We start from the raw sequence: 72,089 nt of genomic DNA on the forward strand, positions 1-72,089 counted from the left end.
GTCCAAATGATTTGAATTGAAGAAATCTGTTCCCAAGTATTCCCACACATAATAGAGAGATACGACGTGATCATATGCAAATGTAAGCAAGGTTTGAAATGATTATGTTTTAGTCAAACATTATATCCGAATGGGCTTCTTGCGGTCAATTTCCAGTCTACAAATAACAGCGCCGGAAGAAGATGGCTGCCGTTTTACAGCCCTCTAACCAATTGTACTATTATGTGTGTTTTTCCGCGTTATTTGTAATTTATTTTGTACATAATGTTTCTGCCATCGTCTCTTATAACCAAAGAGAGCTTCTGGATATCAGGACAGCGATTACTCACCTGGTATTGGACGAATACTTTTTCTTCAACGAGGCGTTCGCGAAGGATATTCTACAGACTCCCGACAAGGCCCAGATCCCCGTCATTCGCGTGAGGAAGAGACGGAGATATCGTGGACGCAGATCCGGATGCCTTGTAAGGATCCGACGGCGAACGAGTAAACTGCCTCTCCCATCAATCCTATTAGCCAACGTTCAAGCTTTTGAGAATAAAATGGACGATTTAAGATTACGGTTATCCTACCAACGGGACATTAAAAACTGTAATATCTTATGTTTCACGGAGTCGTGGCTGAACGACAACAATGACAACATTCAGCTAGCAGGCTATACGCTACATCGGCAGGACAGAACGGCAGACTCCGGTAAGACGAGGGGCGGCGGTCTGTGTATATTTGTAAACAACAGCTGGTGCACAAAATCAAATACTAAGGAAGTCTCAAGGTTTTGCTCGCCTGAGGTAGAGTATCTTATGATAAGCTGTAGACCACACTATTTACCAAGAGAGTTTTCATCTATATTTTTCATAGCTGTCTATTTACCACCACAAACCAATGCTGGCATTAAGATTGCACTGAATGAGTTGTACAAGGCCATTAATCAACAGGAAAACGCTCATCCAGATGCAGCGCTCCTAGTAGCCGGGGACTTTAATGCAGGGAAACTTAAATCCGTTCTACCTCATTTCTACCAGCATGTTAAATGTGCAACCAGAGGGGAAAAAACTCTAGACCACCTTTACTCCACACACAGAGACGCATACAAAGCTCTCCCTCGCCCTCCATTTGGCAAATCTGACCATAACTCTATCCTCCTGATTCCTGCTTATAAGCAAAAACTGAAGCAGGAAGCACCAGTGATTCGGCTAATAAAAAAGTGGTCAGATGACGCAGATGCTAAGCTACAGGACTGTTTTGCTAGCACAGACTGGAACATGTTCCGGGATTCTTCAGACAGCATTGAGGAGTACACCACATCAGTCACTGGCTTCATCAATAAGTGCATCGATGATGTCGTCCCCACAGTGACCGTACGTACATACCCCAACCAGAAGCCATGGATTACAGGAAACATCCGCACTGAGCTAAAGGGTAGAGCTGCCGCTTTCAAGGAACGGGACTCTAACCCGGACGCTTATAAGAAATCCCGCTATGACCTCCGACGAACCATCAAACAGGCAAAGAGTCAATACAGGTCTAAGATTGAATCATACTACACTGGCTCTGACGCTCGTCGGATGTGGCAGGGCTTGAAAACTATTACAGACTACAAAGGGAAGCACAGCCGCGAGCTGCCCAGTGACACAAGCCTACCAGACGAGCTAAACCACTTCTATGCTCGCTTCGAGGCAAGCAACACTGAAGCATGCATGAGAGCACCAGCTGTTCCGGACGACTATGTGATCACGCTCTCCGTAGCCGATGTGAGTAAGACTTTTAAGCAGGTCAACATTCACAAGGCCGCAGGGCCAGACGGATTACCAGGACGTGTACTCCGAGCATGTGCTGACCAACTGGCAAGTGTCTTCACTGACATTTTCAACATGTCCCTGACTGAGTCTGTAATACCAACATGTTTCAAGCAGACCACCATAGTCCCCGTGCCCAAGAACTCTAAGATAACCTGCCTAAATGACTACCGACCCGTAGCACTGACGTCTGTAGCCATGAAGTGCTTTGAAAGACTGGTCATGGCTCACATCAACAGCATAATCCCAGAAACCCTAGACCCACTCCAATTTGCATACCGCCCCAACAGATCCACAGATGATGCAATCTCTATCGCACTCCACACTGCCCTTTCCCACCTGGACAAGAGGAACACCTACGTGAGAATGCTATTCATTGACTACAGCTCAGCATTCAACACCATAGTGCCCTCTAAGCTCATCACTAAGCTAAGGATCCTGGGACTAAACACCTCCCTCTGCAACTGGATCCTGGACTTCCTGACGGGCCGCCCCCAGGTGGTAAGGGTAGGTAACAACACATCTGCCACACTGATCCTCAACACGGGGGCCCCTCAGGGGTGCGTGCTCAGTCCCCTCCTGTACTCTCTGTTCACCCATGACTGCATGGCCAGGCACGACTCCAACACCATCATTAAGTTTGCCGACGACACAACAGTGGTAGGCCTGATCACCGACAACGATGAGACAGCCTATAGGGAGGAGTTCAGAGATCTGGCCGTGTGGTGCCAGGACAACAACCTCTCCCTCAACGTGACCAAGACAAAGGAGATGATTGTGGACTACAGGAAAAAAAAGAGGACTGAGCACGCCCCCATTCTCATCGACGGGGCTGTAGTGGAACAGGTTGAGAGCTTCAAGTTCCTTGGTGTCCACATCACCAACGAACTATCATGGTCCAAACACACCAAGACAGTCGTGAAGAGGGCACGACAAAGCCTATTCCCCCTCAGGAGACTAAAAAGATTTGGCATGGGTCCTCAGATCCTCAAAAAATTCTACAGCTGCACCATCGAGAGCATCCTGACTGGTTGCATCACCGCCTGGTATGGCAACTGCTTGGCCTCTGACCGCAAGGCACTACAGAGGGTAGTGCGTACGGCCCAGTACATCACTGGGGCAAAGCTCCCTGCCATCCAGGACCTCTATACCAGGCGGTGTCAGAGGAAGGCCCTCAAAATTGTCAAAGACTCCAGTCACCCTAGTCATAGACTGTTCTCTCTGCTACCGCACGGCAAGCGGTACCGGAGTGCCAAGTCTAGGTCCAAAAGACTTCTCAACAGCTTCTACCCCCAAGCCATAAGACTCCTGAACAGCTAATCATGGCTACCCGGACTATTTGCACTGCCCCCCCACCCCATCCTTTTTACGCTGCTGCTACTCTGTTAAGTATTTATGCATAGTCACTTTAACTCTACCCACATGTACATATTACCTCAACTACCTCAACTAGCCGGTGACCCCGCACATTGACTATGCAACGGTACCCCCCTGTATATATAGCCTCCCTACTGTCACTTTATTTTATTGTATATATAGCCTCCCTACTGTCACTTTATTTTACTTCTGCTCTTTTTTTCTCAACACTTTTTTGTTGTTGTTTTATTCTTACTTTTTTGTTTAAAATAAATGCACTGTTGGTTAAGGGCTGTAAGTAAGCATTTCACTGTAATGTCTGCACCTGTTGTATTCGGCGCATGTGACCAATAAAATTTGATTTGATTTGATTTGAAATTATTTGTAATTATGTTCCGGCCCCCCGACCATCCGCTCAAGAAAATAATCGGCCCGCGGCTGAATGTAGTTGATGATCCCTGTTGTATAGTATCCCCTTATTCACCTAGCTAGCTATACCTTGCACTGACTATGAGTTTCTTCTTCATTAGTCCTTTTCCAGAAATACATCTTATTTATTTATTTAATGTTCACTGTAATTATCAGGTTGCAAACTTTTAGCCTTTGTTCTTTTTCCTGTCTTTTTTCTCTTTCTTACAGGCAGAGAGAAGAGAAGAGGAGGAGAGAGGAGGAGAGATGAGATGAGAGGAGAGGAGAGGAGAGGAGAGGAGAGGAGAGGAGAGGAGAGGAGAGGAGAGGAGAGGAGAGGAGAGGAGAGGAGAGGAGAGGAGAGGAGAGGAGTGGAGAGGAGAGGAGAGGAGAGGAGAGGAGAGGAGAGGAGAGGAGATGAGAGGAGAGGAGAGGAGAGGAGAGGAGAGGAGAGGAGAGGAGAGGAGAGGAGAGGAGAGGAGAGGAGAGGAGAGGAGAGGAGAGGAGAGGAGAGGAGAGGAGAGGAGAGGAGAGGAGAGGAGAGGAGAGGAGAGGAGAGGAGAGGAGAGGAGAGGAGAGGAAGGGAGAGGTGAGAGAGGAGAGGAGAGGAGAGGATAGGAGAGGAGAGGAGAGGAGAGGAGAGGAGAGGAGAGGAGAGGAGAGGAGAGGAGAGGAAGGGAGAGGTGAGAGAGGAGAGGAGAGGAGAGGATAGGAGAGGAGAGGAGAGGAGAGGAGAGGAGAGGAGAGGAGAGGAGAGGAGAGGAGAGGAGAGGAGAGGAGAGGAGAGGAGAGGAGAGGAGAGGAGAGGAGAGGAGAGGAGAGGAGAGGAGAGGAGAGGAGAGGAGAGGAGGAGTTCTAGCCTGCAGACATCCATAAAGTAAGTAAAATACTCTTTGACCTGAAACATGTTCTGAGCTCCCTCTCTCCCTGCCTCTCCTCTCTGCACTCAGGCTCAGTTGCAGAGTCTCTTACAAGGATCCCACTGAACTGACTGACATAACAGAGCTGTGTCTGTAGGCTACATCACAGTACAGCAGTAGCATGAACCCTGCGACAACAGAAGCCAGTTGAATTATTTTCTTCCACTTCCCCTGAGCCCTAACCCCTCAAAGTTGGCAGATCTGAAGGGTCTGGATAGGTATCAGCAGTGTAGTGTTGGAGCTTCTTACAGATTGTTAAACATCAAAGCGTCAGGGCCAGAGGGAAGGGTTGGGGGGCGATTTGGGATGTGCTGAACCTGTCTCCTCTTCCCCAACAGAATCAGTCACCTGAGTTTAAGATTAGACCAGTATCAAGATGATTGGTTGAGACCATAGAAATATAATGATTTCTTGCTTGTACTTCCTCGCATGGGCACAATCAATATGGTCGCAGGTCCACCCATCACAGAACATTGACATGAATGGCTTGACTGTCCATTCAAGTCATTCTATTGAAATGGTTGAGACTAGGTTTTCCATCACTAAGGTGAGGTTATTCTCTCTATGGTTCAGCTTCCATACTTCAGGACAGGTCTGTAAATGGATCAGTTATGTCCTGTAGATGAGTTCCTATTGTTTTTCACCATGAGACATGTAATGCATAGTTATATCATACAGAAATGGTAGCTACAGTACCAACTCAACCTCAACATTCAAATCTACTTATAAATGCCTTATTGAAAAGCTCAGAAGCGCTGATGAAGCCTAATAATTATCACACAGAGTTGCCTCTTCCTGTAGAAGTCAACTTGATCTGAGGCATCAAGTCTCAGAGTAGGAGTGCTGATCTAGGATCTATCTCGCTTTCTCTCTCTGTATCTTATCTGAGACGCTTGATACATATAGCCTCAGATTTACTCAGGTATGGCTAACGTATTCTTCTGAAGAATACCACTGGTATATCAGTGAAAATGTTCTCCAGTTGCTTTGAGTCAGAGAGCTAAATGTAGGGTTATAGCCTCGTGGCATACTATTTCCTTCCATGGCTTCCTCAAGTGTTTTGACCTTCCAAAGTTCAGTTACAAGAAGCTTACTTTCCTTCCCACAGTATCATTCCAACTGTCATCATCATCATCACCATCATCACCATCAATCATCACAGGATGTTGATTCCATCCCCCAAAATGTCCAAACAGTTTCATGCATATCATCATGCTCTTCCAATGAAGGACCAGACATAATCAAGCATAACAAGGGTGATAGCAAGTACAGTTCATCACATGAAACCACATGGAGGATCTTAAAAGTTATCTTGTTTCTCTCCATCACTATGTCTTCTCCTGCAGGGTTCTCTCCAGTGTGTCTCAACCTTTTTATTATGTCAGGCACCGGCAGTCTATGGTCTTTACTCCCATCTAATGCTTTAATTCAGTCAGCTAATCATCTCTCGGACTGTAAGTCCCATCCCACAGACCAGCGCCTGTCCACGGACTAGAAGTCGAGAAACACTGGTCAGGTCTACCTGGAGTTGCTGGTCTCTGCCAGCATGTTGTTCATGATCCCCAGAGCGCCCACTCCTCCAGAGAACCCGTTATGTCTCGAGCCGCCACACACCGTCCTGGGATAACCGTTAGCGGACTCTGATAACTGCTTCTGCATGAGTGCCAGTGAGACCTTATTAGAGGCCGTCAGGTCCTTCATTGAAATCATCTCTCCTGAGAGTCTGCGTCCTCCTCCCTCCGTGTCACTGTCGCAGGGTCCCGAATCCCCCGAGTCCGGCGTGCGTCTGATTCCGAAGCGACCTTTACGGATTCTCGAACCAGGCCGGATGGCGTTGCGGCGACCCAACGGGAAAGAGTTGGACTTCATGTTGCACCGCTGGCAGCATAAGTTCTGAAGCATCCAGTTGAGCACCTGAATGATGGAAGAAATTTGATTAGACATATAAAATACAGATAGAGTTGCCTCAGCCATTTGAGTACAACAATGCATACATAAAAATTATATTGTCAACAGACATAAAAAACAATATTGTCAACAGACTTATTTCCATTGTGGTCGTTGTTCTAAATCTACCTGTTTGATGACGATGGAGATAACATTGAACAGAGAGTAGATGCAGCATACGCCCATGAGGATGAACAGGCAGTTGGCCAGACGGTACAGCGGCTGGTACTCATAGTCTGCTCTCTGGCTCGATACCAGGTCCCCAAAGCCGATGGTACTGAAGGAGGAGCAAGAGGAGGAGGTGGAGGAGGAGGAGCAGGAGGAGGAGGAGGAAGAAAAAGTTGAAGTAGAAAAATAAGACTAGAGTTCAGAATTTCAGTAACTTTCCCCAAATTCCCCAGTTTTCTAGAAATCCGGTTGGAGGATTTCCTACTTATTACCTCCTAATTTTAGGAATCGGTAGCACTTTATAATAACTCCACTTAATAAAGCATCGATAATGGATTAGTAAAGAGTTTATTAATAATTTATTAATCATTACTCCCTTCAAAATATGTTTAATATAGGTCCGTATAAACGATTTCCTAATCATTAGTTAAGTATTTTTGTGTGGCCTCATTTAAAAAGTGTGGGCTATTTATACTTTATAAATACTTTATAAATGTTTTGCGTGACCAATGTCATTTTTCACTAAAGGATGGACATGCTCCTTAAGGTCTCAAAATGGACCCTAAAACATATCAATGGTGAAAGAGTAATCACACAACACAGGATGTTAAAGGAAATATATTGAACATTTTATTCATAAAAACAGTTGTGAAGCAACTGTTGAAAGGACTTGAGGAGGAGATAATCAACCTCGCAAACGCAAACTAATCCTACAACAGGGAGATGTAGCCTAAACACAACAGCTGGCTGGACCAGACAGTTTTTCTCTGGTGGGTTTTTATTCCTTCATTACTACTGATATGTGATTGAGGAAGAAATGTGACAGGTGTTGGATCTAAATTTGATGACCATGTTGTTGCAGGAAATGTCCTGCTTGTAGTGTATTCATTGGCTGAGAGTTTCCTTTTGCAAACTGGAACTCCCAATTTCTAACAGTTCTGGGTTAACCGAGATTATACAGATTTTCTATGATTTTTATTAGGATCCCGTCCCTGGGAAAAATATATCACAGAAAAAAACACTTCTCTAAGGAGACTGCAATCCACACACTGGTTTTGGTAGAAAAGTCACTGCCAAGAAACGCTCATTTTCTATATATTTTCTTAACTTCAATATCCTTGTGTGCTCATAGTTTAACCATTGATATGTTCTAGGGGCCGTTCTGAGACCTTAAGGAGCAGCAGGTACTGCTGGAATGTCTACCAATGGCATGTCCATATTTTGGTGAGAAATTACACTGGTCACTCAAAACATTTATGAAGTATTTATAAAGTATAAATAGCCCACCCTTTAGATGAGGGTACTCAAAAATACTTAAATAATTATTAGGAAATGGTTTATAAGGACCTTTCTTATGATCTTATAAATCATTATTAAATACTTTAAAAGTGGTTTATAAATGTGTGAATAACTAGGTTACTAACATTTACAAATGTGGGAGTAATGATTAATAACGGTTTACTAATCCATTATGAATCCTTTATTACGTGGAGTTATTATAAAGTTCTACCCAGGAATCTTCCAACCGGGATTTCTGGAAAACCAGGGAAGTTTGGGAAAGAGACATACACATAGACACACCCACGAAAAGGTTGAAGAACAGGGCCAGCCACAGTGCAGTGCCTTGATCAAGGGCAAAACGATAGGATATGGTATTTACTATCCATCAGATTTCCCCTTCAGTCAGACTCAAGATTCGTACAGAGAACCCTCCAGCCGGTTGCTGTCTGGCCCACCTCTCCAACCTCCGACCTTACCTGAATGTGACGAAGCAGAAGTAGAGTGAGTCCAGGTAGGCCCATCCCTCCACGGGGGTGTACATGGCTGAGGCGCAGCAGGAGATGATGATGGCGGATATCCCCAGGATCAACATGACGTGGTAGACCGATGGCTTCCACCCCGGGAAAGAACACGCCGAGAAGTCATGGCGGATACCCGGCGGGAGGAGGCCGGAGTTCCGGATGCGACGTTCCCTCACGGCCTTCATGACCACGGCCAGGAGGGTGATAATGCGTTCCAGGAAGAGGTTAAAGAACAAGATGGTGGCGGCACAGCCGAGGAGACCGTAGACAATCAGGAACACCTTCCCTGCTACCGTCACCGGAGTGGACATCCCGAAACCTACAGGTGGCGACAGAGAGATGGGGTTAGATTAATGGATTGCTTGATTGCTTAATTGATTGAGTGGTTGATTGATTTAGTGGATGATTGATTGGTTGATTGGTTGATGAAAGAAGACTAGACTACTAAAGGCTCAGAGGAAGGCGTTTAACACACCACAACATAAATCTGTTTGTCCGTTCCTAATAATCCCCAGAGATCATTGCATGTATCTGAATGCTCCATTTCCTTCTTCTGTGGTAGACACCAAGGCTGCGTTTACACACGCAGCCCAATTCAGATTTTCTTTTCCAGTAATTGGTCTTTTCAGCAATCAGATCGGAAAAAGATCTGATGTGTAAAGATATGAATTGGGCTGCGTGTGTAACGCAACCCAAGTGAGTCCTGGCCTGGGGTAAGATGTTTTACACTCTACTCTGTATATACCAGCATGTCTATTAACCAGCGCTGTACCAGCATTAGATGAGTTCAATAAAGTGGGTGATATTTTGCAACTGAAATATCTGGCAACATCATTCTATTGTATTGTTGTATTTTTGGCTTTATGTTTTGTTTTACCCCATATGTAACTCTGTGTTGTTGTTTTTATCGCACTGCTTTGCTTTATCTTGGCCAGGTCGCAGTTGTAAATGAGAACTTGTTCTCAACTGGTTAAATAAAGGTAAAAAATAAATAAAAAATGAAAAAAGAATATTCTATTAGCATCAGAAGTGGCACTTCCTTCGACTCTACTAAAAACAAAGGCCATAAGTATTTGGTAGGGTGTTTGAGTAACAAAGTAATGAAGCAAAGTTCTGTAACTGATTGACATTTCTGCTGTGGATGCTGATCTGGCCCTTTGTTCTGTCTACTCATTTTCTGGTCAATGAGGTGTGAAAGCTAAGTGGAGAAGTTGTGAGAGGTGACGAAAGATGAGGATTAGATGTCTGTGGAGTGTGTGTGTGTGGCATGCTTGAGTTACACAGGAACAAAAACAGGGACAATTATTATCTTGGGAAGTCAGAGGTTAGAGACAGCTGACACGCATCTTTGCTCACCAGCCAAAGTGTATAGTAGTTGTGGCCACTCACTTCTACTGTACCTGATTGGAAAAGTGATTGCAGGGAGATCAACGAGTGAGATTCTGTTTTAAGGTGAAATTAGTTTTCCATCGTTGTCTTTTTATAGTTGCGTCCCAAATGGCACCCTTTTTCCTATATCGTCTCTGGTCAAAAGTAGTGCACTATATAGGAAATAGGGTACTATTTATTTCCACTCACCCACCCAGGGCTTAAAAGCCTAATAGCTGTTCTCTGTTCTGATAACTACAGTAATAAATGATATCAATGTGATGAGCTTGCTCCCTTTATGACTCACAATGTTTTTTTTAACCTTATCGTTAAAATTGGAAATCGCTCAAATACGATCGTTATTAATAAAGCAAATACACACTCATGGAAGCAGGCAGAAACAAACACACACACACACATACATTTTTGTCATTTAGCAGACACTCTTATCCAGAGCGACTTACAGGAGCAATTAGGGTTAAGTGCCTTGCTCAAGGGCACATCGACAGATTTTTCACATAGTCGGCTCAGGGATTTGAACCAGCGACCTTTCGATTACTGGCCCAACGCTCTTAACCACTAAGCTACCACCTACACACACACACCCACCCACCCACCCATCCACCCACCCACCCACAAAGAGAAAAACACACACACACACACACAGACAGACACACAGACAGACAGACACACAGACAGACAGACACACAGACACACAACCACTGACACATGTTTCTCTATCATCAGCCCAGTGCGCTGTCATAGCAGCAGAGTTAGAAAATAGAATAAATCACACACGAATTGTATTTCCAGATGCATGTAGAAAAACTGTATACCGGTTTGAAAAGAAACTCTAACACACTGATGATCTTAATGCTCTACAAATAGTAGTGGAGTTCCACAGGCCAGTGTTGTGGCTGTAATAGTGGAGTTACACAGGGCAGTGTTGTGGCTGTAATAGTGGAGTTCCACAGGGCAGTGTTGTGGCTGTAGTAGTGGAGTTCCACAGGGCAGTGTTGTGGCTGTAATAGTGGAGTTCCACAGGACAGTGTTGTGGCTGTAATAGTGGAGTTCCACAGGACAGTGTTGTGGCTGTAATAGTGGAGTTCCACAGGACAGTGTTGTGGCTGTAATAGTGGAGTTCCACAGGGAAGTGTTGTGGCTGTAATAGTGGAGTTCCACAGGGCAGTGTTGTGGCTGTAGTAGTGGAGTTCCACAGGGCAGTGTTGTGGCTGTAATAGTGGAGTTCCACAGGGCAGTGTTGTGGCTGTAATAGTGGAGTTCCACAGGACAGTGTTGTGGCTGTAATAGTGGAGTTCCACAGGACAGTGGTGTGGCTGTAATAGTGGAGTTCCACAGGGCAGTGTTGTGGCTGTAGTAGTGGAGTTCCACAGGGCATTGTTGTGGCTGTAATAGTGGAGTTCCACAGGACAGTGTTGTGGCTGTAATAGTGGAGTTCCACAGGGCAGTGTTGTGGCTGTAGTAGTGGAGTTCCACAGGGCAGTGTTGTGGCTGTAATAGTGGAGTTCCACAGGGCAGTGTTGTGGCTGTAATAGTGGAGTTCCACAGGGCAGTGTTGTGGCTGTAATAGTGGATTTCCACAGGGCAGTGTTGTGGCTGTAATAGTGGAGTTCAACAGGGCAGTGTTGTGGCTGTAATAGTGGATTTCCACAGGACAGTGGTGTGGCTGTAATAGTGGAGTTCAACAGGACAGTGTTGTGGCTGTAATAGTGGAGTTCCACAGGGCAGTGTTGTGGCTGTAATAGTGGAGTTCCACAGGGCAGTGTTGTGGCTGTAGTAGTGGAGTTCCACAGGGCAGTGTTGTGGCTGTAATAGTGGAGTTCCACAGGGCAGTGTTGTGGCTGTAATAGTGGAGTTCCACAGGGCAGTGTTGTGGCTGTAGTAGTGGAGTTCCACAGGGCAGTGTTGTGGCTGTAGTAGTGGAGTTCCACAGGGCAGTGTTGTGGCTGTAATAGTGGAGTTCCACAGGGCAGTGTTGTGGCTGTAATAGTGGAGTTCCACAGGGCAGTGTTGTGGCTGTAATAGTTGAGTTCAACAGGGCAGTGTTGTGGCTGTAATAGTGGAGTTCCACAGGGCAGTGTTGTGGCTGTAACAGTGGAGTTCAACAGGGCAGTGTTGTGGCTGTAATAGTGGAGTTCCACAGGCCAGTGTTGTGGCTGTAGTAGTGGAGTTCCACAGGGCAGTGTTGTGGCTGTAGTAGTGGAGTTCCACAGGGCAGTGTTGTGGCTGTAATAGTGGAGTTCCACAGGGCAGTGTTGTGGCTGTAGTAGTGGAGTTCCACAGGGCAGTGTTGTGGCTGTAATAGTGGAGTTCCACAGGGCAGTGTTGTGGCTGTAATAGTGGAGTTCCACAGGGCAGTGTTGTGGCTGTAGTAGTGGAGTTCCACAGGGCAGTGTTGTGGCTGTAATAGTGGAGTTCCACAGGGCAGTGTTGTGGCTGTAGTAGTGGAGTTCCACAGGGCAGTGTTGTGGCAGACTGACTGGAGACAACACAGGATCATAATAGACAGCAGCAGAGTGTGTGATCGTTCTCTCTGTGTGTGTGTGTGTGTGTGTGTGTGTGTGTGTGTGTGTGTGTGTGTGTGTGTGTGTGTGTGTGTGTGTTTGTGTGTGTGTGTGTGTGTGTGTGTGTGTGTGTGTGTGTGTGTGTGTATGTATGTGTGTCTGTGTTTGTGTGTGGTTTGTGATTCATACTGTCAACACTGCACAGCATTAACTAGTTTAGATAATATCATACACACAAAGCTGCAGCATATGGTCTAAGTAAACCAGTACATCTTATATTTAGAGGTGTTAATTAATTCTAAAGCTGATGCTACAGTAAATGTGGAAGTTAGTTACAACTGTCTAGTGTTTTGGTGTGGTGGTGCATCTTTATAATTTAGTGATTTGAATTTCACACAGTTTACCCATACACACACACACACACAGGGATTGAGGAAGGAGCCATGAAACGAACAGCGTTGCTAGTCTACTAGTCTGTCAGTGAAACTGAAGCAGAGTACAACAGAACCATTAATGGTGCCTAGAAAACATACTGCTGTAGAGAATAAAACATGCATGCTGATGTGTGTTTCATACGCACACACACACAGAAACAACATTTTTATTCATTTAACCGTTATTTAACCAGGTAAGTCATATTTTCTTTCATAATAACTGTTGTGTCAATTCCTGACTACAAGCTATACCGAGCACTCAAGCCTAAATCCACCCAGGGTGCTCAAAGCACTCCCAACCTGCAGGGGGCAACCATGCAACCGGAGCTGTTGAAACCAACCACCAGGAAGTGCTCTGGGGACCATATTAACCTGCGCACCCACAAGCAGTGCATGTGCATGGCATCGAAATGTTTGGTAAAAGCTTACTTGGCTCTCACTCATTCCTGAGAAGAGATACCAATGACCACAGCTCCTGATCATCCAAAGACGCAACTGGTAGGACAGAATGTGTTGTGAATTCATGCTTCTATATGCCCTTTTGTTTGGTTGTAACATACAATACAATTATTAATTAAATTAAATAGTGAAGACTTCATTATGTGAACGTAGAACTTGACAGTAACGTTACTATAATCATGTGTATTGTTAAATGTTTAATTATGATATTGATATTTAATTATTAACTTGCAATGATCCTAGGTTAATCTAAATGATGAAATGATTGTTTGGTTAGGTTTGAGGATTCAGTAACATTAGTTTATGCTTATTTTTGAGAAAGTGGAATTGAGAGTTATTTGTAACTAATCCATGGTTTTTTGTTTGTGTGGTTTGAAGGTTATCAACCTATTCTGTTCCATCTTTATGACAATAAAAAATCATAAAGTGAACAGTTTTGAGTTGTCCTTTGCGTTCATCAAGGATAAAGCCGTTTTCAAGTTTGGGCAGAGCTGTGGTCAGCCAGAAATCACGCAGAACTTGACAGTTGATAACCAGCGTGGCAGTGAGGACGAGGATCAAAGGGCTGAAGTCAAGCTGTCGACGCAAAGGAAGAATTGCCTGTGAAACTCTACACCATGGCCAAGGAAACTTTTGGGAAAACAGTCAAGCAACTGAAGCAAGAGCGGACCTTAGCCAAATCTGCTTTCACCAGACAAGCGAACTACCTGAGTAAAGCTGCAGCTGGTATGATTAAGCATGAACTACAAGAGGAGTTCAGCAAGCTCAGTTCCCTGGCTAGAAGTGTCGGTGATTCAAATGATGACTACGCGGCTGGCCTACTGGCTGAAGCGGGAACTAAGGGAGATGAAGAGGTCAAGCTCGACAAGGACCAGCAGGCTGATCTTGAAAGGACGATTGAAGAGTGCGACATGAAATTGGAGGAAATCCGAGAGGCAGTCCAATTCAACCTCTGGCCAAGATACGGTAAAGAGGAGGTAGACTTTGCAATCCAAGAAGCGGAGAAAGCCTGTGACAGAGCCAAAGAAACTCCCGTCACTGCTATTAACAGGGACGGCTATGAACTACAGCTGGAAAGAGCGAGGAAGCTAATCCATGATGCAAGTGAAAGCCTGAAAGACTGGGAAAAATGGGTCCCACACGATGAGACTGCAGATCTGAAAGGCAGAGTAAAAGATCTGAGAATATTCGGCAGTAACCTCGAGGCCAAAAGAACAGAATTCCTCATCGCACAGAGAATTGCAGAAGAGGACAGAAGACCTACAGAGCTTCAACCAATAGCAGTCCCACAACCAGTGGTGAGAATAAAACCAACCAGTCTACCTAAATTCACTGGGCTTAGGAGGAATTTCCACAGATGGAGGAAAGACTGGGAGAGCCTGCAAAAGCAGGGAGAGCCGACTGGTTCAGTGGAGGTGAAGAAGTTTCAACTTCTTGACAGTGTGGACGAGAGAATATGTAGAGACCTGCGCCTGTCATCATATAACAGTGCTGAAGACATGTTTAGAGTACTCCAAAACCGGTATGGAAACAAGCCAACAATTGCTTTGGAGATAATTGAGGACCTGGAGAGGATCCCTCCTTTAAAGTCACACCAACCAAGGAAGGTTATTGACCTGATTCAAGCTGTGGAAAAGGCCCTGAATGACCTCACGGAGCTCGAAAGCAGTGGAGCCATAAAGAATCCCCTTGTCATCAGATCCATAGAGAGCAAGCTGCCGGATAACATGAAGAGGGACTGGCTGACATTCATGGTCAACCCAAGAAATGGAGTCACACCTGACAATCACTTCGACAGCCTTCTAAGATTTTTAAAGACACAAGAGGACATACTGGAGAAACTAGACCAGTTGGGTGTAAGTGAAAAACCTGAAAAGAAAGCTACGTACCCGGAGAAGCGGTATGCTTCCACAAGGTCCACGAGAAAGGGAGGATGCGTTGTGTGTGGAGATGAAAAGCACCGTGAGAAGATTTTCTTTTGTAAGCAGTTCAAAGAACTAAAGCCTAGTGAGAAGCTGAATGCTGTCGAAAGACTGGGAGCATGCAGAAGATGCCTCAGATGTCATGGAGAGGATGAGGAATGTACGGACACTTACCTTTGCAAAAACAGAGACTGCAAAAGAGGAAGCTCCTCGGATCACCATTTCTTTCTCTGCCTTAAAGGAGGGGCTAAGAGGAAAGAATACGTGAAAGTGGAAAAACCCAGCACCAGGAGGCAAACATTCACAGAGGAGCAAGAGAGATTAATACGTGAGCTCACCCCGGACATGGCAGAAAAATTCAGGAATGCTTTCACCAACATGGCAAAATCACACTGCACTGGAGGAAGCCTTCCTGGGGTAATGGACTCAAGCACACGTGAATTACCAGTTATTCTTATGCTTCTCGAAGTAAGTACTAACGCAGGGCAGAAAATTGGAACTCTCATTGACTTAGCATCAGACACCAACTACATCACTCACACAGCCGCCAGGAGACTGAAGCTTCGAAGTGAAAGGATCACACTAGTCGTCCATGGAGTTGGAGGCATGGCCATGAAGGTGAAGACCAAAAGATACTTACTCAAAGTGAGAGTCAAGACACCAAGAGGCACGGAGAAAGCTCATGAGCTGATCTGTTATGGGTTGGATGAAATTGCAAAAGTTCACAGAGCAATCAAAGCACAACACCTCAAGAAGTTCTTCCCCGATACCAACCTGGAAGAACTTCACAGACCAGAACATGTTGAGCTTCTCATAAGCCACCGTGAAGGAAGACTTGCTCCACAGAGAGTAAAGGTAGTAGGAGATCTTGTCCTGTGGGAGAGCCCTTTAGGAAAGACCGTTGGAGGAGCACATCCAGACCTCTGTGAGGTAGTGGACATGGCCCTGCACAATTCTGAAACTCATTTTGCACGATCTATGAGAATCACAGCAGTAAAGTATCAAGAAATTGCTGAGATGCAAGAATCTAGAGCTGAAACTAGAACCACTGTTATTGGCAAAGAGTTCTTGGACTGGTGGAAGTGGGACAGCATTGGTGCGGCCTGTGAACCCATGTGTGGAGGATGTCGTTGTGGTAACTGTCAACCAGGAGGCAAAGACATGACTCTTAGTGAAGAAAGAGAGCTTGAGATAATCAGGCAAGGTCTCAGTTACGTGGAGTCAGATGTGCATAGTCAGGAGCCTCACTGGGACACAAAATACCCTTGGATTGAAGATCCAAGTTCCCTGCCCAACAACAGAAGCGCAGTGGAAGCCACGTTTCTGAGGACGGAGAAACAACTCAAGAGAGAACCAGATTGACGTGCAGCATACACAACTCAAGTTCATGAGATGGCGGAAAGGAAGGCAGCAAAGAAACTCACTAGAAAGACCATTGCCGACTGGAAAGGTCCAGTATGGTACGTCAGTCACTTGATAGCACCAAACCCACACTCTATAACTACACCTGTCCGACTGGTATGGAACAGCAGCCAGAGGTTTAGAGGAAGCAGCATGAATGACCTTCTTCTGAAAGGGCCTGATGTACTTAATCCTATTCGAGCGGTACTGCTAAGGTTCAGGAGAGGAATCCATGCTGCTCTCGGCGACATCAAAAAGATGTACAATTCTGTGTGGCTCGAAGACCTGGAGATGCACCTCCATAGATTCCTCTGGAGAGACAGTGATGATGGGGACATTGAGGAATATGCCATCACCAGGGTCAACATGGGCGATCGACCAGCAGGGTGTATCGCACAACTAGCCATGAGAGAAACAGCGAAGTTGCCCATGTTCACACATCTGAAAGAGGAACGGAGGGTCCTTGAAGAGGATTCCTACGTAGATGACATCCTGACATCCCATAATGACCTGGAAAAGCTAGACGGAACCACCAAAAAAGTCGAAGAAATCCTAAAGGCAGGTGGATTCTTCCTCAAGCCGTGGGTCCGATCAGGCCAAAGTGGGAGGCAAACATCTACATCAGAACATCCAACATCATCAGATGAAGTCTTCATCCTCCCCAACCAAGTGAGAGAAGGAGACAACAGAGCCCTTGGAGTTGGTTATTTAGTCGAATCAGACAAACTGTACCTCATGACCTCGATAAACTTCTCAAAGAGACAAAAGAAGATGAGGATCAGTCAAGATCTCGTTGGAGAGGAAGTGAGAATGAAAACTCCAAACCCACTGACCAGAAGGCAACTGCTTAGCCAAGTAGCTAGTTTGTATGACCCAATAGGCCTTGCAACACCTGCCAAACAGAAAGGAGCCATTTTAGTCAGAAAAGCATTCCAAGAAACTGGAGGCAAAGCTCTAACAAGAGACACATGGGACACACCTCTGTCTGAGAAACTTAGAGGAGAAGCAATCCACCTGTTTGAGGAATACAGACACCTCAACCAAATTACCTTCCATAGAAGCCTGACTCCAGTCAAAAGGATTGGAGAACCCTGGGGAATAACATTCTCAGATGGGAGCGACCAGAGTTATGGAGCAGTGGCATACTTCAGGTGGGAGACCGAGCAAGGCATCCTGGTCCGACTTGTTGAGTCCAAAGCCAAGCTTACACCACTTGACCAAAAGGGAGAACCAGTGAAGGCTGAAGTCTGTGGTGCTGTGTTCGCTGCAAGACTCGGGAAATACATTGAAAAGCACAGTCGGATGCAAGTAGGACGTTGGATCCATCTGTTAGATAGTCAAACTGTGCTGGGTGCAATCCAAAGGGACAGTTATGGGTACCAGACCTTTTTTGCAAACAGAGTGGGAGAGATCCAGAAGTCCACATCAGTTGAGGACTGGAGATGGATTCCAGGTGAGCAAAACATTGCTGACCTCATGACAAGAGGAGCAACCCCAGAGGACCTCAAAGAGAACTCTGTGTGGCAGAACGGCCCAGAGTTTCTGAAACGACCTGTAGAGGATTGGCCGACAAAGTCAGCCAAAGAAGTCGCTGCAGATGCCAAAGAAGGCATAAACAAGCTCCAAAGGAAATGTTTTACAGCAGCACTGACCCGAGCGCAGGTGGGGAAAAAAATCCAACATGCTCCACGTATACCAATATCTCCAACCTCTGACAAAGGTAAAGACCTGCAAAGCAGCCCTAATGGAAGAGGGCACCAAATCCAAGTCCAAAGACCACCTTCTGGTTATTCAGTGGGGAATATCCTTAACATCAGCAAGTTCAGCAGTTTAACCAGGTTGACAAGAGTCATTGCCTGGGTGTGGAGAGCTGCCACAAGGTGGAAAGAAATGCTAGCCAAGACCACCACCACAAGCAAGCCAAAGAAAAAGGAAATTCCTTCAGCTCTTGAGATCAAGTCCAGAATCAAGAAAGCTACACTTACCATCATGGAGTGTGAAGATGCACTCAGGGATCTCTTCCTTGCAGCCCAAAAGGATGTAACCTGGCCAGACACCACACTCAGCAGGCTTGCTGTGGTCAAAGAGGGAAACACTGGACTCTTGCTCTGTGGAGGAAGATTCCAAATCTTTAATGAAGAAAAAACTGCAGTACCAATCTTGCCCTGCACGTCATGGGTATCCTCCCTTCTAGCTCAAGAAGCCCACAAGACAAATCATGAAGACATCGCAGGCACACTCCTCCGGATGAGAAGGAAAGCGTGGGTGGTAAGAGGCCGGAAACTAGCTCAAAAGATCGTTGATAACTGTGTGACATGCAGGAAACTTAAGGCCCGGAGATGCCAACAGATCATGAGTGACCTTCCATCGGAGAGAATAACACCAGCCAATCCTTTTGAGTACACCACAGTGGACTTATTTGGACCTTATGAAGTGAAGGATGAGGTGAGAAAGAAGGTGAAACTTAAGGTGTGGGGAATTGTCTTTTGCTGCATGGTGTCAAGAGCTATGCACACAGACCTTGTCAGCGACCAGTCAGCTGAAGGCTTCCTGTTAGCCTACCAAAGATTTACGGCACTGAGAGGGCATCCAAGGAAATTGTGGTCGGATCCTGGAAAAAACTTTGTCGGAGCCAGACCTGCCCTCAAAGAACTCTACATGTTTCTGGACCGACTGGAGAAGTCGAAGCTTGAAAACGACGTTTCCAAGCATGGCACAGAATGGAGCTGGAGGATCCATCCAGCAGACTCACCTCACAGAAACGGAGCTGCTGAAGCCGCTGTCCGAACTGTGAAGCGGGCTTTACACAATCTGGGAGGTAATGGAGTCCTCACATGGGGTGAATTTCAGACTTTCCTTTAAATGGCTTCCAACCTTGCCAATGAGCGGCCTATTGATGCCAGGACTCAGAGCAGAGAGGACTGTGTAGAATACATTAGCCCAAATTCACTTCTACTCGGACGAACCGGACCCAGAGGAGATCCAGGGACCTTTGACTTTGAAGGTTACTCCTACAAGAGATTAAGAACCATCCAAACAGAAGTTGACCGATTCTGGAGGAAATGGAGTCAGTTAGCCGGACCAAACCTGTTTGTCCGGACCAAGTGGCACACCGCTCACAGGAATGTGGCAATTGGAGATGTCGTCTGGCTGGCCGACCAGAACGCCTTGAGAGCTACCCAGTCGCAACTGTGAAGCCCACTAAAAAGATGGAAAAAGATTCAATCAAGATACCAGCAACAGTTCTTCACAGGGATGTCAGACGGATAGTTGTCTTGCTTCCAGTTGAAGAGCAGCAGCAACAGGATCAAAAATAGAGTAACTGAATCCGACACATCACAGTTCTGTGTGACCTCCTTGGGTTGAAGAACCAGGAGGTCAAGTGGGAGGTGTTGTGTCAATTCCTGACTACAAGCTATACCGAGCACTCAAGCCTAAATCCACCCAGGGTGCTCAAAGCACATCCAACCTGCAGGGGGCAACCATGCAACCGGAGCTGTTGAAACCAACCACCAGGAAGTGCTCTGGGGACCATATTAACCTGCGCACCCACAAGCAGTGCATGTGCATGGCATCGAAATGTTTGGTAAAAGCTTACTTGGCTCTCACTCATTCCTGAGAAGAGATACCAATGACCACAGCTCCTGATCATCCAAAGACGCAACTGGTAGGACAGAATGTGTTGTGAATTCATGCTTCTATATGCCCTTTTGTTTGGTTGTAACATACAATACAATTATTAATTAAATTAAATAGTGAAGACTTCATTATGTGAACGTAGAACTTGACAGTAACGTTACTATAATCATGTGTATTGTTAAATGTTTAATTATGATATTGATATTTAATTATTAACTTGCAATGATCCTAGGTTAATCTAAATGATGAAATGATTGTTTGGTTAGGTTTGAGGATTCAGTAACATTAGTTTATGCTTATTTTTGAGAAAGTGGAATTGAGAGTTATTTGTAACTAATCCATGGTTTTTTGTTTGTGTGGTTTGAAGGTTATCAACCTATTCTGTTCCATCTTTATGACAATAAAAAATCATAAAGTGAACAGTTTTGAGTTGTCCTTTGCGTTCATCAAGGATAAAGCCGTTTTCAAGTTTGGGCAGAGCTGTGGTCAGCCAGAAATCACGCAGAACTTGACAATAACGAAGGAACAGAAATAGGACAGCACTCAAGTAAATAAACTTAAATTAACATATTTTTATTGCAGCAAGAACGTTTTGAGTATGAACCCTTCTTCAGCAAGGCAATGGCAATCAATGTCACAACAACCAGTCCTCACGGGTGGGCATCATGATACATTCCAAGTCAGTACTGGCTCAGTCAAGAGATCCCAGCAGAGGGAACTGTGGAGGAAACATGACAATCAAATAAAGATAGACACACAATACAAATACATTATGATGTCATTACCTACACTACCACTCAAACGTTTGGGGTCACTTAGAAATGTCCTTGTTTTCAAAAGAAAAGCACCTTTTTTGTCCATTAAAATAACCTCAAATTGATCAGAAATACAGTGTAGACATTGTTAATGTTGTAAATGGCTATTGTAGCTGGAAACGGCAGATTTTTAATGGAATATCTACATAGGCGTACAGAGGCCCATTATCAGCAACCATCAGTCCTGTGTTCCAATGACACGTTGTGTTTGCTAATCCAAGTTTATCATTTTAAAAGGCTAATTGATCATTAGAAAATCATTTTGCAATTATGCTAGCACAGCTGAAAACTGTTGTGCTGATTAAAGAAGCAATAAAACTGGCCTTCTTGAGACTAGTTGAGTATCTGGAGCATCAGCAATTGTGGGTTCGATTATAGGCTCAAAATGGCCAGAAACAAATAACTTTATTCTGAAACTCGTCAGTCTAGTCTTGTTCTGAGAAATGAAGACTATTTCATGCGAGAAATCGCCAAGAAACTGAAGATCTCGTACAACGTTGTGTACTACTCCCTTCACAGAACAGCGCAAACTGGCTCTAACCAGAATAGAAAGAGAAGTGGGAGGCCCCAGTGCACAACTGAGCAAGAGGACAAATACATTAGAGTGTCTAGTTTGAGAAACAGACGTCTCACAGGTCCTCAACTGGCAGCTTCATTAAATAGCACCCGCAAAACACCAGAAGAGGCGACTCCGGGATGCTGACCTCCTAGGCAGAGTTGCAAAGAAAATGCTATATCTCAGACTGGCCAATAAAAATAAAAGATTAAGATGGGCAGTCTGAGATATGGCTTTTTCTTCCCAGTGGTGGATAACCAGGTCATAGCAGTGCCAGTGGTGGATAACCAGGTCATAGCAGTCCCAGTGGTGGATAACCAGGTCACTTAAACTGGTAATGAAACTGGGAATAAAGATGAATTGGTCAAGATTTAAATCCTGTTGAAGTTTGTTCCAGTCAGTAGAAGCAGTTTTGAAATGTTTTGGAGCCAGAGTTGGAGCGGGATGTGGGAACAGACTGTAGTTAGTGGAGCGTAGGCTGTAGGAGGACTGGGAGAAGGAGAGGAGTTTAGAGAAGTAGAGTGGGGCTTTGCCAGTAAGGGTTTTGTAAATGAGGGTGAACCAGTGAATTTGTTGTCTGCTTGTGAGGGATGGTAGGCCAAACTGCTCGTAGAGGGAACAGCCCACGCCCACACACACACACACACACACACACACACACACACACACACACACACACACACACACACACACACACACACACACACACACACACACACACACACACACATACACACACACACACACACACACACATACACACACACACACACACACACACACACTACAACAGCACAACGATCAATTACAGTTCGCACAAAAAAGCAAAGATAAATTCTCTTTCTCTCTCTGTAAAAATATATTGTTTTGGCTCTCCCGTTATTGAATCTCCAGGTCATGCGTCTAGCATGCAGTCCAGTCCAGTGTTTGCAATTGTTTGCTGTATTTAATTCACTGCTAGAGAGAAGCCGGCTCCAAACAGTATACGATCAATACCACTGCCATCCTCTACATTGATTTATTGTCAAGAAAATGTTGCTGCTTCGCCTCAATATCTATCTCAGCGTTCATTCATTTTATTTTTTCTGTGGACAACTCGGTGTCTTTTGAGAAGTGTAACTTCGTCAAAAGAAATGTTTGATTTCACCTAATTTGAACATTTTCTCATAAAGAGCAAATACATTTTTCAATTTCTAGAGGTTACATAAAAAATGCCTATTAAGTGCCAAATAAAGTAACAGCGTTGACTGTAACAGCGTTGACTGTAACAGGGTTGACTGTAACATGGTTGACGATTTCATCTTAAATCAGCCATAAATCCCCTAGTGACAGGGGGAATGGAAACCTAAACCCTAAACCTCAACTAAATCTCATAATGAATAATATGAAAATTGAGCAAGTAGAGGTGACTGCTTGGAGTAACCCTGGATTGTAAACTGTCATGGTCAAAACATATTGATACAACAGTAGCTAAGATGGGGAGAAGTCTGTCCATAATAAAGCGCTTCTCTGCCTTCTTAACAACACTATCAACAAGGCAGGTCCTACAGGCCTTAGTTTTGTCGCACCTGGACTACTGTTCAGTCGTGTGGTCAGGTGCCACAAAGAGGGACTTAGGAAAATTGCAATTGGCTCAGAACAGGGCAGCACGGCTGGCCCTTGGATGTACACAGAGAGCTAATATTAATAATATGCATGTCAATCTCTCCTGGCTCAAAGTGGAGGAGAGATTGACTTCATCACTACTTGTATTTGTGAGAGGTATTGACATGCTAATGCACCAAGCTGTCTGTTTAAACTACTGGCACACAGCTCAGCCACCCATGCATACCCCATAAGACATGCCACCAGAGGTCTCTTCACAATCCCCAAGTCCAGAACAGACTATGGGAGGCGCACAGTACTACATAGAGCAATGACTACATGGAACTCTATTCCACATCAGGTAACTGATTTAAAAAACTGGTAAAAAATACACCTTATGGAACAGCAGGGACTGTGAAGAGACACACACACAGGTACAGACACACGCATACACACACAAGAGCTAGCACACGCACTCTACACACACGTACATTCTAATATTATTGTACGATGGTATTATACATTTTGTATTGTAGATATGTAGTGGTGTAATAATGTTATATGATGTACTGTTTTATCTTTTGTTTTATATGTAATATAAGTGCCTTAATGTGTTTGGACCCCAGGAAGAGTGGCTGCTGCCTTGGGGATCCCTAATAAATACAAATACAAATGGAAGCTTGTTGTAAGGAGTGGAAATGAAATTCAAACTTCACCCCGCAAAACATGTAATTGGTAAAACATTTCTATCCTGTCTATCTGTGGGTAACAGGGTTGACGTGTTATTGTCACGACTTCTGCCGAAGCTGCCTCCCCTCCTTGTTCGGGCAGGTTTCGGCGTTCGTCGTCACCGGCTTACTAGCTGCTGCCGATCCATTTATCATCACTCCACTAGTCTTGTCTAATTAATCACACACACCTGGTCCTTATCCCCAATTAGTCATTGTATAAGTGTTCCCTCTGCTTCCTTGTCTGTGTGGGTGATTGTTTGTTGTGAGCTGTGTGTAGCTCGGTTGAGCTACCCTTACCTTACTGTTGCCAGGGTAGGTATTTCCCCTGTGCCTGAGTTTTGTTGTCGCATGCTTGCGCAACTGTTTATCGACGGAATACACTTTTTGGATGCGTATTAATCTTCTGCGCCTGACTCCTTCTATCACACACATCACAGTTATGCTCAACCCGTCCAGTTATCCACCACAAAACACCAGAAAATTGCCAAAAAAGAGTAGAACCAGCACACCTGCTTTAACACTATGATTTGTCTATTAGATGTTCAATGTTTCTTTTTAAAAAAAAGAATAAAAAAAATAGTTTCACCATAATAAATCAAGAGTTCAGTTCACGTAACCGTAATAAAATGAGGGACAGACGTAAATGAATCACTAATCACATGTAATAAATAATAATGACTGTCAAAGCAACAAAATAACTAGGGCTTTACAATGGTGGTGAACATTTTTAGAAATATTGGGGTTAAGTGGGTTAAAATCTTCCTAGAAGTCCCAGAGGCTGCATGGAGGGACGTGTCAAAATGCTGAAACAATTTCAACTATCTAAGGGATGAAAAAGGTACTCATTTCATGGAACGACCCGTACATCGACCCGGAAATCGACCCGGACATCGACCCGTACATCGACCCAGACATCGACCCGTACATCGACCCAGATACAGTTGATATGCTTGACATCGATCCATACACAGTTGATATGCTTGACATCGACTCATACACAGTCGAAATGCTTGACATCGACCCATACACAGTCGATATGCTTGACATCGACCCATACACAGTTTATATGCTTGACATCGACCCAGACACAGTTGATATGCTTGACATCGACCCATACACAGTTGATATGCTTGACATCGACCAATACACAGTTGATATGCTTGACATCGACCCATACACAGTTGATATGCTTGACATCGACCCAGACACAGTTAATATGCTTGACATCGACCCATACACAGTTGATATGCTTGACATCGACCCATACACAGTTTATATGCTTGACATCGACTCATACACAGTCAAAATGCTTGACATCGACCCATACACAGTCGAAATGCTTGACATCGACCCATACACAGTTGATATGCTTGACATCGACCCATACACAGTTGATATGGTTGACATCGACCCATACACAGTTGATATGCTTGACATCGACCCATACACAGTTGATATGCTTGACATCGACCCATACACAGTTGATATGCTTGACATCGACCCATACACAGTAGATATGCTTGACATCGGCAAAGACTGGGAAGGTTTTCAGAATAAAAATAAATGGGATGGAGCTAAGCATAAGCAAAACCCTAGAGGAAAGCCTGCTTCAGTCTGCTTTCAACCAGATACTGGAAGAGGAATTCACCATTCAGCAGGACAATAACCCACAACACATGGCCAAATCTACATTGGAGTTGCTTACCAAGAAGACAGTGAATGTTCCTGAGTCGCCAAGTTACCATTTTGACTTAAATCTGCTTGAAAATCTATGGCAAGACATGAAAATTGCTGTCCAGCCATGATCCTCAACACCTTGACAGAGCTTGAATAATTATGAAAAGAATAACAGGAAAATATTACATGATCCAGGTGTGCAAAGCTCTTAGAGACTCACGGCTGTAATTACTGCCAAAGGTGTTTCTAACCTACAGTGTCTTCAGAAAGTATTCACACCCCTTGACTTTTTCCAAATTGTGTTGTGTTACAATCTGAATTGCCTGAATTTAGAATGGATTAAATAGAGATTTTGTGTCACTGGCCTACACACAATACCCCATAATGTCAAAGTCGAATTATAATTTTAGACATTTTTACAAATTAATTAAAAATGAAAAGCTGAAATGTCTTGAGTCAATAAGTATTCAACCCCTTTGTTATGCCAAGCCTAAATAAGTTCAGGAGTAACACATTTCTTAACAAGTCACGTAGTAAGTTGCATGGACTAACTCTGTGTGCAATAATAGTGTTTAACATGATTTTTGAATGACTACCTCATCTCTGTACCCCACACATACAATTATCTGTAAGGTCCTTAAGTCGAGCAGTGAATTTCAAACACATATTCAACCACAAAGACCAAGGAGGTTTTCCAATGCCTCGCAAAGAAGGGCACCTATTGGTAGATTTTTTAAATTATTTTTTTAAGGCAGACACTGACTATGCCTTTGAGCATGGTGAAGTTATTAATTACACTTTGGATGGTGTATCAATACACCCAGTCACTACAAAGATACAGGCATCCTTCCTAACTCAGTTGCCGGAGAGGAAGGAAATTGCTCAGGGATTTCACCATGAGACCAAAGCAGGAAGCCTGTACAGAATTAAAAATATTCCAAAACATGCATCCTGTTTGCAATAAGGCACTAAAGTGAAACTGCAAAACATGTGGCAAAGAAATTAACTTTATGTCCTGAATACAAAGTGTTATGTTTGGGGCAAATCCAACACAACACATCACTGAGTACCACTCTTCATATTTTCAAGCATGGTGGTAACTGCATCATGTTATGGGTATGCTTGTCATCAGCAAGGACTAGGGAGTTTTTCATGATAAAAATAAATGGAATAGAGCTAAGCATATGCAAAATCCTAGAGGAAAACCTGGTTCAGTCTGCTTTTCAACAGATACTGGGACACAAATTCACCTTTCAGCAGGACAATAACATAAAACACAAGGCCAAATCTACACTGGAGTTGCTTACCACGATGACATTGAATGTTCCTGAGGCCTAGTTCCAGTTTTGACTTAAATCGGCTTGAAAATGTCTGTCTAGCAATGATCAACAACCAACTTGACAGAGATTTAAGAATTTTTAAAAGAATAATGTGCAAATATTGTACAATCCTGGTGTGCGAAGCTCTTAGAGACTTACCCAGAAAGACTCACAGCTGTAATCGCTGCCAAAGGTGATTCTAACATGTATTGACTCAGGGGTGTGAATACTTATGTAAATGAGATATTCCTGTATTATATATTTTCAATAAATTTGCAAAAAAATCTAAAAAATATGTTTAAACTTTGTCATTACGCGGTATTGTGTGTAGATGGGTGAGAAATAAAAAATATTTAATCCATTTTGAATTCAGGCTGTAACACAACAAAGTCATGGGGTATGAATACTTTCTGAAGGCACTGTCTTACTCAGGGGGGTGAATTTAATCAAGGTATATTATTGTTAGATTTTTCATTAATCTAATGTTAGAATTTTTCTTCCACTTTACATACACTACCGGTGAAAAGTTTTAGAACACCTACTCATTCAAGGGTTTTTCTTAATTTTTACTATTTTCTACATTGTAGAATAATAGTGAAGACATCAAAACTATGAAATAACACATATGGAATCATGTAGTAACCAAAAAATATTTTATATTTGAGATTCTTCAATTAGCTACCCTTTGCCTTGATGACAGCTTTGCACACTCTTGGCATTCTCTCAACCAGCTTCATGAGGTAGTCACCTGGAATGCATTTCAATTAACAGGTGTGCCTTCTTAAAAGTTAATTTGTGGAATTTCTTTCCTTCTTAATGCGTTTGAGCCAATCAGTTGTGTTGTGACAAGGTAGGGGGGGTATACAGTGGCGGTGACCCGATCCTGTAGGTTCATGCTCTTCAACATTCGGAGAGTACGACCCTGCCTTACACAGGAAGCGGCACAGGTCCTAATCCAGGCACTTGTCATCTCCCGTCTGGATTACTGCAACTCGCTGTTGGCTGGGCTCCCTGCCTGTGCCATTAAACCCCTACAACTCATCCAGAATGCCGCAGCCCGTCTGGTGTTCAACCTTCCCAAGTTCTCTCACGTCACCCCGCTCCTCCGCACACTCCACTGGCTTCCAGTTGAAGCTCGCATCTGCTACAAGACCATGGTGCTTGCCTACGGAGCTGTGAGGGGAACGGCACCTCCGTACCTTCAGGCTCTGATCATTCCCTACACCCAAATGAGGGCATTGCGTTCATCCACCTCTGGCCTGCTGGCCCCCCTACCTCTGCGGAAGCACAGTTCCCGCTCAGCCCAGTCAAAACTGTTCGCTGCTCTGGCACCCCAATGGTGGAACAAGCTCCCCCACGACGCCAGGACAGCGGAGTCACTCACCACCTTCCGGAGACACTTGAAACCCCACCTCTTTAAGGAATACCTGGGATAGGATAAAGTAATCCTTCCACCCCCCCTTACCCCACGCCCCCCCCCCCCCAAAAAAAAAGAAAAGAAAATACATATTGTAAAGTGGTTATCCCACTGGCTATAAGGTGAATGCACCAATTTGTAAGTCGCTCTGGATAAGAGCGTCGGCTAAATGACGTAAATGTAAATGTAATACCGAAGATATCCCTGTTTGGTAAAAGACCAAGTCCATATTATGGCAAGAACAGCTCAAATAAGCAAAGAGAAACGACAGTCCATCATTACTTTAAGACATGAAATTCAGTCAGTAAGGAACATTTCAAGAACTTTGAAAGTTTCTTCAAGCGCTATGATGAAAAAGGCTCTCATGAGGACTGCCACAGGAAAAGAAGACCCAGAGTTACCTCTGCTGCAGAGGATAAGTTAATTAGAGTTACCAGCCTCAGACATTGCAGCCCAAATAAATGCTTCACAGAGTTCAAGTAACAGACACATCTCAACATCAACTGTTCAGAGGAGACTATGTGAATCAGGCCTTCACGGTCGAATTGCTGAAAAGAAACCACTACTAAAGGACACCAATAAGAAGAAGAGACTTGCTTGGGCCAAGAAACATGAACAATGGACATTAGACCGGTGGAAATGTGTCCTTTGGTCTGGAGTCCACATTTTTGGTCTGGTAAGTTTAATAAAACAGTGAACATGGAACGATACAAAACATGAGTAGAGTCTGGACATGAAACACATCATCAATACTGCCTGGGGAATGAACCTAAGGGAGTGACAGACGTAGGGGAAGTAATCAGTGAAGTGATGGAGTCCAGGTGAGTCTCATGATGAGGCGCAGGTGCACGTAATGGTTGTCAAAGCCAGTGATTAGTAAACCGGCGACGTCGAGCGCCGGAGAGGGGGAGCGGTAGTAGACGTGACATCATATCTATCATATCATGTCATATCTATCATATCATATTGATCATATGATATCATATGATATCATATCTATCATATCATATCATATCTATCATATCATATCATATCATATCATATCTATCATTAGGGGGGCCAGTATGAAAAATGTATGCACTCACTAATTGTAAGTCGCTCTGGATAAGAGTGTCTGCTAAATGACTAAAATGTCAATTGGATCACTAAAATGTTTTATCATATCTATAATATAATATCAATCATATCATATCTATCATATCATATCTATCATATCATATCATATCATATCATATCTATCATATCATATCTATCATATCATATCATATCTATCATATCCCAGTCTTCCTGAGGACAGAAGCAGACCTGGGTTCAAATACTGTTTGAAATAATTTCAAATACTTTATATGGGCTTGCTTGTGCTTTCCTGTCACGATCGTTTACTGATGAGACGGACCAAGGCGCAGCGTGATAAGCGTACATTTTATTACGTACTTAACATGACACAAAACAACAAACAAACGATACGTGAAGTCCTAGGTTACACAAAACAAACCTTTACGGAACAAGATCCCACACCGACTAGTGCCAAACAGGCTGCCTAAGTATGGTCCCCAGTCAGAGACAACGAGCTACAGCTGCCTCTGATTGGGAACCACCCTGGCCAACATAGATCTACACGATCTAGAAAACACAACATAGAAAATATGACATAGAAACTCCACACCCTGGCTCAACATTTAAGAGTCCCCAGAGCCAGGGCGTGACATTTCCCGACGCAATAAAACCAATAGATAGTCACGAAAACGGCAAACCCCGCCCATTTGGCACTCTAGGCAGGCTGAAGCATACGCAAAAGTATTTGAAATATTTCAAATAGTATTTGAACCCAGGTCCAGACAGAGGTAATCCTGAATATTTGAATACAAATATTTGTTGGTCTGATGTGATTAATAAGGAGCATCCAGACACTGCACTTGATGAATTTATGAAATTGCTTCTTCCAGTTATTGATAAACATGCACCTGTTAGGAAACTGACTGTTAGAACTGTTAAGGCTCCATGGATTGATGAGGAATTGAAAAACTGTGTGGTTGAAAGAGATGGGGCAAAAGGAGTGGCTAATAAGTCTGGCTGCACATCTGACTGGCTGACTTACTGCAAATTGAGAAATGATGTGACTAAACTCAACAAAAAGAAGAAGAAACTGTATTATGAAGCCAAGATCAATGATATCAAGAACAATGGAAAAAAACTTTGGAGTACTTTAAATGAAATTATGGGCAGAAAGACAATTTCCACTCCATCTTTCATCGAATCAGATGGCTTATTCATCACAAAACCATTTAATGTTGCCAATTATTTTAATGATTACTTAATTGGGCAAACATAAGCAGGAATGCCAACAACGAACAGTAAGCCATCGTATTCACGCATTAACAAAACAATTAATGAAAGAAAAACATTCCAAGACTGAATTTTGTAAAGTTAGTGTGGGAGAGGTTGAAAAATTATTGTTATCCATCAATAATTACAAACCTCCTGGCATTGACAACTTAGTAGTAGTAAAGTGGCCTTTACTGGTTCTAACAGCAGACCTATACGTTTGCTGCCAGCTCTTAGCAAACTGTTGGAAAAAATTGTGTTTGACCAAATACAATGCTATTTCTCTGTAAACAAATTAACAACAGACTTTCAGCATGCTTATAGGGAAGGGCACTCAACATGTACTGCACTGATACAAATGACTGATGATTGGTTGAAAGAAATGGATCATAAGAAGATTGTGGGAGCTGTACTGTTAGATTTCAGTGCAGTCTTTGATATTATTGACCATAACCTGCTATTGAAAAAACGTATGTGTTATGGCTTTTCAACATCTGCCATATCGTGGATTCAGAGCTATCAATCTAATAGAACTCAAAGGGTTTTCTTTAATGGAAGCTTCTCTAATGTCAAACATGTAAAGTGTGGTGTACCACAGGGCAGCGACACAGCCCTTGATCGAACCCGGAGCTCTCTAGGCCCTCTACTCTTTTCAATTTTTACCAATGACCTGCAACTGGCATTAAACAAAGCATGTGTGTCCATGTATGCTGATGATTCAACCATATACGCATCAGCAACCACAGCTAATGAAGTCACTGAAACCCTTAACAAAGAGTAGCAGTAATAAACTGGTCCTGAACATCTCTAAATCTAAGAGCATTGTATTTGGCACACACAAACACACGGCCAGTACACAGAGACAATCTAATATTCAGTATTTCCATCCCAAAGCAGGAGGGAGAGAGACCTGGGAGGTACCTTAATGTAGCGAGGACCTCTGGGCCGCTGAGCAATGTTGCACTGTAACACACACACACGCACGCACGCGTGCACGCACGCGCGCACGCACACGCACACGCACACGCACACGCACACGCACACACACACACACACACACACACACACACACACACACACACACACACACACACACACACACACACACACACACACACACACACACACACACACACAGTTACCACTAGCCAGACAGGCTGGCTGGCTGAAGGACACCTATGCGTGTCTAAACACAAGGCTGTGATAGCCAGGCTCTGATCAGACAGCCGTTTAATAGAGAGCAATAGTAATGATGTCTTTTTGTAGGCACTAACTCCGCCATGGCTCGTTGGCCAAAGTCTATGGGGAAATTGAGTTTTTGTAGGGTTTTTGGATAAACACTGAAAATAAGGTCTATGGTAACACAGGCTTAGGAGATCTTATACGTTTTGTTCTATGAGATATTCTTTATAAGCTAACGTTACATATTTTGTGAATAAGCTTAACCCTAAGTATTTATGTAATTTAAAAAAGCACAAAGCACGTAAAGGCTTCATAATTCATAAAGGTAATGTTAACTGACTGATATTATCTCATAGAACAAAACGTATAAGATCTCCTAAGCCTGTGTTAACCTCAGACCTTATTTTTGGCATTCACCCCAAAACCCTATTCTTTCCCAATTCATTTTCCACATAGGAATGTCTAAACGAACCAGAGGTAATTCATTTCCAGGTTTTTAGGACTACAAGCTGGCATGCTCTATAGGGCCTCAGGTTGTTCTGTTGCTGCTGCTGCTTACTGGGGAAGGAGAGGAGACGGGAGGGGTGGAGTGGAGTGGAGAGGACAAGAGTGGAGAGGAGAGGAGAGGACAAGAGGGGAGGGGTGAGGAGGGAGGAAAGAGGAGCTGCATTGCATTAATGCTTACTAAGGGAGGAGAGGAAAGGAATCAGGGAGCTCTATCAACCCACTCCACAGCTCCATAAACCTGGGGTTAAAGGGCTCCATAACGGCTCCATAAACCTGGGGTTAAGGGCCTCCATAACGGCTCCATAAACCTGGGGTTAAGGGCCTCCATGACGGCTCCATAAACCTGGGGTTAAGGGCCTCCATAACAGCTCCATAAACCTGGGGTTAAGGACCTCCATGACGGCTCCATAAACCTGGGGTTAAGGGCCTCCATGACGGCTCCATAAACCTGGGGTTAAGGGGCTCCATAACGGCTCCATAAACCTGGGGTTAAGGGGCTCCATGACGGCTCCAGAGGACAAGCTAGCTTTCCTTCCGTTTTCCATACCCCATCTAAACTCCACCATTTACCTTGATTGACCTTGACTCTGCCTGGGGAAACAAGCGTGGTTGTAAATGTGCTAGGCTAGCAGAGGTGCTCAGCCCAATTCAGAGCTGCAGAGCCGTGATAGTCCGCACACCTCAGTATTACACATTTACCATCCTCATTTGATTGTCTCTTATCAAGGTGTGGAAATTATGTCACAATGGCTATTGCAAGTCCGTGGCTGTGAACTCCCTAGCAAGCTTTACATCACACCATAAGTGCTGAGAGTAGGCTATGACGCTGGAGAAGATGGCTGCCGTTTTACAGCCCTCTAACCAATTATACTATTGTGTGTGTTTTTTCACGTTATTTGTAATTTACTCTGTACATAATGTTTCTGCCACCATCTCTTATGACCAAAAATAACTTCTGGATATCAGGACAGCGATTACTCACCTAGTATTGGATGAAGATTTTGTCTTCAACGAGTCGGACGCAAAGGATATTCTACAGACACCCGACAAGGCCCAAATCCCTGTCATTCGCATGAGAAAGAGACTGAGATATCGTGGACGTAGGTCGGGGTGCTTGTAAGGATCCGACGGCGAGCGAGTAAACTGCCTCTTCCATCAATCCTATTAGCCAATGTTCAATCATTTGAAAATAAATTGGACGACCTAAAATTCATGTTATCCTACCAACGGGACATTAAAAACTGTAATATCTTATGTTTCACCGAGTCGTGGCTGAATGACGACATGGATAACATACAGCTGGCGGGATATACGCTACATCGGTAGGATAGAACGGCTGACTCCGGTTAGACAAGGGGTGGCGGTCTGTGTATATTTGTAAACAACAGCTGGTGCATAAAATCTAATACTAAGGAAGTCTCCAGGTTTTGCTCGCCTGAGGTAGAGTATCTCATGATAAGCTGTAGACCACACTATTTACCAAGAGAGTTTTCATCTATATTTTTCGTAGCTGTCTATTTACAACCACAAACCGATGCTGGCACTAAGATTGCACTCAATGAGCTGTATAAGGCAATAAGTAAACAGGAAAACGCTCATCCAGAGGCAGCGCTCCTAGTGGCCGGGGACTTTAATGCAGGGAAACTTAAATCCGTTCTACCTAATTTCTACCAGCATATTAAATGTGCAACCAGAGGAAAGAAAAAACTCTAGACCACCTTTACTCCACACATAGAGACGCGTACAAAGCTCTCCCTCGCCCTACATTTGGTAAATCTGACCATAACTCTATCCTCCTGATTCCTGCTTATAAGCAAAAACTAAAGCAGGAAGCACCAGTGACTCGGTTAATAAGGAAGTGGTCAGATGACGCAATGCTAAGCTACAGCACTGTTTTGCTAGCACAGACTGGAATATGTTCCGGGATTCTTCCGATAGCATTGAGGAGTACACCACATAAGTCACTGGCTTCATCAATAAGTACATCGATGACGTCGTCCCCACAGTGACCGTATGTACATACCCCAACCAGAAGCCATGGATTACAGGCAACATCCGCACTGAGCTAAAAGATAGAGCTGCCATTTTCAAGGAGCGGGACTCTAACCTGGAAGCTTATAAGAAATCCCGCTATGCCCTCCGACGAACCATCGAACAGGCAAAGAGTCAATACAGCACTAAGATTGAATCGTACTACACCGGCTCTGACGCTCATCAGATATGGCAGGGCTTGAAAACTATTACAGACTACAAAGGGAAGCACAGCCGCGAGCTGCCCAGTGACACAAGCCTACCAGACGAGCTAAATCACTTCTATGCTCGCTTCGAGGCAAGCAACACTGAAGCATGCATGAGAGCATCAGCTGTTCCGGTTGACTATGTGATCACGCTCTCCGTAGCCGATGTGAGTAAGACTTTTAAGCAGGCAGCAGGGCCAGACGGATTACCAGGACGTGGACTCCGAGCATGCGCGGACCAACTGGCAAGTGTCTTCACTGACATTTTCAACATGTCCCTGACTGAGTCTGTAATACTAACATGTTTCAAGCAGACCACCGTAGTCCCTGTGCCCAAGAACACTAAGATAAGCTGGTGATGTAGAGGTTAACCCAGGCCCTATATCCCCCAGTATCACTCCTACACCCCGGCGCTATCATTTGTTGACTTCTGTAACCGTAAAAGCCTTGGTTTCTTGCATGTTAACATCAGAAGTCTCCTCCCCAAGTTTGAGTTATTCACTGCGTTAGCACACTCTGCCAACCCTGATGTTCTAGCAGAGTCTGAATCTTGACTTAGGAAGGCCACCAAAAATTCAGAAATTTCCATTCCGAACTACAACATTTTCCATCTAGATAGAACTGCCAAAGGGGGCGAAGTTGCAATCTACTGTAGAGATAGCCTGCAGAGCTCTATCATACTATCCAGGTCTGTGCCCAAACAGTTTGAGCTTCTACTTTTAAAAATCCACCTTTCCAGAAATAAGTCTCTCACTGTTGCCGCTTGCTACAGAACCCCCTCAGCCCCCAGTTGTGCCCTGGACACCATATGTGAATTGCTTGCCCCCATCTATCCTCAGAGTTCGTACTGCTTGGTGACCTAAACTGGGATATGCTTAACACCCCGGCCGTCCTACAATCTAAACTAGATACCCTCAATCTCACACAAATCATCAAGGAACCTACCAGGTACAACCCTAAATCCATGAACATGGGCACCCTCATAGATATCATCCTGACTAATTTACCCTCTAAATACACCTCCACTGTCTTCAACCAGGATCTCAGCGATCACTGCCTCATTGCCTGCGTCCGTAATGGGTTCACGGTCAAACGACCACCTCTCATCACTGTCAAATGCTCCCTAAAACACTTCAACGAGCAGGCCTTTCTAATTGACCTGGCCCGGGTGTCCTGGAAGGATAATGAATTCATTCCGTCAGTAGAGGATGCCTGGATGTTCTTCAAAAGTGCTTTCCTCTCCATCTTAAATAAGCATGCCCCAGACTTGACTGCCCTTGACCAGCACAAAAACATCCTGTGGCGTACTGCATTAGCATCGAACAGCCCCCGCGATATGCAACTTTTCAGAGAAGTCAGGAACCAATATACACAAGCAGTTAGGAAAGCAAAGGCTAGCTTTTTGAAACAGAAATTTGCATCCTATAGCACTAACTCCAAAAAGTTTTGGGACACTGTAAAGTCCATGGAGAATAAGAGCACCTCCTCCCAGCTACCCACTGCACTGAGGCTAGGAAACACTGTCACCACCGATAAATCTACGATAATCGAGAATTTCAATAAGCATTTTGCTACGGCTGGCCATGCTTTCAACCTGGCTACCCGGCCACCAGCTCTGCACCCTCCACTGCAACTTGCCCATGCCCCCCACCCCCCCCCCCCCCCCCCATACTACCCACCATTGTGACCTGTACGCTCTCGTTGGCTGGCCCTCACTACATATTCGTCCCCAAACACACAACACACTCACACAACACAACACACATTCACACAACACAACACACACACAACACAACACACACAACACAACAAACACTCACACAACACAACACACACACACACTCACACAACACAACACACACAGATCACACAACACACAACACAACACAACACAACACAACACACAACACAACACAGTACACACTCACACAACACAACACACACTCACACAACACAACACAACACAACCCAACACAACACACACAACACAACACACTCACTCAACACAACACAACAAACACTCACTCAACACAACACACACAACACACAACACACAACACACTCAAACAACACAACACACACACATACACAACACAACACAACACACAACACAACACACTCACACAACACAACAGAACACACACTCACACAACACAACACACACTCACACAACACAACACAACACAACACAACACACAACACACACACAACACAACATACACTCACAGAACACAACACAACACACAACAAAACACAACACACACTCACACAACACAACACACACTCACAAAAACACAACACAACACACACACACACACTCACACAACACAACACACACAGATCACACAACACACAGCACAACACAACACAACACACACAACACAACACAAAAACTCACTCAACACCACACAACACAACACACACACACACTCACAACACACAACACAACACAACACAACACAACACAGTACACACAACACAACACACACAACACAACACAACACAACACAACACACACAACACAACACACTCACTCAACACCACACAACACAACACAACACAACACAACACACACTCACTCAACACAACACAACACACACAACACACACACTTACACAACACAACAGAACACAACACACAACACACTCACAACACAACACACACTCACACAACACAACACACACACAACACAACACACACACAACACAACACACACACAACACAACATACACTCACAGAACACAACACAACACACAACAAAACACAACACACACTCACACAACACAACACAACACACACTCACACAACACAACAAACACTCACAAAAACACAACACAACACACACACACACTCACACAACACAACACACACAGATCACACAACACACAACACACAACACAACACAACACAATACACACTTACACAACACAACACACACTCACACAACACAACCCAACACAACACACACAACACAACACAAAAAACTCACTCAACACCACACAACACAACACAACAAACACTCACACAACACAACACACACAATACACAACACACTCAAACAACACAACACACACACATACACAACACGACACAACACACAACACACTCACACAACACAACACACACTCACACAACACAACAAACACACAACACAACACAACACACACTCACACAACACACCACACACTCACACAACACAACACACACTCACACAACACAACACACAACACAATACAATACACACAACACAACACACAACACAACATACACTCACAGAACACAACACACACACACACACTCACACAACACAACACACACAGACCACACAACACACAACACAACGCACACTCACACAACACAACACAAACACACACAACACAACATACACTCACAGAACACAACACAACACACACTCACACAACACAACACACACTCACACAAAACACAACACAACACATTCACTCAACACCACACAACACAACAAACACTCACACAACACAACACACACAACACACAACACAACAAACACTCACACAACACAACACAACACACACACACACTCACACAACACAACACACACAGATCACACAACACACAACACAACACAACAAAACACACAACACAACACAGTACACACTCACACAACACAACACACCCTCACACAACACAACACAACACAACACACACAACACAACACACTCACTCAACACTACACAACACAACACAACACAACAAACACTCACTCAACACAACACACAACACACACAACACAACACAAAAAACTCACTCAACACCACACAACACAACACAACAAACACTCACACAACACAACACACACAATACACAACACACTCAAACAACACAACACACACACATACACAACACGACACAACACACAACACACTCACACAACACAACACACACTCACACAACACAACAAACACACAACACAACACAACACACACTCACACAACACACCACACACTCACACAACACAACACACACAACACAACACACAACACAATACAATACACACAACACAACACACAACACAACATACACTCACAGAACACAACACACACACACACACACACACTCACACAACACAACACACACAGACCACACAACACAACATACACTCACAGAACACAACACAACACACACTCACACAACACAACACACACTCACACAAAACACAACACAACACATTCACTCAACACCACACAACACAACGCACACTCACACAACACAACACAAACACACACAACACAACATACACTCACAGAACACAACACAACACACACTCACACAACACAACACACACTCACACAAAACACAACACAACACATTCACTCAACACCACACAACACAACAAACACTCACACAACACAACACACACAACACACAACACAACAAACACTCACACAACACAACACAACACACACACACACTCACACAACACAACACACACAGATCACACAACACACAACACAACACAACAAAACACACAACACAACACAGTACACACTCACACAACACAACACAACACAACACAACACACACAACACAACACACTCACTCAACACTACACAACACAACACAACACAACACAACAAACACTCACTCAACACAACACACAACACACAACACACAACACACAACACACAACACACAACACACTCAAACAACACACACACATACACAACACGACACAACACACAACACACTCACACAACACAACACACACTCACACAACACAACACACACACTCACACAACACTACATACACTCACTACATATTCGTCCCCAAACACACAACACACTCACACAACACAACACACATTCACACAACACAACACAATACACACAACACAACATACACTCACAGAACACAACACACAAACACTCACACAACACAACACACACTCACACAAAACACAACACACACAACACAACACAACACAACACAACACACAACACAGTATACACTCACACAACACAATGCACACAACACAACACAACACACACTCAAACACAACACACACTTAGTGTAAAAAAGGCTGTCCTGCTCCTCTCCTCTCTACCTGACGTCCCCTCGCGGTCCCTTCAGTTTCCCTTATGTCCCGTTAGTTTGGCTGCTCAGCCTACCTAAATTATCCCTTACCCATCATAGCTCTGCCATTCCCAACCAATCAGAGTGCTTGGAAATGCGCCTCTGGACACCGCACCCGCCCACTCAGGTCAGAGTGTTATCGTCGTCCGAAGGGAGAAGACGCATGTTTCTGAGGACTTTTTATTGTCGACTGTAACACGAATGTCTGAATGTTGTGCGTGCACTGATATAAAACACAACAATAAGATTCCAAGTAATTCAGATGACCACAATCATATAAACATCTTCAAAGGAAACAGTTGTGTCTGTGTCTGTGTGGTGGTGACTGTCCAGAGTACAGTGATGGACCTCAACATCATGTTCTAACCGGACAGCACTATAGAGGACAGAACCAATCCAGTCAGTTAGAAGTACATTTACATAGCGGGTGAGGGCATTCACAGCCTCATCAGTCAGACCGGTGAGGGCATGCCAGCCAACTGTTTTTACGTGGTCCTTCTATCCGGATTTAGCGACCAATAGTTTTTACACTTACACAACACAACACAAAACACAACACACACATTCACACAGTCAGCTTGATGCATGTCTGACATCATGTAGAGTAGAGAGCTGTGCCACTTCCTGCCCTAACTAATACTGTACTCTGCATCACACATGTTCCACTTCCTGCACTAACTAAAACTGTACTCTGCATCACACATGTTCCACTTCCTGCACTAACTAATACTGTACTCTGCATCACACATGTTCCACTTCCTGCCCTAACTAATACTGTACTCTGCATCACACATGTTCCACTTCCTGCACTAACTAATACTGTACTCTGCATCACACAGAAGGGATCTCATATCGAAATGTGCGCACTCACTGCACTCACTCACAAACTGGTTGAATTAATATTGTTTCCATGTCATTTCAACCAAACCAAATCTCTGTTTTTCCTTCTGATAACATGAATCAGCACTGAGAGTTGTTCCTTTCGATAACATGAATCAGCACCGAGAGTTGTTCCTTCTGATAACATGAATCTACACAAAGAGTTATTCCTTCTGATAACATGAATCGACACCGAGAGTTGTTCCTTCTGATAACATGAATCGACACCGAGAGTTGTTCCTTCTGATAACATGAATCAACACCGAGAGTTGTTCCTTCTGATAACATGAATCAACACCCAGAGTTGTTCCTTCTGATAACATGAATCAACACCGAGAGTTGTTCCTTCTGATAACATTAATCAACACCGAGAGTTGTTCCTTCTGATAACATGAATCAACACCGAGAGTTGTTCCTTCTGATAACATGAATCAACACAGAGAGTTGATGTCTTTTCCTTTTCCAAACTTTGACCTAAATCTACTAAATCTAATGATGATATTTGGGTTGATTTCACTTTGAATTAACGTTAGCTGACAACTCAATCAAAACTAGACATTGAACTGACATCTGTGCTCAGTGGGTTGGCACTTTAATCCACTGCATGTGTTGGTTTTACAAATAAAAATGTCTATTAAAATTAACTTCCATTGCGCTCCAAAAGTTGCTGAATATTTTCCTCATCTCCAGTTTGATTCTTTGGTCATGCACCTTGGAGGAAGGTGACATAGTGGCAATGTAATGTTCCTTTCTGACTATAGGTCTTAACTGAGTTCAGTCCAAAGGCTTCCAGTAAACAAACTTCACGGTCCATCTGAGTCCCTGTCAGGTTGTTTATGCCAACATCAGTTATTTCCCGTCATTACTTGACTGCCACCACAGCACCGCACCACTGCAACTTAATGGCACACAACTTAATGGCACACACACACACATACAAACACACACACATTCAAGCACACACACAACACTGCTGCGCTGCACTTAATGGCACTTACAACAAGACAACAAACTATTTAGCAATGGACTGACGGTCAGTAAACCGACTCAGAATTATTGTCCCATTTATCTGTAGTTAACAATCAACCAATGTGGGCGCTATTGGCACAAACACACAAACAAACACACACTGACACACACACGCACACTGTGGTTAATTATCAATCAACCTGGCTCTGTTGGCTATAAATGAGTTATATTATTAGAGACTCAGTCAGTCTGTTTGTAAACCAAGTCGCCTTGGAAATGGGCCGACCAGAGAGCTTAGAGAGCTCTTCTACAGGGGTGTCTCAAGCACCAGGGTGTGTGTTTATGTGTGTATGTGTGTATGTGTGTGTGTGTGTGGCTGTGTATGTATGGGACATTAACATAGTTTCCTCGTCTGGTTATTCAGAACATCTCTGGTCTGGTCTGTCTGGTCTGTCTGGTCTGTCTTGTCTGTCTGGTCTGTCTGATCTGTCTTCTCTGTCTGGTCTGTCTGGTCTCTCTGGTCTTTCTGGTCTATCTGGTCTGTCTGTCTGCACTGTGTCTGTCTGGTCTGTCTGCTCTGTCTGGTCTGTCTTGTCTGTCTTGTCTGGTCTGTCTGGTCAGTCTTCTCTGTCTTGTCTGTCTGGTCTGTCTTGTCTGGTCTGTCTTGTCTGTCTGGTCTGTCTGGTCTGTCTGGTCTGTCTGGTCTGTCTGGTCGGGTCTATCTTGTCTGGTCTGTTTGGTCTGTCTGGTCTGTCTGGTCTGTCTTGTCTGGTCTGTCTTCTCTGTCTGGTCTGGTCTGTCTGTCTGGTCTGTCTGGTCTATCTGGTCTGTCTGTCTGCACTGTGTCTGTCTGGTCTGTCTGCTCTGTCTGCTCTGTCTGCTCTGTCTGGTCTGTCTTGTCTGTCTTGTCTGTCTTGTCTGTCTTGTCTGGTCTGTCTGGTCTGTCTTCTCTGTCTTGTCTGTCTGGTCTGTCTTGTCTGGTCTGTCTTGTCTGTCTGGTCTTTCTGGTCTGTCTGGTCTGTCTGGTCTGGTCTGTCTTGTCTGGTCTGTTTGGTCTGTCTGGTCTGTCTGGTCTGTCTGGTCTGTCTTTTCTGGTCTGTCTGGTCTGTCTTCTCTGTCTTCTCTGTCTGGTCTGTCTGGTCTGTCTGGTGTGTCTGGTCTGTCTGTCTGCTCTGTCTGTCTGGTCTGGTCTGTCTGTCTGGTCTGTCTGGTCTGTCTGGTCTGTCTTGCCTGTCTGGTCTGTCTGGTCTGGTCTGTCTGGTCTGGTCTGGTCTGTCTGGTCTGTCTGGTCTGGTCTGTCTGTCTGGTCTGTCTGGTCTATCTGGTCTGGCTGTCTGCACTTTGTCTGTCTGGTCTGTCTTCTCTGTCTGGTCTGTCTTGTATGTCTTGTCTGGTCTGTCTGGTCAGTCTTCTCTGTCTTGTCTGTCTGGTCTGGTCTGTCTTGTCTGGTCTGTCTGGTCTGTCTTGTCTGGTCTGTCTGGTCTGTCTGGTCTGTCTGGTCTGGTCTGTCTTGTCTGGTCTGTCTGGTCTGTCTGGTCTGTCTGGTCTGTCTGGTCTGTCTGGTCTGGTCTGTCTTGTCTGGTCTGTCTTCTCTGTCTTCTCTGTCTGGTCTGTCTGGTCTGTCTGGTCTGTCTGGTCTGTCTGTCTGTCTGGTCTGTCTTGCCTGTCTGGTCTGTCTGGTCTGTCTGGACTGTCTGGTCTGTCTGGTCTGTCTGTCTGTCTGGTCTGTCTTGCCTGTCTGGTCTGTCTGTCTGGTCTGTCTGGTCTGGTCTGTCTGGTCTGTCTGGTCTGGTCTGTCTGTCTGGTCTGTCTGGTCTATCTGGTCTGTCTGTCTGCACTGTGTCTGTCTGGTCTGTCTGGTCTGTCTGGTCTGATCTGTCTGGTCTGTCTGGTCTGTCTGGTCTGTCTGGTCTGGTCTGTCTTGTCTGGTCTGTCTTCTCTGTCTTCTCTGTCTGGTCTGTCTGGTCTGTCTGGTCTGTCTGGTCTGTCTGTCTGTCTGGTCTGTCTTGCCTGTCTGGTCTGTCTGGTCTGTCTGGACTGTCTGGTCTGTCTGGTCTGTCTGTCTGTCTGGTCTGTCTTGCCTGTCTGGTCTGTCTGTCTGGTCTGTCTGGTCTGGTCTGTCTGGTCTGTCTGGTCTGGTCTGTCTGTCTGGTCTGTCTGGTCTGTCTGGTCTATCTGGTCTGTCTGTCTGCACTGTGTCTGTCTGGTCTGTCTGTCTGTCTGGTCTGTCTTGCCTGTCTGGTCTGTCTGTCTGGTCTGTCTGGTCTGGTCTGTCTGGTCTGTCTGGTCTGGTCTGTCTGTCTGGTCTGTCTGGTCTATCTGGTCTGTCTGTCTGCACTGTGTCTGTCTGGTCTGTCTTCTCTTTCTGGTCTGTCTTGTCTGTCTTGTCTGGTCTGTCTGGTCTGTCTGGTCTGTCTGTCTGGTCTGTCTGGTCTATCTGGTCAATCTGTCTGCACTGTGTCTGTCTGGTCTGTCTGCTCTGTCTGGTCTGTCTTGTCTGTCTGCTCTGTCTGTCTGGTCTGGTCTGTCTGGTCTGTCTGGTCTGTCTGGTCTGTCTGGTCTGTCTGGTCTGTCTGGTCTGGTCTGTTTGGTCTGTCTGTCTGGTCTGTCTGGTCTGTCTGGTCTGTCTGGTCTGTCTTGTCTGTCTGGTCTGTCTGTCTTGTCTGTCTGGTCTGTCTGGTCTGTCTGATCTGTCTTCTCTGTCTGGTCTGTCTGGTCTCTCTGGTCTGTCTGGTCTATCTGGCCTGTCTGTCTGCACTGCGTCTGTCTGGTCTGTCTGCTCTGTCTGGTCTGTCTTGTCTGTCTTGTCTGGTTTGTCTGGTCAGTCTTCTCTGTCTTGTCTGTCTGGTCTGTATTGTCTGGTCTGTCTTGTCTGTCTGGTCTGTCTGGTCTGTCTGGTCTGTCTGGTCGGGTCTGTCTTGTCTGGTCTGTTTGGTCTGTCTGGTCTGTCTGGTCTGTCTTGTCTGGTCTGTCTGGTCTGTCTTCTCTGTCTTCTCTGTCTTCTCTGTCTGGTCTGTCTGGTCTGTCTGGTCTGTCTGGTCTATCTGGTCTGTCTGTCTGCACTGTGTCTGTCTGGTCTGTCTGCTCTGTCTGGTCTGTCTTGTCTGGTCTGTCTTGTCTGTCTGGTCTGTCTGGTCTGTCTGTTCTGTCTGGTCTGTCTGGTCTGGTCTGTCTTGTCTGGTCTGTTTGGTCTGTCTGGTCTGTCTGGTCTGTCTTTTCTGGTCTGTCTGGTCTGTCTTCTCTGTCTTCTCTGTCTGGTCTGTCTGGTCTGTCTGGTCTGTCTTGTGTGTCTGGTCTGTCTGTCTGCTCTGTCTGTCTGGTCTGGTCTGTCTGTCTGGTCTGTCTGGTCTGTCTTGCCTGTCTGGTCTGTCTGTCTGGTCTGTCTGGTCTGGTCTGGTCTGGTCTGTCTGGTCTGGTCTGGTCTGTCTGGTCTGTCTGGTCTGGTCTGTCTGTCTGGTCTGTCTGGTCTATCTGGTCTGTCTGTCTGCACTGTGTCTGTCTGGTCTGTCTGCTCTGTCTGGTCTGTCTTGTATGTCTTGTCTTGTCTGTCTGGTCAGTCTTCTCTGTCTTGTCTGTCTGGTCTGGTCTGGTCTGTCTTGTCTGGTCTGTCTGGTCTGTCTGGTCTGTCTGGTCTGGTCTGTCTTGTCTGGTCTGTCTGGTCTGTCTGGTCTGGTCTGTCTTGTCTGGTCTGTCTTCTCTGTCTTCTCTGTCTGGTCTGTCTGGTCTGTCTGGTCTGTCTGGTCTGTCTGGTCTGTCTGTCTGTCTGGTCTGTCTTGCCTGTCTGGTCTGTCTGGTCTGTCTGGACTGTCTGGTCTGTCTGGTCTGTCTGTCTGTCTGGTCTGTCTTGCCTGTCTGGTCTGTCTGTCTGGTCTGTCTGGTCTGGTCTGTCTGGTCTGTCTGTCTGGTCTGTCTGGTCTATCTGGTCTGTCTGTCTGCACTGTGTCTGTCTGGTCTGTCTGGTCTGTCTGGTCTGATCTGTCTGGTCTGTCTGGTCTGTCTGGTCTGTCTGGTCTGGTCTGTCTTGTCTGGTCTGTCTTCTCTGTCTTCTCTGTCTGGTCTGTCTGGTCTGTCTGGTCTGTCTGGTCTGTCTGTCTGTCTGGTCTGTCTTGCCTGTCTGGTCTGTCTGGTCTGTCTGGACTGTCTGGTCTGTCTGGTCTGTCTGTCTGTCTGGTCTGTCTTGCCTGTCTGGTCTGTCTGTCTGGTCTGTCTGGACTGGTCTGTCTGGTCTGTCTGGTCTGGTCTGTCTGTCTGGTCTGTCTGGTCTATCTGGTCTGTCTGTCTGCACTGTGTCTGTCTGGTCTGTCTGTCTGTCTGGTCTGTCTTGCCTGTCTGGTCTGTCTGGTCTGGTCTGTCTGTCTGGTCTGGTCTGTCTGTCTGGTCTGGTCTGTCTGGTCTGTCTGGTCTGGTCTGTCTGTCTGGTCTGTCTGGTCTGTCTGGTCTGTCTGTCTGCACTGTGTCTGTCTGGTATGTCTGCTCTTTCTGGTCTGTCTTGTCTGTCTTGTCTGGTCTGTCTGGTCTGTCTGGTCTGTCTGTCTGGTCTGTCTGGTCTATCTGGTCTGTCTGTCTGCACTGTGTCTGTCTGGTCTGTCTGCTCTGTCTGCTCTGTCTGGTCTGTCTTGTCTGTCTGCTCTGTCTGTCTGGTCTGGTCTGTCTGTCTGGTCTGTCTGGTCTGTCTGGTCTGTCTGGTCTGTCTGGTCTGGTCTGTTTGGTCTGTCTGTCTGGTCTGTCTGGTCTGTCTGGTCTGTCTGGTCTGTCTTGTCTGTCTGGTCTGTCTGGTCTGTCTGGTCTGGTCTGGTCTGTCTGGTCTGTCTGGTCTGTCTGGTCTGTCAGGTCTGTCTTGTCTGTCTGGTCTGTCTGGTCTGTCTGGTCTGTCTGGTCTGTCTGGTCTGTCTGATCTGTCTTCTCTGTCTGGTCTGTCTGGTCTCTCTGGTCTGTCTGGTCTATCTGGCCTGTCTGTCTGCACTGCGTCTGTCTGGTCTGTCTTCTCTGTCTGGTCTGTCTTGTCTGTCTTGTCTGGTCTGTCTGGTCAGTCTTCTCTGTCTTGTCTGTCTGGTCTGTCTTGTCTGGTCTGTCTTGTCTGTCTGGTCTGTCTGGTCTGTCTGGTCGGGTCTGTCTTGTCTGGTCTGTTTGGTCTGTCTGGTCTGTCTGGTCTGTCTTGTCTGGTCTGTCTGGTCTGTCTTCTCTGTCTTCTCTGTCTGGTCTGTCTGGTCTGTCTGGTCTGTCTGGTCTATCTGGTCTGTCTGTCTGCACTGTGTCTGTCTGGTCTGTCTGCTCTGTCTGGTCTGTCTTGTCTGTCTTGTCTGGTCTGTCTGGTCAGTCTTCTCTGTCTTGTCTGTCTGGTCTGTCTTGTCTGGTCTGTCTGGTCTGTCTGGTCTGTCTGGTCTGTCTGGTCTGTCTGGTCTGTCTGGTCTGGTCTGTCTTGTCTGGTCTGTTTGGTCTGTCTGGTCTGTCTGGTCTGTCTGGTCTGTCTTTTCTGGTCTGTCTGGTCTGTCTTCTCTGTCTTCTCTGTCTGGTCTGTCTGGTCTGTCTGGTCTGTCTGGTGTGTCTGGTCTGTCTGTCTGCTCTGTCTGTCTGGTCTGGTCTGTCTGTCTGGTTTGTCTGGTCTGGTCTGTCTGGTCTGTCTGGTCTGGTCTGTCTGGTCTGGTCTGGTCTGTCTGGTCTGTCTGGTCTGGTCTGTCTGTCTGGTCTGTCTGGTCTATCTGGTCTGTCTGTCTGCACTGTGTCTGTCTGGTCTGTCTGCTCTGTCTGGTCTGTCTTGTATGTCTTGTCTGGTCTGTCTGGTCAGTCTTCTCTGTCTTGTCTGTCTGGTCTGGTCTGTCTTGTCTGGTCTGTCTGGTCTGTCTTGTCTGGTCTGTCAGGTCTGTCTGGTCTGTCTGGTCTGGTCTGTCTTGTCTGGTCTGTCTGGTCTGTCTGGTCTGTCTGGTCTGTCTGGTCTGATCTGTCTTGTCTGTCTTCTCTGTCTTCTCTGTCTGGTCTGTCTGGTCTGTCTGGTCTGTCTGGTCTGATCTGTCTTGTCTGTCTTCTCTGTCTTCTCTGTCTGGTCTGTCTGTCTGTCTGGTCTGTCTTGCCTGTCTGGTCTGTCTGGTCTGTCTGGTCTGTCTGTCTGTCTGTCTGTCTGGTCTGTCTTGCCTGTCTGGTCTGGTCTGTCTGGTCTGTCTGGTCTGGTCTGTCTGTCTGGTCTGTCTGGTCTATCTGGTCTGTCTGTCTGCACTGTGTCTGTCTGGTCTGTCTGCTCTTTCTGGTCTGTCTTGTCTGTCTTGTCTGGTCTGTCTGGTCTGTCTGGTCTGTCTGGTCTGTCTGTCTGGTCTGTCTGGTCTATCTGGTCTGTCTGTCTGCACTGTGTCTGTCTGGTCTGTCTGCTCTGTCTGGTCTGTCTTGTCTGTCTGCTCTGTCTGTCTGGTCTGGTCTGTCTGGTCTGTCTGGTCTGTCTGGTCTGTCTGGTCTGTCTGGTCTGTCTGGTCTGTCTGGTCTGTCTTTTCTGTCTGGTCTGGTCTGGTCTGTCTGGTCTGTCTGGTCTGGTCTGGTCTGTCTGGTCTGGTCTGTCTGGTCTGTCTGTCTGGTCTGTCTGGTCTCTCTGGTCTGTCTGGTCTGTCTGGTCTGTCTGGTCTGTCTGGTCTGTCTGGTCTGTCTGGTCTGTCTGGTCTGGTCTGTCTTGTCTGGTCTGTCTGGTCTGTCTGGTCTGGTCTGTCTAGTCTGTCTGGTCTGTCTGGTCTGTCTGGTCTGTCAGGTCTGTCTTGTCTGTCTGGTCTGTCTGGTCTGTCTGGTCTGTCTTGTCTGTCTGGTCTGTCTGGTCTGTCTGGTCTGTCTGGTCTGTCGGGTCTGGTCTGGTCTGTCTGGTCTGTCTAGTCTGGTCTGGTCTTTAGACACTGAGAGAGTACTTATGACACTGAGTTCTTGAGACGCTGAGAGAGTATTGAAGACACTGAGTTCTTGAGACACTGAGAGAGTACTTGAGACACTGAGAGAGTACTTGAGATTGTTTCAATGGGGTAGGTTAAACAGGTGGGAGATTAGTTTTCGTTCTTGACTGAGTGTTACTATAAATGTCAGTCTCTGTATCTGTCTCACTGTGTATCTGTGTCAGAGTAGAAGCTTAGAGAGCTCTCCTACAGGAGAATCTCAAGCAGCAGGGTGTGTGTGTGTGTGTATGTCTCTCTCTGTGTGTGTGTGTGTGTGTGTGTGTGTGTGTGTGTGTGTGTGTCTGTGTGTGTGTCTGTGTATATGTCAGCAGGGGGTTGCCAGTGTGATGGAGAGAGAGAGTTAACCCATGTTTACTTATTTTCCCATTTGCACATTGCTATAACACTGTATAGAGACATAATATAACATTTGAAATGTCTTTATCCTTTTGGAACTTGTGTGAGTGTAATGTTTACTGTTAGTTTTCTATTGTTTATTTCACTTTTGTTTATTATCCATTTCACTTGCTTTGGCAATGTAAAGATATGTTCCCATGCCAATAAAGCCCCTTGAATTAAATTGAATTGAATTGAGAGAGGGGTGCGTTGGGCAACCCAAAACACCCTCTCTCTGATCACAAACCCTCACCACCATACTGTGAACAGTACAGACAGAGAGCATAGAGCACAGTGCTGAAACAGAACTTCTGACTTGATGCTCTTTACTGAGGCAGACTAGGCGTGTGTGAGAAAGAGATAGAGAGAGAGAGAGAGAGAGAGAGAGAGAGACGCCACCTCCTCCTCTAAACCAATCCATGTGATCTGTCATGGCTCTCTCATAGTACTGGGTGATATAGACATACAGAAAATGCTTCCACACACTGAGTTCCTGTGGGGCCTGAGAACACCAGCTTCATAAGAGTCAGAACCCTGGAGAGCTCCCTCTCTCGGTTTCTCTCTCTCTCTTTCTCTATCACTCCTCTCTCAAATCAATTCAATTTCAATTCAATTGTCTTGCCTACAGTCAAGCATGGTGGTGGGAGTGTCATGGTCTGGGGCTGCATGAGTGCTGCCGGCACTGGGGAGCTACAGTTCATTGAGGAAACCATGAATGCCAACATGTACTGTGCCATACTGAAGCAGAGCATGATCCCCTCCCTTCGGAGACTGGGCCGCAGGGCAGTATTCCAACATGATAACGACCCCAAACACACCTCCAAGACGACCACTGCCTTGCTAAAGAAGGGTAAAGGTGATGGACTGGCCAAGCATGTCTCCAGACCTAAACCCTATTGAGCATCTGTGGGGCATCCTCAAACGGGAGGTGGAGGAGTGCAAGGTCTCTAACATCCACCAGCTCCGTGATGTCGTCATGGAGGAGTGGAAGAGGACTCCAGTGGCAACCTGTGTAGCTCTGGTGAACTCCATGCCCAAGAGGGTTAAGGCAATGCTGAAAAATTATGGTGGCCACAAAATATTGACACTTTGGGACCAATTTTGACATTTTCACTTAGGGGTGTACTCACTTTTGTTGCCAGCGGTTTCGACATTAATGGCTGTGTGTTTTGTAATTTTGAGGGGACAGCAAATTTACACTGTTATACAAGCTGTACACTCACTACTTTACATTGTAGCAAAGTGTCATTTCTTCAGTGTTGTCACATGATATACTCAAATATTTACAAAAATGTGAGGGGTGTGCTCACTTTTGTGAGATATTGTACATACATACCAGGTCTTGTTTCAAATATTATTTAGGGTATTTCAATTTCTTTGAAATACATTTGTAAATATATAACTTTTATTTAAAAACACGAGTAGTTGAATATTGACATGTATTTGAAAACATTCAATTACACAGTATTTATACAAATATTCAAATACTCCCATGCATTTGAACCAGGTCTGTTTGGTATTGAAAATAAATACTTTCAAATGGTAAGCTATGTATTAGGAAACTCTTTGAAAATACTTTCAAATACCTTCAATAGAAGTAGCTGATTCAGACCAATACTCAAATACACAGAAAATAAGTATTTAAACACACACACACACACACACACTCATAATGGGCCCAAGACGAGGAATGAACAGGTTGTGTACTGGCTGGACAGGTTGGTTGGACAGGTTGTGTACTGGCTGAACAGGTTGGTTGGACAGGTTGTGTACTGGCTGGACAGGTTGTGTACTGGCTGGACAGGTTGGTTGGACAGGTTGTGTACTGGTTGGACAGGTTGGTTGGACAGGTTGTGTACTAGTTGGACAGGTTGTGTACTGGTTGGACAGGTTGTGTACTGGTTGGACAGGTTGTGTAATGGTTGGACAGGTTGTGTACTGGCTGGACAGGTTGTGTACTGGTTGGACAGGTTGTGTACTGGCTGGACAGGTTGTGTACTGGCTGGACAGGTTGGTTGGACAGGTTGTGTACTGGCTGGACAGGTTGTGTACTGGTTGAACAGGTTGTGTACTGGTTGGACAGGTTGGTTGGACAGGTTGTGTACTGGCTGGACAGGTTGTGTACTGTTTGGACAGGTTGTGTACTGTTTGGACAGGTTGTGTACTGTTTGGACAGGTTGTGTACTGTTTGGACAGGTTGTGTACTGGTTGGACAGGTTGTGTACTGGTTGGACAGGTTGTGTACTGGTTGGACATGTTGTGTACTGGTTGGACAGGTTGTGTACTGGCTGGACAGGTTGTGTACTGGCTGGACAGGTTGGTTGGACAGGTTGTGTAATGGCTGGACAGGTTGTGTACTGGTTGGATCAGTTGTGTACTGGCTGGACAGGTTGGTTGGACAGGTTGTGTACTGGCTGGACAGGTTGTGTACTGGTTGAACAGGTTGTGTACTGGTTGGACAGGTTGGTTGGACTGGTTGTGTACTGGCTGGACAGGTTGTGTACTGGTTGGACAGGTTGTGTACTGGTTGGACAGGTTGTGTACTGGCTGGACAGGTTGTGTACTGGTTGGACAGGTTGTGTACTGGCTGGACAGAATGTGTACTGGCTGGACAGGTTGGTTGGACAGGTTGTGTACTGGTTGGACAGGTTGTGTACTGGTTGGACAGGTTGTGTACTGGCTGGACAGAATGTGTACTGGCTGGACAGGTTGTGTACTGGTTGGACAGGTTGGTTGGACAGGTTGTGTACTGGCTGGACAGGTTGGTTGGACAGGTTGTGTACTGGCTGGACAGGTTGGTTGGACAGGTTGTGTACTGGCTAGACAGGTTGTGTACTGGTTGGACAGGTTGTGAACTGGTTGGACAGGTTGTGTACTGGTTGGACAGGTTGTGTACTGGCTGGACAGGTTGTGTACTGGCTGGACAGGTTGTGTACTGGTTGGACAGGTTGTGTACTGGCTGGACAGAATGTGTACTGGCTGGACAGGTTGTGTACTGGCTGGACAGGTTGTGTACTGGCTGGACAGAATGTGTACTGGCTGGACAGGTTGGTTGGACAGGTTGTGTACTGCTTGGACAGGTTGTGTACTGGTTGGACAGGTTGTGTACTGGCTGGACAGAATGTGTACTGGCTGGACAGGTTGTGTACTGGTTGAACAGGTTGTGTACTGGTTGGACAGGTTGGTTGGACTGGTTGTGTACTGGCTGGACAGGTTGTGTACTGGTTGGACAGGTTGTGTACTGGTTGGACAGGTTGTGTACTGGCTGGACAGGTTGTGTACTGGTTGGACAGGTTGTGTACTGGCTGGACAGAATGTGTACTGGCTGGACAGGTTGGTTGGACAGGTTGTGTACTGGTTGGACAGGTTGTGTACTGGCTGGACAGAATGTGTACTGGCTGGACAGGTTGTGTACTGGTTGGACAGGTTGGTTGGACAGGTTGTGTACTGGCTGGACAGGTTGGTTGGACAGGTTGTGTACTGGCTGGACAGGTTGGTTGGACAGGTTGTGTACTGGCTAGACAGGTTGTGTACTGGTTGGACAGGTTGTGTACTGTTTGGACAGGTTGTGTACTGGTTGGACAGGTTGTGTACTGGCTGGACAGGTTGTGTACTGGCTGGACAGGTTGTGTACTGGTTGGACAGGTTGTGTACTGGCTGGACAGAATGTGTACTGGCTGGACAGGTTGTGTACTGGCTGGACAGGTTGTGTACTGGTTGGACAGGTTGTGTACTGGTTGGATAGGTTGTGTACTGGTTGTATGAAGAAGTTTTTTGAGCAACCAGAAAAATACATTACACGACCAGATTACGTCTTGATCTCATCATGACAAATACCATAATTACTAAAACCAGTTGTTTACATTCTTAATAAAATATTTTTTTCTGAACGAGAATAACTGTTTAAAACCAGAGAAGAATGTCATTAGGATATCCTGTGCCACTTGTTTCCCACTGGGCATCATCTTTGATACACAGAACGTTAGGCCTCAGGATACACACGCACACACACACACACACGCGCACACACGCACGCATGCGCACACACACACATACACACAAACACAGTATCCATCAGACCTCAGTCACCATCAGCTATATGCCACATAGCCGTCACAAACCCTCAGGCTGTACTGGGGGGACAGTTGCTCTTTAGTGACCTATCAGTAGTAAATGTTACATGAGGGGGAGCAGAGGGGGATACTCATTGACATTCTTTTTCCTATTGCTCAAAATGTTCCTGAAACGCACCCGTGGGTCCTGTCCTAGACAGACATACGTGCATTGCCTCTCAGAATGGAGAATGGAGAGCAGAGCTAGCTGAATGGAGAGCAGAGTTAGCTGAATGGAGAGCAGAGTTAGCTGAACGGAGAGCAGAGTTAGCTGAACGGAGAGCAGAGCTAGCTGAACGGAGAGCAGAGCTAGCTGAACGGAGAGCAGAGCTAGCTGAAGGAGAGCAGAGCTAGCTGAATGGAGAGCAGAGCTAGCTGAACGGAGAGCAGAGCTAGCTGAAGGAGAGCAGAGCTAGCTGAATGGAGAGCAGAGCTAGCTGAACGGAGAGCAGAGCTAGCTGAAGGAGAGCAGAGCTAGCTGAATGGAGAGCAGAGCTAGCTGAACGGAGAGCAGAGCTAGCTGAACGGAGAGCAGAGCTAGCTGAACGGAGAGCAGAGCTAGCTGAAGGAGAGCAGCGCTAGCTGAACGGAGAGCAGAGTTAGCTGAACGGAGAGCAGCTGAATGGAGAGCAAAGCTAGCTGAATGGAGAGCACAGCTAGCTGAACGGAGAGCAGAGCTAGCTGAACGGAGAGCAGAGATAGCTGAACGGAGAGCAGCGCTAGCTGAACGGAGAGCAGAGCTAGCTGAAGGAGAGCAGCAGAGTTAGCTGAACGGAGAGCAGAGTTAGCTGAATGGAGAGCAGAGCTAGCTGAACGGAGAGCAGAGCTAGCTGAACGGAGAGCAGAGCTAGCTGAACGGAGAGCAGAGCTAGCTGAACGGAGAGCAGAGTTAGCTGAAGGGAGAGCAGAGCTAGCTGAATGGAGAGCAGAGCTAGCTGAACGGAGAGCAGAGCTAGCTGAAGGAGAGCAGAGCTAGCTGAATGGAGAGCAGAGCTAGCTGAATGGAGAGCAGAGCTAGGTGAATGGAGAGCAGAGTTAGCTGAACGGAGAGCAGAGTTAGCTGAACGGAGAGCAGAGCTAGCTGAAGGAGAGCAGAACTAGCTGAATGGAGAGCAGAGCTAGCTGAATGGAGAGCAGAGCTAGGTGAATGGAGAGCAGAGTTAGCTGAACGGAGAGCAGAGCTAGCTGAACGGAGAGCAGAGCTAGCTGAAGGAGAGCAGAGATAGCTGAACGGAGAGCAGAGCTAGCTGAAGGAGAGCAGAGCTAGCTGAATGGAGAGCAGAGTTAGCTGAACGGAGAGCAGAGCTAGCTGAACGGAGAGCAGAGCTAGCTGAATGGAGAGCAGAGCTAGCTGAACGGAGAGCAGAGCTAGCTGAAGGAGAGCAGAGATAGCTGAACGGAGAGCAGCGCTAGCTGAACGGAGAGCAGAGTTAGCTGAACGGAGAGCAGAGCTAGCTGAATGGAGAGCAGAGCTAGGTGAATGGAGAGCAGAGTTAGCTGAACGGAGAGCAGAGCTAGCTGAACGGAGAGCAGAGCTAGCTGAAGGAGAGCAGAACTAGCTGAATGGAGAGCAGAGCTAGCTGAATGGAGAGCAGAGCTAGGTGAATGGAGAGCAGAGTTAGCTGAACGGAGAGCAGAGCTAGCTGAACGGAGAGCAGAGCTAGCTGAAGGAGAGCAGAGATAGCTGAACGGAGAGCAGCGCTAGCTGAACGGAGAGCAGAGTTAGCTGAACGGAGAGCAGAGCTAGCTGAACGGAGAGCAGAGTTAGCTGAACGGAGAGCAGAGCTAGCTGAAGGAGAGCAGAGCTAGCTGAATGGAGAGCAGAGCTAGCTGAATGGAGAGCAGAGCTAGCTGAATGGAGAGTAGAGTTAGCTGAACGGAGAGCAGAGCTAGCTGAACGGAGAGCAGAGCTAGCTGAACGGAGAGCAGAGCTAGCTGAACGGAGAGCAGAGCTAGCTGAACGGAGAGCAGAGTTAGCTGAAGGGAGAGCAGAGCTAGTGAATGGAGAGCAGAGCTAGCTGAACGGAGAGCAGAGCTAGCTGAACGGAGAGCAGAGCTAGCTGAACGGAGAGCAGCGCTAGCTGAACGGAGAGCAGAGCTAGCTGAACGGAGAGCAGAGCTAGCTGAAGGAGAGCAGAGCTAGCTGAACGGAGAGCAGAGCTAGCTGAAGGAGAGCAGAGCTAGCTGAATGGAGAGCAGAGTTAGCTGAACGGAGAGCAGAGCTAGCTGAAGGAGAGCAGAACTAGCTGAATGGAGAGCAGAGCTAGCTGAATGGAGAGCAGAGCTAGGTGAATGGAGAGCAGAGTTAGCTGAACGGAGAGCAGAGCTAGCTGAACGGAGAGCAGAGCTAGCTGAAGGAGAGCAGAGATAGCTGAACGGAGAGCAGCGCTAGCTGAAGGGAGAGCAGAGTTAGCTGAACGGAGAGCAGAGCTAGCTGAACGGAGAGCAGAGCTAGCTGAAGGAGAGCAGAGCTAGCTGAACGGAGAGCAGAGCTAGCTGAAGGAGAGCAGAGCTAGCTGAATGGAGAGCAGAGCTAGCTGAACGGAGAGAAGAGCTAGCTGAAGGAGAGCAGAACTAGCTGAATGGAGAGCAGAGCTAGCTGAATGGAGAGCAGAGCTAGGTGAATGGAGAGCAGAGTTAGCTGAACGGAGAGCAGAGCTAGCTGAACGGAGAGCAGAGCTAGCTGAAGGAGAGCAGAGATAGCTGAACGGAGAGCAGCGCTAGCTGAACGGAGAGCAGAGTTAGCTGAACGGAGAGCAGAGCTAGCTGAACGGAGAGCAGAGTTAGCTGAACGGAGAGCAGAGCTAGCTGAAGGAGAGCAGAGCTAGCTGAACGGAGAGCAGAGCTAGCTGAAGGAGAGCAGCGCTAGCTGAACGGAGAGCAGAGCTAGCTGAAGGAGAGCAGAGCTAGCTGAACGGAGAGCAGAGTTAGCTGAACGGAGAGCAGAGCTAGCTGAATGGAGAGCACAGCTAGCTGAACGGAGAGCAGAGCTAGCTGAACGGAGAGCAGAGCTAGCTGAAGGAGAGCAGAGTTAGCTGAACGGAGAGCAGAGCTAGCTGAATGAGAGCAGAGTTAGCTGAACGGAGAGCAGAGTTAGCTGAACGGAGAGCAGAGCTAGCTGAATGGAGAGCAGAGCTAGCTGAATGGAGAGCAGAGCTAGCTGAACGGAGAGCAGAGCTAGCTGAACGGAGAGCAGAGCTAGCTGAACGGAGAGCAGCGCTAGCTGTGCCAAGCCAAATGGCAGAGAAATAGGATGTCGCCTGCGTGCCAAAGACTCCTCCACAGCTAAGATGTAACACATGAATGGAAAAATTGCTAATCTGGTGTTCTGGGTGAAAGCCAGTGGAAAAAAATAGGATTGTGAGGCTGAAGGAACAAGATGATGACGCAGCCATTTTACATGGAGGATGAGTTGTGATTCATATTATACTTTACCAGCCTGGTTTCCAGAATTTCCTGTACTGTGTGTGTGTGTGTGTGTGTGTGTGTATACTGTACCAGCCTGCATGCTAACTTTGCCTGTACAGAAGGTTTAGTCTGGCATGACAATATGAGGCTGCCGATTTGGTCAATTTACACACCGGTGGATCAGTCATCATGCACTATACAGTTGAAGTCGGAAGTTTACATACACCTTAGCCAAATACATTTAAACTCAGTTTTTCACAATTCCTGACATTTAATCCTAGTAAGAATTCCCTTTCTTAGGTCAATTAAGATCACCACTTTATTTTAAGAATGTGAAATGTCAGAATAGTAGTAGAGAGAATGATTTATTTCAGCTTTTATTTCTTGCATCACATTCCCAATGGGTCAGAAGTTTACATACACTCAATTAGAATTTGGTAGCATTGCCTTTAAATTGTTTAACTTGGGTCAAACGTTTCGGGTAGCCTTCCACAAGCTTCCCACAATAAGTTGGGTGAATTTTGGCCCATTCCTCCTTACAGACCTGGTGTAACTGAGTCTGGTTTATAACCCTCCTTGCTCGCACACAGTTTTTTAGTTCTGCACACACATTTTCTATAGGATTGAGGTCAGGGCTTTGTGATGGCCACTCCAATACCTTGACTTTGTTGTCCTTAAGCCATTTTGCCACAACTTTGGAAGTATGCTTGGGGTCATTGTCCATTTGGAAGACCCATTTGCGACCAAGCTTTAACTTCCTGACTGATGTCTTGAGATGTTGCTTCAATATATCCACATAATTTTCCTTCCTCATGATGCCATCTATTTTGTGAAGTGCACCAGTCCCTCCTGCAGCAAAGCACCCCCACAGCATGATGCTGCCACCCCCGTGCTTCACGGTTGGGATGGTGTTCTTCGGCTTGCAAACGTTCCCATTTTTCCTCCAAACATAACAATGGTCATTACGGCCAAACAGTTATATTTTTGTTTCATCAGACCAGAGGACATTTCTCCAAAAAGTCCAATCCCTTTACCTTTTGCAGAATATCAGTCTGTCCCTGATGATTTCCTGGAGAGAAGTGGCTTCCTCGCTGCCCTTCTTGACACCAGGCCATCCTCCAAAAGTCTTTGCCTCACTGTGCGTGCAGATGCACTCACACCTGCCTGCTGCCATTCCTGAGCAAGCTCTGCACTGGTGGTGCCCTGATCCCGCAGCTGAATCAACTAGTCTCCTGAGTGGCGCAGTGGTCTAAGGCACTGCATCGCAGTGCTAACTGTGCCACTAGAGATCCTGGTTCGAATCCAGGCTCTGTCGCGACCGGGAGACTCATGGGCGGCGCACAATTGGCCCAGCGTCGTCCAGGGTAGGGGAGGGAATGGCCGGCAGGGATGTAGCTCAGTTGATAGAGCATGGCGTTTGCAACGCCAGGGTTGTGGGTTCGATTCGCACGGGGGGCCAGTATAAAAAAAAATATATATGTATTCACTAACTGTAAGTCGCTCTGGATAAGAGCGTCTGCTAAATGACTAAAATGTAAATGTAAATATGTAAAATGAGATGGTCCCGGCGCTTGCTGGACATTCTTGGGTGCCCTGAAGCCTTCTTCACAACAATTAAACCTCTCTCCTTGAAGTTATTGATAATCCGATAAATGGTTGATTTAGGTGCAATCTTACTAGCAGCAATATCCTTGCCTGTGAAGACCTTTTTGTGCAAAGCAATGATGACGGCACGTGTTTCCTTGCAGGTAACCATGGTTAACAGAGGAAGAACAAGGATTTCAAGCACCACCCTCCTTTTAAAGCTTCCAATCTGTTATTATAACTCAATCAGCATGACAGAGTGATCTCCAGCCTTGTCCTGATCAACACTCTCACCTGTGTTAATGAGAGAATCACTGACATGTCAGCTGGTCCTTTTGTGGCAGGGTTGAAATGCAGTGGAAATGTTTTTTGGAAATTAAGTTCATTTTCATGTCAAAGAGGGACTTGGCAGTTAATTGCAATTCATCTGATCACTCTTCATAACATTCTGGAGTATATGCAAATTGCCATCATAAAAACTGAGGCAGCAGACTTTGTGAAAATTAATATTTGTGTCATTCTCAAAACTTTTAACCACGACTGTATAAGGAGGAGTATCATTGATGGTCTAGCAATAATATCTGGAGAAATAATTCTGAGGCTGAGGTGGATGCTGATGTGGGGATTTGACATGGTGCAGGATCAGTGTTGATACATCCATTTACAGTAGGTCTAGTAAGTGATGATATACACATAGAGTGGGTCTATTATGACAACGTCCTAACGAAAGCCAGTGGAATCTGGAGTCTGAGGCTGCTGACACGTTGTAGTAGTGCTGATGCATGTCATCCATATAAAGCAGGTCTATCATGAGGGCTTCTGTCTCTACATACTACATATTGATTGGGTTTCTTTTAGGACAAGATAACAGGCGTTTAAAATCTGTGTTCTAACAATTCTATGGCAATGTAATGTCCCACCTTTCTGGGTGAGGAAACCCCTCCATGGTTCACCACTGTCTGCTGCCCCTAATCTCTCCATATGTTTAACCAACATATGCAATGCTGAAGCAATCTCACACATCTCACTGCACACATATATTGTTTATGGAGATATGAAGATGGTTCCTACAAGGTCAGTGAAAATCCTATACACTGAAACTGAAAGCAATACAGTTATGTATTATGGTGCCTAACTGTACTGTAAACAAAACATAACGATTTGGAGAACATCTGTGGATACTGTCCATGCATAGCTAATAGCAATGATAAGATACAAACCTTAATTGAAATGTACATAAAATCATTAAATATCTAACGAATGGAAGGATATGTTGCCATAGTAAGTACAGCAAATTCGCGAAGAGTAGTGTGATATTGTACACGCTCTCTTGTGAGCAAAGCAGGATTTTTAGCTTGTTCATTAATTAATTTAGACTGACGCTCGCATGTGTTTGTTTCTGTCTCATATCTGCCACCACTTTTCACACTTTGTGTCTGAATGACAGGAATGCATTACATCACTGATAAGATCGATTCTTATACTCACCAATAGTTGACACCACAGTCCCAACAAAATAAAAAGCCCCTGTAAAATCCCATCGCGGCCTGAGAGCATCAGCTCGGATCCCCGCGGCAATAGCAGTCTCATACTCCCGTAGGAAAGAGTTCAGATCCTCCAAGCTGATATTGAACGTCTCGCTGAAGTTGAAAAGTGTTCTGTTCCATTTGCTGTGCGCCTGCACCTCCGAAGGCCGCTCTATTGCGGAAAACACCGCGGCACCGCACAGCAGATACAGAACAATCAGGATGGCGAGCAGCAAGAAGCGGCCGTTGTCTTCGTTTATGTGGAGGGAGCGGCAGCCTTGCAGTCGCTGGCCAGGCATCATCCAGACTTCAGCACCTTTACCGTGACGGACAGCGACCAGCACCGCGTCTGACGGCGACCCTTACCGCTTCCGACAGCGACCCACCCCGCGACAGACAGGGCATCCAATCATTTTATGGTCCCACTTTAGAATCTTTAGAAAATCTCAACTGATATTGCAAGGGCTCAGAGCGTATTCCAAAAACGTTATAGGACATTTACACAAGTCAATCTCCCTTCTCATTAATTGTATAGGCTAACCTGGACAACCGAGAAAAACCAACCCCACTTAGATAGAACCTTTCGTTATTCCTTGGATTGGGACCGATCACTTTTCTTTGGAGGTATCCAGAACATACCACATCAGTGCAATAGGCTACCCATCAACCCCTAATCCAAAAACAATCGAATTGTCTTTACATTAAGCAGTGGTAATGCAACAAAACCAATCTAATCATCCGTTCGGCTATTCCTGTTCCCCTTGTCCATTGTAAAAGCTATAGGAGCGGATATGTGAGCCCTCCGCTGGGTCGCTGCACCAAACCTCTCATCCCGGTAGGCTATTATATCACTTTCTGTCACTACCATTTGACATGGTCGAATTACTACACATATAAAGTCATTGCGATTTGCTGAGGACGCATGTCGTTCATTATTCCCCCTCTTACCCTTACCCTACTCAACTCCTCAATCTATCTTCCCATGACAGGCTATCTGATGCTAGTCTAACGTGGAGCTGCAGTCCTAATGAGCCAGTGATAGTCGAGAACAGACACTGGCAGCACATCGCATCGGATCTGTGGACCAGTGCTGAGAACATGCTGTACTATGCTATCCCGGAGATTATAGTGTCCCATGCAGCATAGCTACCACCACCACCAACGTAGGCTACAGCGGAGGAGAGAAGAGCCTGAAGAGGACACCACCGGTGAAAAATAATATTCAGTGAAGAAACATCAACAGTCAAACTTGAGGTGATATTCTGTTATGAAACATTCGTGGACGGTTTAGTTGATGGCAGTTGAACGGATACATCCTTTATTTTTAGTCTATGGCCCTATGACCACAAACCAGCTTTAGGTTTACCTTTTTTTCTTGAGTATCGTTTGACTAAATCCCATGGACACACAGAGTCCCGAGACATGATTCATAGTAACCCCCTGTGGTCTTTCTCTTCAATGAGTCTTCAGTACATGTGTCTATGGAGAGCGGCACTGGAGAGTTCCCAGTGCTTAACGCATGATTCCCCACTAGCAACAATTAGCCAACACTGCGATGAGCGATACACTTTTAAAGTAGGCTACTGTGTCTTTCCTAAGTCTTTGACACAGATAAATATCAGCAAGAGTTCAAGAAACACAGCCTGTCGAAAAACAGACACTCTAATATCGACCGTTAGTTAAAAAGGAATATAAAGTCCGATAATAGAGGCTCCATGAAACACCAAATCAGATACACCCTGTCCCCGATTTGGCTTCTGCCTCCCATGATGTGCCACAGGCGTTCCCGAAAGCTCAAAAAATAAAGAATGCGGGGAGATGCACCCAATAAGCTCCAGCTCCAACCGAACTCACTGCACACGTCATCTTAGAGTCATGTCATGTGCGGATTGGAACAGCATTATGTTCCAATCCAATATTTTTCTGTTCCAACCGTTTTCAGCTGTAGCATATAGGACATTATTATGTAGTATTGGGTTATACACTGAGTATACCAAACAGTAGGAACACCTTCCTAATATTCAGTTGCACCCCCACTTTTGCCCTCAGAACAGCCTCAATTTGTTGGGGCATGGACTGTACAAGGTGTGAAAAGCGTTCCACAGGGATGCTGGCTCATGTTGACTCCAATTCTTCTGACAGTTGTGTCAATATATTTGAGGGGATGAATTGTTCAATATTCAATTGGGAAGCTACAAAACGTGGCGAACCTTTTTCGCCTCCGGCTGCGGGCAATGGTAACCTATCTAACATTAATTACTCTTCTCATTTGCTTATGCAAAGGCTTTCATTTATCCAACCAACAGAAGCAAATAATCTTAGCTGGGCACACATTTAATAAACTTTCTACCAAAATCAATGGCGACCTGCAAAAGCCAGTGGGAGGTGAATATGGATTGGCTCATTTATTTTAGATGGGAGAAACAGAAAGAGAGACATGTTCGCAAGCCTAATTGAAAGCACTGTTTGATTGCTCCTTTCCTCTCCCCTCCTTTACTTTCCTCTACTTTCCTCTCCCCTCCTTTACTTTCCTCTACTTTCCTCTCCCCTCCTTTCCTCTCCTCTTCTTTCCTCTCCTCTCTTCTCATTTCCTCTCCTCTCATTTCCTCTCCTTTCATCTCCTCTTCTTTACTTTCCTCTGCTTTCCTCTCCTTTCCTCTCCTCTCCTTTCCTCTCCCCTCCCTTCCTTTCCTCTCCTCTCCTCTCCTCTCCTCTCCTCTCCTCTCCTCTCCTCTCCTCTCCTCTCCTCTCCTCTCCTTTCCTTTCCTTTCCTTTCCTTTCCTTTCCTTTCCTTTCCTCCTCTCCTCTCCTCTCCTCTCCTCTCCTCTCCTCTCCTCTCCTCTCCTTTCCTCTCCCCTCCTTTCCTCTCCTCTCCTCTCCTCTCATTTCCTCTCCTCTCATTTCCTCTCCTTTCCTCTCCTCTCCTCTTCTTTACTTTCCTCTACTCTCCTCTCCTCTCCACTCCTTTCCTCTCCTCTCCTTTGCTCTCCTTTCCTTTCCTTTCCTCTCCTTTCCTCTCCTCTCCTCTCCTCTCCGTTCTTCTCCTCTCATTCCCTCTCCTTCCCTCTCCTCTCCTCTCCTCTCCTCTCCTCTCCTCTCCTCTCCTCTCCTCTCCTCTCCTCTCCTCTCCTCTCCTCTCCTCTCCTCTCCCCTCCCCTCCTTTCCTCTCCTCTCCTCTCCTCTCCTCTCCTCTCCTCTCATTTCCTCTCCTCTCATTTCCTCTCCTTTCCTCTCCTCTTCTTTACTTTCCTCTACTCTCCTCTCCTCTCCTCTCCACTCCTTTCCTCTCCTCTCCTCTCCTTTCCTCTCCTTTCCTTTCCTTTCCTTTCCTCTCCTCTCCTCTCCTCTCCTCTCCTCTCCTCTCCTCTCCTCTCCTCTCCTCTCCTCTCCTCTCCTCTCCTCTCCACTCCTCTCCTCTCCTCTCCTTTCCTTTCCTTTCCTTTCATCTCATCTCCTTTCATCTCCCTTTCATTGCTCTCCTCCTTTCCTCTCCTTCCCTCTCCTCTCCACTCCTTTCTTCTCCTCTCCTTTCCTTTACTTTCCTCTCTTTGCCTCTCCTTTACTCTCCTCTCCTTTCCTCTATTTTCCTCTCCTCTCCTTTCCTCTCCTTTCCTCTCCACTCATCTCCTTGCCTCTCTTCTCCTTGCCTCTCCTCTCCTTTCCTCTCCTCTCCTTTCCTCTGTGCTCCTTGCCTCTCCTTTCCTCTCCTTCCTCTCCCCTCCTTTCCTCTCCTCTTCTTTCCTATACTCGCATCTCCTCTCCTCTCCTTGCCGCTCCTCTCCTTTCTCCTCCTTTCCTTTCCTTTCCTTTCCTCTCCTCTCCTCTCCTCTCCTCTCCTCTCCTCTCCTCTCCTCTCCTCTCCTCTCCTCTCCTCTCCTCTCCTCTCCACTCCTTTCCTCTCCTCTCCTCTCCTTTCCTTTCCTTTCCTCTCCTCTCCTCTCCTCTCCTCTCCTCTCCTCTCCTCTCCTCTCTTCTCCTCTCCTCTCCTCTCCTTTCCTCTCCTTTCTTCTCCTTTCATCTCATCTCCTTTACTTTCCTTCCTCTCCTCTTCTTTCCTCTCGTTTCTTCTCATCTCCTTTCCTTTCCTTTCCTATCCTTTATTTTCCTCTCCCCTCCTTTCCTCTCCTCTTCTTTCCTCTACTCGCCTCTCCTCTCCTCTCCTCTTCTTGCCGCTCCTCTCCTTTCTCCTCCTTTCCTTTCCTTTCCTTTCCTTTCCTTTCCTTTCCTTTCCTCTCCTCTCCTCTCCTATCCTCTCCTCTCCTCTCCACTCCTTTCCTCTCCTCTCCTCTCCTTTCCTTTCCTCTCCTCTCCTCTCCTCTCCTCTCCTCTCCTCTCCTCTCCTCTCCTCTCCTCTCCTCTCCTCTCCTCTCATTTCCTCTCCTTCCCTCTCCTTTCCTTTCCTCTCCTTTCCTCTCCTTACCTCTCCTCTCCTTTCCTTTTTCTCCTTTCCTTTCCTCTCCATCTCTCTGCCCTCCTTACCTCTCCTCTTCTTTCCTCTCCTTTCCTCTCCTCTCCTCTCCCCTCCCCTCCTTTCCTCTCCTCTCCTCTCCTCTCCTCTCCTCTCCTCTCCTCTCCTCTGCTCTCATTTCCTCTCCTCTCATTTCCTCTCCTTTCCTCTCCTCTTCTTTACTTTCCTCTACTCTCCTCTCCTCTCCTCTCCACTCCTTTCCTCTCCTCTCCTTTCCTCTCCTTTCCTTTCCTTTCCTTTCCTTTCCTCTCCTCTCCTCTCCTCTCCTCTCCTCTCCTCTCCTCTCCACTCCTCTCCTCTCCTCTCCTCTCCTTTCCTTTCCTTTCCTTTCATCTCATCTCCTTTCATCTCCCTTTCATTGCTCTCCTCCTTTCCTCTCCTTCCCTCTCCTCTCCACTCCTTTCTTCTCCTCTCCTTTCCTTTACTTTCCTCTCTTTGCCTCTCCTTTACTCTCCTCTCCTTTCCTCTATTTTCCTCTCCTCTCCTTTCCTCTCCTTTCCTCTCCACTCATCTCCTTGCCTCTCTTCTCCTTGCCTCTCCTCTCCTTTCCTCTCCTCTCCTTTCCTCTGTGCTCCTTGCCTCTCCTTTCCTCTCCTTCCTCTCCCCTCCTTTCCTCTCCTCTTCTTTACTCTACTCGCCTCTCCTCTCCTCTCCTTGCCGCTCCTCTCCTTTCTCCTCCTTTCCTTTCCTTTCCTTTCCTCTCCTCTCCTCTCCTCTCCTCTCCTCTCCTCTCCTCTCCTCTCCTCTCCTCTCCTCTCCTCTCCACTCCTTTCCTCTCCTCTCCTCTCCTTTCCTTTCCTCTCCTCTCCTCTCCTCTCCTCTCCTCTCTTCTCCTCTCCTCTCCTCTCCTTTCCTCTCCATTCTTCTCCTTTCATCTCATCTCCTTTACTTTCCTTCCTCTCCTCTTCTTTCCTCTCGTTTCTTCTCATCTCCTTTCCTTTCCTTTCCTATCCTTTATTTTCCTCTCCCCTCCTTTCCTCTCCTCTTCTTTCCTCTACTCGCCTCTCCTCTCCTCTCCTCTTCTTGCCGCTCCTCTCCTTTCTCCTTTCCTTTCCTTTCCTTTCCTTTCCTTTCCTTTCCTTTCCTTTCCTTTCCTTTCCTTTCCTTTCCTCTCCTCTCCTCTCCTCTCCTCTCCTCTCCTCTCCTCTCCTCTCCACTCCTTTCCTCTCCTCTCCTCTCCTTTCCTTTCCTCTCCTCTCCTCTCCTCTCCTCTCCTCTCCTCTCCTCTCCTCTCCTCTCCTCTCATTTCCTCTCCTTCCCTCTCCTTTCCTTTCCTCTCCTTTCCTCTCCTTACCTCTCCTCTCCTTTCCTTTTTTCTCCTTTCCTTTCCTCTCCATCTCTCTGCCCTCCTTACCTCTCCTCTTCTTTCCTCTCCTTTCCTTTCCTCTCCTCTTCTTTCCTCTCCTCTACTTTCCTTTCCTCTCCTCTCCTTTCCTTTCATCTCCTCTCATTTCACCTCCTTTTCATCCCTCTCCTCCTTCCCTCTCCGTCCCTCTCCTTCCCTCTCCTCTCCTCTCCACTCCTTTCTTCTCTTCTCCTTTCCTCTCCTTTCCTTTCCTTTCCTCTCCTTGCCTTTCCTTGCCTCTCCTTTCCTCTCCTCTCCTTTCCTCTATTTTCCTCTCCTCTCCTTTCCTCTCCTTTCCTATCCACTCATCTCCTTGCCTCCCCTCTCCTTGCCTCTCCTCTCCTTTCCTCTCCTCTCCTTTTCTCTCTGCTCCTTGCCTCTCCTTTCCTCTCCTTCCTCTCCCCTCATTTCCTCTCCTCTTCTTTCCTCTACTCGCCTCTCCTCTCCTCTCCTTGCCTCTCCTCTCCTTTCTTCTCCTTTCCTCTTCTCTTCTTTCCTCTCTTCTCCTTGCCCCTCCTTTCTCTCCTTTCCCCTACCCTCCTATCCTCTCCCCTCCTTTCCTCTCCTCTCCTCGCCTCTCCTTCCTCTCCTCTCCTCTCATTGCCTCTCCTTTCTTGTCCTCTCCTTTCCTTTACTCTCCTTTCCTCTTCTTTCCTCTCCTTTCCTTTCCTCTCCTCTCATACCTTCTCATTTCCTCTCCTCTCCTCTCCTCTCCTCTCCTCTCCTCTCCTCTCCTCTCCTCTCCTCTCCTCTCCTCTCCTCTCCTCTCCTCTCCTCTCCTTTCCTCTCCCCTCCTTTCCTCTCCTCTCCTCTCCTCTCATTTCCACTCCTCTCATTTCCTCTCCTTTCCTCTCCTCTTCTTTACTTTCCTCTACTCTCCTCCCCTCTCCACTCCTTTCCTCTCCTCTCCTTTGCTCTCCTTTCCTTTCCTCTCCTCTTCTCTCCTCTCCACTCCTCTCCTTTCCTCTCCTCTCCTCTCCTCTCCTCTCCTCTCCTCTCCTCTCCTCTCCTCTCCTCTCCTCTCCTTTCCTTTCCTCTCCTTTCTCCTCCTTTCCTTCTCTACTCCTTTACTTTCCTTTCCTCTCCTCTCCTTTCCTCTCGTTTCTTCTCATCTCCTTTCCTTTCCTATCCTTTAATTTCCTTTCCTCTCCTCTCCTCTCCTCTCCTCTCCTCTCCTCTCCTCTCCTCTCCTCTCCTCTCCTCTCCTCTCCTCTCCTCTCCTCTCCTCTCCTCTCCTCTCCTTTCCTCTCCCCTCCTTTCCTCTCCTCTCCTCTCATTTCCTCTCCTTTCCTTCCACTCCTTTCCTCTCTTCTCCTTGCCTCTCCTTTCCTCTCCTTTCTTTTCTTTTTCCTCTCCCCTCCTTTCATTGGCTCTCCTTTCCTCTCCTCTCATTGGCTCTCCTTTCCTCTCCTCTCCTTTCCTCTTCTTTCCTCTCTTTTCTTTTCCTTTCCTTTCCTCTCATTTCCTCTCCTCTCCTCTCCTCTCCTCTCCTCTCCTCTCCTCTCCTCTCCTCTCCTCTCCTCTCCTCTCCTCTCCTTTCCTCTCCTCTCCTCTCCTCTCCTCTCCTCTCCTCTCCTCTCCTCTCCTCTCCTCTCCTCTCCTTTCCTTTGCTCTCCTTTCCTCTCCTTTCCTCTCCTCTCCTTTCCTCTCTTCAACTCTTTTTTTCTCTCCTTTCCTATCCTCTCCTCTCCTTTCCTATCCTCTCCTCTCTCCTCTCCTCTCCTCTCCTCTCCTCTCCTCTCCTCTCCTCTCCTCTCCTCTCCTCTCCTCTCCTCTCCTCTCCTCCTCTCCTCTCCTCTCCTCTCCTTTCTTATCCTTTCCTTTCCTTTCCTCTCCCCTCCTTTCCTCTCCTCTTCTTTCCTCTCGTTTCCTCTCATCTCGTTTCCTTTCCTTTACTTCCTCTCCTTTCTTCTCACCTCCTTTCCGCTCCTCTTCTTTCCTCTCCTCTCCTTTCCTCTCCATCCCTCTACCCTCCTTTCCTCTTTTCTCCTTTCCTTTCCTCTCCTCTGCTTTCATATTCTCTCCTATCACCTCCTTTCCTCTCCTCTCTTCTCCTTTATTTACCTCTCATCGCCTTGTCTCTCCTCTTCTTTCCTCTCCACTCCTTCCTCTCCTTTCCTCTCCACCCATCTCCCCTCCTTTCCGCTCTCCTCCTTTCAGCTCCTCTTCTGTCCTCTCCTCTCCTTTCCTCTCCTTTCCTCTCCACTCCCCTCCCCTCCCCTCCCCTCTTTTCCTCTCCTCTCCTTTCCTATTCTCTCCACTCCTCTCCTTTCCTCTCCACTCCTCTCCCCTCCTTTCCTCTCTTCTCCTTTCCTCTCCTATCCTTTCATCTCCTTTCCTTTCATCTCATTTCCATGCCTCTCCTTTCCAACCCTCCCCTCCATTCCTCTCATTTCCTCTTCTTTAATCTCCTCTCATCTCCTTGCCTCTCCTCTCATTTCCTCTCCTTTCCTTCCTCTCCTCTCCTCTCTTCTCCTTTCCTTTCCTTTCCTTTCCTTTCCTTTCCTTTCCTTTCCTTTCCTTTCCTTTCCTCTCCTCTCCTCTCCTCTCCTCTCCTCTCCTCTCCTCTCCTCTCATTTCCTTTTCTCTCCTTTCCTCTCCTTTCCTCTCCTCTCCTCTTCTTTCCTCTCCTCTCCTTTCCTCTCTTCAACTCTTCTTTTCTCTCTTTTCCTCTCCTCTCCTCTCCTCTCCTCTCCTCTCCTCTCCTCTCCTCTCCTCTCCTCTCCTCTCCTCTCCTCGCCTCCCCTCTCCTCTCCTCTCCTCTCCTCTCCTTTCCTCTACCCTCCTCTCCTCTCCTTTCTTATCCTTTCCTTTCCTTTCCTCTCCCCTCCTTTCCTCTCCTCTTCTTTCCTCTCGTTTCCTCTCATCTCGTTTCCTTTCCTTTCCTCTCCTTTCCTCTCCTTTCCTCTCACCTCCTTTCCGCTCCTCTTCTTTCCTCTCCATCCCTCTCCCCTCCTTTTCCTCTTTTCCCCTTTCCTGTCCTTTCCTTTCCTCTCCTCTCCTTTCATCTTCTCTCCTCTCCTCTCCTCTCCTCTCCTCTCCTCTCCTCTCCTCTCCTCTCCTCTCCTTGCCTCTCATATCCTCTTCTTTCCTCTCCTCTCATTGCCTCTCTTCAACTCTTCTTTTCTCTCCTTTCCTATCCTCTCCTCTCCTTCCTGTCCTCTCCTCTCCTCTCCTCTCCTCTCCTCTCCTCTCCTCTCCTCTCCTCTCCTCTCCTCTCCTCTCCTCTCCTCTCCTCTCCTCTCCTTCCTCTCCTTTACTCTCCTCTCCTTTCCTTTCTTATCCTTTCCTTTCCTTCCTCTCGTCTCCTTTCCTTTCCTCTCCTTTCCTCTCATTTCATCTCCCCTCCTTTCCACTCCTCTTCTTTCCTCTCCTCTCCTTTCCTCTCCTTCCCTCTCCATCCCTCTCCCCTCATTTTCCTCTTTTCTCCTTTCCTCTCCTTTCACCTTCTCTCCTTTCACCTCCTTTCCTCTCCTCTCTTCTCGTTTCCTCTCCACTCTTTTCTTTTCCTCTCCTTTCCTTTCCCTTCCTCTCCTTAACTTTCCTCTCCTCTCCATCCTCTCCTTTCTTAACCTCTCCTTTCCTATCCTTTCCTTTCCTCTCCTCTCCTTTCCTCTCTTCTCCTTGCCTCCCTTTCCTCTCCTCTCCTCTCCTCTCCTTGCCTCTCCTTTCTTATCCTCTCCTTTCCTATCCTCTCTTTTCCTATCCACTCCTTTCCTCTTTTCTCCTTTCCTTTCCTCTCCTCTGCTTTCATATTCTCTCCTATCACCTCCTTTCCCCTCCTCTCTTCTCCTTTCTTTTCCTCTCCTTGCCTCTCCTCTTCTTTCCTCTCCTCTCCTTTCCTATTCTCTAATTTCCTCTCCTTTCCTCTCCACTCCTCTCCCCTCCTTTCCTCTCTTCTCTTCTCCTTTCCTCTCCTATCCTTTCATCTCCTTTCCTTTCATCTCCGTTCCATTCCTCTCCTTTCCAATCCTCCCCTCCATTCCTCTCATTTCCTCTTCTTTCCTCTCCTCTCAACTCCTTGCCTCTCCTTTCATTTCCTCTCCTTTCCTTCCACTCCTTTCCTCTCTTCTCATTGGCTCTCCTTTCCTCTCCCCTCCTTTCCTTGGCTCTCATTTCCTCTCCTCTCATTGGCTCTCCTTTCCTCTCCTCTCCTTTCCTCTCTTTTCCTTTCCTCTCATTTCCTCTCTTCTCCTTTCCTTTCCTTTCCTCTCCTCTCCTCTCCTCTCCTCTCCTTTTCTCTCCTTTCCTCTCCTCTCCTCTCCTTCCTCTCCTTTACTCTCCTCTCCTTTCCTTTCTTATCCTTTCCTTTCCTTCCTCTCCCCTCCTTTCCTCTCCTCTCATTTTCTATCCTTCCATCTCCTTTCATTTCCTCCCCTTTCCTCTCCTTGCCTCTCCTTACCTCTTCTCTCCTTTCCTTTCCTCTTTATCTCTCCTCTTCTTTCCTCTCCTCTCCTTTCCTTTCCTTTCCTTTCCTCTCCTCTCCTCTTTTCTCCTCTCCTCTCCTTTCCTCTCCTCTCCTCTCCTCTCCTCTCCTCTCCTCTCCTCTCCTCTCCTCTCCTCTCCTCTCCTCTCCTCTCCTCTTCCTTTCCTCTCCTTTCTCCTCCTTTCCTTCTCTACTCCTTTACTTTCCTTTCCTCTCCTCTCCTTTCCTCTCGTTTCTTCTCATCTCCTTTCCTTTCCTATCCTTTAATTTCCTTTCCTCTCCTCTCCTCTCCTCTCCTCTCCTCTCCTCTCCTCTCCTCTCCTCTCCTCTCCTCTCCTCTCCTCTCCTCTCCTCTCCTCTCCTCTCCTCTCCTCTCCTTTCCTCTCCCCTCCTTTCCTCTCCTCTCCTCTCATTTCCTCTCCTTTCCTTCCACTCCTTTCCTCTCTTCTCCTTGCCTCTCCTTTCCTCTCCTTTCTTTTCTTTTTCCTCTCCCCTCCTTTCATTGGCTCTCCTTTCCTCTCCTCTCATTGGCTCTCCTTTCCTCTCCTCTCCTTTCCTCTTCTTTCCTCTCTTTTCTTTTCCTTTCCTCTCATTTCCTCTCCTCTCCTCTCCTCTCCTCTCCTCTCCTCTCCTCTCCTCTCCTCTCCTCTCCTCTCCTTTCCTCTCCTCTCCTCTCCTCTCCTCTCCTCTCCTCTCCTCTCCTCTCCTCTCCTCTCCTCTCCTTTCCTTTGCTCTCCTTTCCTCTCCTTTCCTCTCCTCTCCTTTCCTCTCTTCAACTCTTTTTTTCTCTCCTTTCCTATCCTCTCCTCTCCTTTCCTATCCTCTCCTCTCCTCTCCTCTCCTCTCCTCTCCTCTCCTCTCCTCTCCTCTCCTCTCCTCTCCTCTCCTCTCCTCTCCTCTCCTCTCCTCTCCTCCTCTCCTCTCCTCTCCTCTCCTTTCTTATCCTTTCCTTTCCTTTCCTCTCCCCTCCTTTCCTCTCCTCTTCTTTCCTCTCGTTTCCTCTCATCTCGTTTCCTTTCCTTTACTTCCTCTCCTTTCTTCTCACCTCCTTTCCGCTCCTCTTCTTTCCTCTCCTCTCCTTTCCTCTCCATCCCTCTACCCTCCTTTCCTCTTTTCTCCTTTCCTTTCCTCTCCTCTGCTTTCATATTCTCTCCTATCACCTCCTTTCCTCTCCTCTCTTCTCCTTTATTTACCTCTCATCGCCTTGTCTCTCCTCTTCTTTCCTCTCCACTCCTTCCTCTCCTTTCCTCTCCACCCATCTCCCCTCCTTTCCGCTCTCCTCCTTTCAGCTCCTCTTCTGTCCTCTCCTCTCCTTTCCTCTCCTTTCCTCTCCACTCCCCTCCCCTCCCCTCCCCTCTTTTCCTCTCCTCTCCTTTCCTATTCTCTCCACTCCTCTCCTTTCCTCTCCACTCCTCTCCCCTCCTTTCCTCTCTTCTCCTTTCCTCTCCTATCCTTTCATCTCCTTTCCTTTCATCTCATTTCCATGCCTCTCCTTTCCAACCCTCCCCTCCATTCCTCTCATTTCCTCTTCTTTAATCTCCTCTCATCTCCTTGCCTCTCCTCTCATTTCCTCTCCTTTCCTTCCTCTCCTCTCCTCTCTTCTCCTTTCCTTTCCTTTCCTTTCCTTTCCTTTCCTTTCCTTTCCTTTCCTTTCCTTTCCTTTCCTTTCCTTTCCTCTCCTCTCCTCTCCTCTCCTCTCCTCTCCTCTCCTCTCCTCTCATTTCCTTTTCTCTCCTTTCCTCTCCTTTCCTCTCCTCTCCTCTTCTTTCCTCTCCTCTCCTTTCCTCTCTTCAACTCTTCTTTTCTCTCTTTTCCTCTCCTCTCCTCTCCTCTCCTCTCCTCTCCTCTCCTCTCCTCTCCTCTCCTCTCCTCTCCTCTCCTCTCCTCTCCTCGCCTCCCCTCTCCTCTCCTCTCCTCTCCTCTCCTTTCCTCTACCCTCCTCTCCTCTCCTTTCTTATCCTTTCCTTTCCTTTCCTCTCCCCTCCTTTCCTCTCCTCTTCTTTCCTCTCGTTTCCTCTCATCTCGTTTCCTTTCCTTTCCTCTCCTTTCCTCTCCTTTCCTCTCACCTCCTTTCCGCTCCTCTTCTTTCCTCTCCATCCCTCTCCCCTCCTTTTCCTCTTTTCCCCTTTCCTGTCCTTTCCTTTCCTCTCCTCTCCTTTCATCTTCTCTCCTCTCCTCTCCTCTCCTCTCCTCTCCTCTCCTCTCCTCTCCTCTCCTCTCCTCTCCTCTCCTCTCCTTGCCTCTCATATCCTCTTCTTTCCTCTCCTCTCATTGCCTCTCTTCAACTCTTCTTTTCTCTCCTTTCCTATCCTCTCCTCTCCTTCCTCTCCTCTCCTCTCCTCTCCTCTCCTCTCCTCTCCTCTCCTCTCCTCTCCTCTCCTCTCCTTCCTCTCCTTTACTCTCCTCTCCTTTCCTTTCTTATCCTTTCCTTTCCTTCCTCTCGTCTCCTTTCCTTTCCTCTCCTTTCCT

At 46.4% G+C, this 72,089-nt stretch overlaps 1 protein-coding gene across 1 annotated transcript; it reads right to left on the reverse strand.

Annotated features, from left to right (window-relative positions):
* Positions 1-5,998: 5,998 nt before the first annotated feature.
* LOC311130066 (potassium channel subfamily K member 12-like) lies at positions 5,999-59,683 on the reverse strand (the record flags this gene model as incomplete). The annotated part of the gene is made up of 4 exons (XM_084162720.1): positions 5,999-6,394; positions 6,557-6,704; positions 8,353-8,716; positions 59,344-59,683. 4 exons carry the CDS (start codon positions 59,681-59,683, stop codon positions 5,999-6,001), a joined length of 1,248 nt encoding a protein of 415 aa, XP_084018846.1.
* Between the last annotated feature and the right edge of the window lie 12,406 nt (positions 59,684-72,089).

This window comes from Coregonus lavaretus (assembly GCF_964263955.1).
Source record: "Coregonus lavaretus genome assembly, chromosome: 1".
NCBI lineage: Eukaryota > Metazoa > Chordata > Actinopteri > Salmoniformes > Salmonidae > Coregonus > Coregonus lavaretus.